Below are 72,089 nucleotides of genomic sequence, written 5' to 3'. Positions count from 1 at the left end.
CGTTACTGCAAGATCCTGGGACATTTAATTACTGCCTGCCCTACTCGCCCACCACGTCCTGATCCACTCAACCCGTCTCTTGTCTCTGTTTCTGGTAATACCCCTGCTGCTTTTTCGACCCCTCCAGGTAATTCTAAATGGTACTTTGACTCGGGTTGCTTTAATCACATGTCTCCGTTGCGTAATATTTTCTCGTCCATTTCTACCACTACAAATGGACTTTCTGTCAATACTGCAAATGGCTCCCTCTTGCACGCAACACACAAGGGTTCTATATTTCAGTCAACTCTTAATCTTCCTTATACTTATTATATTCCCAAATTAAACTTTAATCTTATTTATGTTGGTCAACTTGTTGATCTGGGTTTTGAAGTCACTTTTTCCATTTCTGGTTGTTGTGTACAGGATCCTCAGACGGGACAAATCATCGGGATTGGACATAAGGTCGGAAAGTTGTTTAAACTCGAGAATCTTTATATTCCTCCTGTACCAAATCTCTGTGCTGCTTTTTCTCCCTCTACCCTTCACTTATGGCATCAAAGTCTTGCCCACACCTCCTTAGGAAAACTGCGTCCGCTTGTGTCTCAGGGTGTTTTAGGTTAGGTTCCAAATGAATCTTTTGATTGTATTTCTTGAAAAATTGCCAAACAACCTGCTCTATCTTTTCACAATAATTCATCTCTTGCTTGCTCTCCTTTTGATCTCATTCACTTTGATGTTTGGGGCCTGACTCCCACTGCCTCTATGGGCGGAGCTTGATACTTTGTCGTTTTCATTGATGATTATTCCCGTTTTACTTGGGTTTATTTGATGACTAATCGCCATGAGTTACCTCAGATCTATATCAACTTTGCTACTATGATTAAAACTCAGTTTTCCAAGGTCATTAAGGTTTTCCGACGTGATAATGCTATGGAATACCGTGATTCCAAACTCTTAACCTTCCTTGTAGAACAAGGTACTTTGTTTGAGTTTTCTTGTCTTGGTACGTCTTAACAAAATGGTAGAGGTGAACGTAAACACCGTCACATTCTTGACTCCGTCCGTGCAATGCTTCTTTCTTCTTCGTGTCCTAAGCGTACTTAGGGTGAAGCTGTTCTTACTGCTGTTCATGTTATCAATAGACTCCCTTCTTCTGTTCTTGGTAATGTTACTCCCTTTGAGCGTCTTTATCATACCTCCCCAGATTATAGTTCTCTTCGAGTTTTCGGTTGTGTATGTTTTGTTCTTCTTCAGCCTCATGAACATAGTAAACTTGAACATCGGGCTCGTATGTGTTGTTTCCTTAGTTATGGCACTGAACACAAGGGTTATCGTTGTTGGGATCCTCTCTCTAAATGTATTCGTATATCTCGTCATGTTGTCTTCTAGGAGCATCATATGTTTTCTCGGTTCTCATCCTTTGAGTCAATTCATACTACTCAGTCATCTTTGTTTACTAACCCCAATGTTGATCTTTTTCCTAGTGATGATTCTACAAATTCTATCTCGAGTGACCCTCCACAGCCTCCTGTTATTCCGCTTTCTCCATCTCCCGATGATTCCAGACCGGACGATGATCCTGCTCCTACCGTCATGCCTCCTCCTCCCACTCGTTCTTCTAGGGTAAGAAATCATCCTCCTCATCTTCTTGATTATCATTGTTTTTCTACTCTCCTTCATCAACATGAACCTAAGTCATTCAGAGAAGCCTCCACAAATTCAAATTGGCAACAAGCAATGCAGGAAGAAATACAGGCACTTGAAAAAGTACACACTTGGGATTTGGTTGATCCTCCTTCTGATTAGGAAGTTGTAGGCAGTAGATGGGTATACAAGATCAAGACTCACTCTGATGGCTCTATTGACCGTTATAAGGCCCGCCTGGTTGCTCAAGGTTGTACGCAAGAGTATGGTATTGATTATGAAGAGACTTTTGCTCTTGTCGCTCGTCTTACATCTATTAGAGCTCTTCTTGCCATTGTCACGGTTAAAAAATGGTCTCTCAGTCAGATGGATGTGAAGAATGCATTTCTTAATGGGGATTTGAAAAAGAGAGTCTATATGAAACCACCTCTGGGATATCCTTGTCCTACTAGTAAGGTTTGTCTCCTTCGCAAGGCACTTTATGGACTTAAGCAAGCTCCTTGTGAATGGTTTGACAAGTTCAGCACTACCATACACAGTCTTGGATTTACTTCTAGCCCTCATGAGGATGCCCTCTTCATTCGTAAAAGTGAACGTGGAGTTGTTCTTCTACTTTTGTATGTTGATGACACGATCATTACTGGAGATGATGTTGATGGTATCTCTGATCTCAAGGCCTCACTTCATCGTACCTTTGAGATGAAAGATCTTGATTCTCTCAGCTATTTTCTTGGTCTCGAGGTCATCTCCACCGATGATGGCATCTATTTATCTCAGGCTAAGTATGCTTCAGATCTTCTTGCTCACGTTGGGATTACAGATAGTCGCACTAAATCTACTCTTATTGAGCCTAATGTTCAATTTACCCCTATGGATGACATTGTTTTGGATAATCCGACTCTCTATCGATAGTTAGTTGGGGTCTCGTCTACTTGACTGTCACCTGACCAGACATCGCATATCCGGTTCATGTACTTAGCCAGTTCTTGTTAGCTCCTCGTACTACTCACTATGCGGCAGTTCTTCGCATTCTTTGCTACATCAAAGGCACTCTATTTCATGGCCTTTATTTTTCTACCCATTCCTCTTTGTCTCTTCAGACTTACTCCGATGCTGATTGGGCTTCCCACTGATCGTCGTTCTACTACTGGTTACTGTTTGTTACTTGGCGATGCTCTCATTTCTTGGCGTGCTAAGAAGCAAACGTTCACTGCTCGCTCCAGCACAGAAGCTGAATACCATGCCCTCGCTAACACCACTGCTGAGATTATCTCGGTTCGTTGGCTTCTCGAAGATCTGGGTGCTCCTCAATCGTCTCCTACTGATGTTTTTGTGATAATCGCAGTGCTATTCAGATTGCACATAATGATGTGTTTCATGAACGCACCAAACACATTGAAATTGATTGTCATTTTGTTTGGCAACGTATCCTTATTGATGCTATTCGTCTCATTGCTGTTGGAACACTGAATCAGACTGCTAATATCATCACGAAAGCTCATCACCCGACTCGTTTCCGGACTTTATTATCCAAACTCAAGCTGGTATCCTTAGCTCCCACTTGAGTTTGAGGGGGGATGTTAGAGAATCATTAGAATCAATTTAGATCAATTAGTATCGTTTGTATTTATATAACATATCTATATATTAATTATAGGATTCTATACCTTTATTATTTTGATTCATTTAGCACCTATAAATGCCCCTTATATATTATATTTTTAATCAAACTGAATATACACAAAATAATTTTTTTAGTTTGGTTTCTTGTTTCTAACAGAATCGAAATGACAAATGCAAGAACATAATCATTAAGACAGCTTGTAAATTATTGTTTGTCTTTAGGATGAATAATAGGTTTTTCAAAGTGTTTATTCGACTCACACTCTGGAAACGCCGTCGTTGACGTCTTTATTACTATTTTAATTTCTTATCATAATTACCTTCTATCGACAAAAAATTTTCTTACTAACAGATATATTTTCAAATATTTGGGATTAGATTTTTATTTTTTTATTTTTTTGACTCGGTTAAGAGTGGAATTGAAGACTCCTACCTACTACTCGTAAAACAGAATTTTCTTAGTACATAAATGTACACATAAAAGCAACCTAAAAGTATTATAAGTGAAAAGAGATATTTTGCAATATAATTAATATATAACACAGTATGTAAGCACACTATATAATATGTTTTTATGTTGATTGATCCGGTTGTAACTTGTTGCTAGCTAAGTCTGTTTAGTATGGAAAAAGTGCACATATTTTTTTAAGAATTTAATTTTAATATATTGATAGTATAAAACAGTCGTGCAATTATATATGATATAATATGTAATTAATATAAAAAATAGTTATTTTTACTGCTATGACATTATATAATTGAATGTACGTATAAAATTAGTTACTTTCCACGGACAAAGTATCAAAATTAATTTTTTTTTTTAATTATATTTCATTTCATTTTCGGTAGGAATAAGAAAATGGGCACTTGAGAGAGCATAGAACATAAGAAGCAAGTGTGACTTTAAGATATTGACATGTAGATCAAGTTGCTCGAACTCTAATTTGTCCTTTTTTCGTTGTTCTTGTGTTTTTCTTCCTCCTTCAACATTAAAAAAAATAATAATAATAATAATCTTTGCAATAACGAGAGAACAATATTCAAAAGGAAAGTTCATGTAACTTGATTATTATTTTCTCATCAATTTGCGCTTTTGTTGTTTCTTTTGGTATACTAATAGAAGCAATAAATAAATAAATAAATATAATAAATAAATAAAAAGAAAAAGAAAAGGAGTAAAGACAACCGTGGTTATTTTTTAAGCCACTAAATAATGATGGTATTAGTATCTGATCTTAGGAATCTAGCTAGTAGTGCATGAATCAACCCTTTTTTTTTTTCACCAACAAGCATCAAAAGAAATCTCTCTTGAAAGTAGAAAGTGGGAAAAAATCAATGAATGGTACCCTTTAAAATCTGAATTGTTTTTTCTTTTTCATGTAGCAATAATCAACATCTTTTGAACTCATACCGTATAAATATTGTATAAACAATGTAGATGTGAATATGCGGGTAACTATTGATGAATTCACATATATAGATACAATATATAAAATAATTGCTATTTATTTAAAGATTATTAGAGTAGTTTTTATATAATAAAAATGAGAATGGAAATCTTGTTAGATATTTGATGTGTTAAATTAAATTATTATTTAATATAATATGTATTTATATCTTAACTATCATATTTATTTAAAGACTATTCTACTAATAATCTTTACATTATTAATCACTAAAATATGTGACATATATTATGAATTTAATTTTAATACATTGTGAGTGTAAAATAATTTTACACATAAATTTAATTATATAAAAATATTTTTTATATTGACGGCATAAATGGTTATTAAAAAAATAAATGTGATTAGTATAAAATAATTTATATTATCAGTACATTAAAATTAAACTCATATATTATACGAGATAATAAAATAATTGAATTGTATTATTTGGTGTATGTACGCTAGATTGTGATATTAGATTAAAATAACAACACTTTTTTTTTTCAATACACATATATAATATCAGGCGACAGAAAATAATAAAGTTAGGGGGCACCACATAATTGGCATATATGTAACAAATGAATTGAAGTTGGTGATGATTTGCTTTCAGTAATTGTGTGTCTTATCTTTGATCAATTGGAGAGCATGCATAGAAACCACATGGAACGAAATAGCAGAAAACATGTGGATGGAAAAACAAGTTCAAGTAAATATGGAATCACAAGAAGAAATTAAAAAAAAAAAACACAAAAATCCCACACCAAATGCATATATGAGTTGTGGTTTTCTTTCGTTACAATCCTATGTTGTGATTGTGAGAGACAGAGAGAGAGAGAGTCGGCATAGACTTCAATAATTAATAATAATCCATTATTTATAATTATAGGATAATATTAGGTAGACAAAAAAAAAATAGCCAAAATTTGTCTTATTTAGTATTAATTAATTGTTGTTATTTAGCATTAATTAGTTGTCGCAACAATTAATGAATGCTAAATAAAGTAAGTTATGGCTGCTTTTTGCTGATTTTTTTTGTTACCAAATATTTCTGATAATTATAATATGCAAAAAATGCTTCGAATCTATTTTTTCTTTTTCATTCGTCCTCACAATATCTTCAAGTTGTATTTATTTGTCCACAATATTCATATTTAGATGTAATATATTATTCTATTTTATTATATATTAATTTTGTTTTATTATTGGTATTAGTAACTCATCTAATCTTTTGAATCAATAAGAAAAAATAATTTACCATAATAGTTATAAAGTATATGTTAATTAGACTATTTATAAACATATATATAGTCTTATACAAATTAAACTTCACATTCCAAATATTCATTTAAGAATTAATTAAACATCAATGGTTATATTATTTAATCCAATATGTTTTCACAAATACTTTAAAAATGTTATTTTAAATCAGTTTTGGGTTTAAATTATATTATACACTATTTTTTTAGTGTTCTCTTGTGTACATCTTCTAATTTTATATAAAAGGTGAATTAATAAAAATAAAAAATAATAATAATAACTATGAATTTAATTTTAATGCACTGTCAGTGTAAAACAATTTTATACGTATATTCAATCACGTAACGGCAAATTACAAAAAAATAACAATTATTTTTATTAACCGCGTAAATGATCATCTAAAAGGACGGATGTGATTACACGACTATGTAAAATATTTTACACTGTCATCAATATATCAAAATTAAACTCTAATAATTATGCATTACTTTAAAAAAAATTGTACAACTTAAAATATATTAAAAGATAATGCAAATATTATTTCGCATATTTCACATCTAGGCTGAATTTTAATTTGAGGAGCACATTTTATGTTGACAGTAATATAATTATTGGGTGATATTAATTGAGGGGAAGAAGAAAATTCTGAGCTTACTAACTCATGAATGGTGCTTTTGTAATTTGGCTAAGATGTGAATGTGTGTGTTAGAAAAAAAAAAAAAAAAAAAAAAAAAAAAAAAAAAAAAAAGAGGTGACTCCAGGGTTCACCAAAGAGCCAACTTCTGACCTTAAAACTCTCCAAGTAGCCGCCTTCATTTTCTCACTATATATGCCCCTTTCATTTTTCTATGTTTTTTTTTTCTTCTTTTTAGTTTCATTTCTATACTGAAATATCTATCCCTAAAATACACCTTAAAAGGTTAATTACTTCCAAGATATTTAAAATGTTATCCATATCCATCAGTTAGGATTTGGTTGTCAATTGGATTTTATTTTTGTTCACAAAAAATATTACTTACCTATCACTAATAATAATAAGTTATTTTGTAATGCACAAATTTCATCAAGTTTGTTCTAATTAATTAATAGAATTTACTAAATACTTATATATAATCATAAATTTTAAAATTTAATAATTTACTAGCAGTACATACCATTGATTATTAGATAATTTTTTTCAGATGGAATAATAATAATAATATTTAATGAGTTAGACGGCAAATATTTTGATATTTTCACCCTTATTATTTTTTGGGTTACGTTGTAATTATTTTTAATTTTAAATTTATATTTTTGTGACCCATATCCATATTTTCCTCTCTTAACTCTCATAGTTTGGTATATAAATTAAAGCAGCCCCATGATTTGGGGTTCCTTGGCTGTTGGGAATGACGATGCGCCACTTCTCAATTTGGAAAAATTGTCCCTCTCTTATTTATACCCTTTTTGTTTTTGGATAAATTATTTTTTAGGAAAAATTAACAAATTAGTTTTTTATGTTTTAGAATATATATATATTAGATAAAGTAGTTCTAAACAAAATAAAAGACAACTTTTGTCCCTAATATATATTTTCAAAAAAATAATAAATTAGTCTTTAGTTTTATAGCATGATGGAGGTTTAATTTGTCTACAATTTTAAAATGGTAATGACTAATTTATCTTTTTTATTAGAAATTAATATGTTTGAAGCAAAACTCATTAAGAACTAATTTATTAGGAAATTATTATATTCTTTTTTCTTTTAATAGTGATTTAGACTTGTATTAACCATTTATTTCTTGTCCCTTTTAGCGTTTAAAAATTAAAATTATATATCTATAATATGCTCTCCATTGATAATGATTTATATACGGTGGTTAATTATTATGGGAATCTTTGTTTGGAGGGACTTAAATAAATAAGATGCAAGTTAAACCAACGAGCCGCCACAAGCATGTAGATTTATAATACCCCCTGGCTCTTCATTCTTACCATTTAATTGGCTCCAATACTCATATTCTGCTTCAAGATCTATGTAAAATTATTTTGGCGGTAATTTAATTAATAATTAATACTTTTATATCAATATTAATTTCCTAAAACATCCTCAAGCTCGTAGAAATTATAAATCACACTTTAACTCTTCCAACTAAGATCTCTTTATGCCAATGAATAATAGCTCAAATGGCATAATCTCCATATACTCAATTAAGAGGTTGCGTGTTCGAATCTTCTATCTTTGATAAAAAAAAAAAAAAAAAAAAAAAAAAAAAAAAAAAACTAACATCTCTTTATATTAAACAAGGTGTTAACATAACAAAATTACTTTAACTTCTTATAATAATAAGATTATATATGATATTTTAATTGTCATTCTTTAATTTGTCATATTTATATTAACTTTCACTAATAATACATATTTAGAGAAAGGTTCGCACACATACAATTCATAAAATACAAAAAGAAAAACAAGTATCTAAAGAGTTTCACATATATCTAATAATCTCAGAGATGGTGAGCTGGTAGATATTTTTACGTGTCATATAGTCTAACTTTTAAAAAGGTTGGTGGAATTTACTATTGATTCTATTTAAATGTAGAATTAGAATGATCTCATCTTTTGAATGTAACAAATATAATGAAAGTAATTGTTATCGACATCATAATTACTTTTAAAAAAATATGTTTGGGTAAAAACAATGCAATATTTACATCATATTCATTTTTAAAATTTGATTATATAACATCTTTATGTTGTAGAGGTGATAAAGTGAGTAAGTTGTTCCGTGTTTTTTTTTTTTTTTTTTTGTCGCAGTCTCCAATTTTAAGCATTACATTCATGCTTTATACACTCACACAACACATTCACACACATTATATAGGTACTATGAGTTCTTAAACAATATTCAGTTTCAACTAGGATTTGAACCCGAATAATAATAATACGAGTTGGTCCATTTCACTAAGTAAAACAGAGCCAAAATGCTAGCTCATTCTATATTATGGTAGATTAATTGATAGTTAATTTACTTAATTTTAAAAAAATTAATAAAATTAAAAATTATTTAGATATAAATAAAAATATTTAAATTATTATATAATTTTTTATTATTTTTTCTAAATTTTAATCTCAATAAAATTATTTAAAAATAATATCTATTAATAGAATTATTTTTATTTTAAGAAACAATTCATAAAAGTTAAGCATATATATAAAATTATAAAATAAAATAAAATAAATAAAATTAATAATAAAAAAATAAAAAATATTTAAAAATTATATAATTATTAATTTTGTAACATTAATTATTTTTATTAAAATAAAAATAAATAAATAACATTTGGTGCATGACCTTGTCTGTCCCTTCCTTCAAAACACTCGCATTTGGCTGTGCAGGTTTCAAATCATAGTCTAACCAATTTTTTTTTTCGGAGTTTAGTAGATTCAAGCTATTTTGTCACTTCTAATATGTTATATACGTATTTTTTATTTATAAATTTATATTAATATCTTATTAATTTCGAAGTATAATAGCGTAAGTGATCAAATTATTTTAGTAACTAAATTGATAAATTAACAAAAATTACTCACACAACGTATATATAAATTACACATTTTTTTTTCTTTTACATGTTTCTTATCCCAATAGATAACTCAGCCTCCAAAATCTAATACCTCAATTACATGTCACATCATATTTTGTTTGTTAATACTTCTTGAGCACAGATAATTACGGCGAAGCATATATATTTTAGAAAAAAATTTAAGTGTATTAAGAAACACCAGTATTTCAGTTGTTTTAATCGTTAATTTTTCAATTAATATATATTATATATATTTTTTATAATTCAGATCAACGGTTAAAACAACTGACATACTGATATTTCTGATACTTAAAACTCTTCTTATATTTTAATTTTTGTACTAAACTAAAGGTGTGACAAACTTTTTAGAATTTATAAAATCTCTGAAATAAACAAACATTTCGATTGCACTCTATATATATAGCCGGAGATGTTTGTATCTCGAGTATTGAAATTCGAAGACTATTAACAATATATCTCGTGTGCATAGTTTTCATTTTCGGCGCTTATCTCAAGAATGTTTGTGGTATGGTTTGGATCGGTTTTGAATAAAAAAATTTATCTTAACACTAATTTTATTTGCAATGCGCTTTAGATGGAATGATTTTTTAAAAAAATTCCGATGCGATCCAATTTAAGCGGTTTGGATTGTATTAGATTTGCGATTTTGTAAATTAAAAAAATTAAATACATATAACAAATCTTAACATCAAATTTTAAATAATCAATAATAATATAATAAGTCTCAACAATATCTTAAAAAGCCAACAATAAAATAACAATAGAAATAAAATTATAAATTAGTTAAAATAAATAAATAACAATTTGAACATGAAATATTTATTAAATAATAATAATATATGAATACTATAAAAATATATAACAAATTGAATATCTTATAAGTATAATTGTAAATATAATAATATTGTAGCATATTGTACGGTAGTTTGAATTGGATTTGATCTATGAAAAGTAAATTCAAAATCTGATTTGATCAACAGTTTGCAAAAAATAGAATCCAATCAAATCCGAATTAGTGCAGTTTTAATCGATTTTCGATTTAGATTGAATTAGATAAACGGTTTAATTTGAATCGATTTAAATTTAAACACCCCTACTTATCTCAACTCTCAGGTATACCTAAGATATGTAACATTAAGCTTATGTCATATTTACCCAAAATATATATATATATATATATATATATATATTTTTTTTTTGTGATATGAGTTTCAGTACTTGGAATATGTCACATAATTTATATTGATAAATATTTAATAATTTACATATTTAAGTAAAAAATATATTTTTTATTAATTTAAATAAAAAACCGTATTTAGTAGGCAATGTACACAATAATATTTTAAAATTAATTGAGAGAGGATAATAATATAATTAAAATAAAAATAGAAAACAATACATTTATATTGAGAAGATAACAATAATGAGCTGTGTGATGGATTGATATATAAATATGTTTATATGATCACAATTTCCAGAAAATATCATATATCCTTGATGCATATCCTCACAATGCAAGAATATTAACTTCATATATATCATTTAAAAATAATAAAAAAAGAACTGTGAGCGCATGAAGGAGTGGTGGGAATTGTTTGCTACTCAAACTAATGTACGTGTGAAGCATATATATCACTTTGAGTTTAATAATTTGCATTGTATTGTTTTCTGCATTCAAGGGTGCATATATATGCATAGGCTTTATGTGGCCAGATCCCATCTAGACCGTATTTAACCGACCATCTCGCTATATAATTAGATACGAGGAGTGTTAGGGCGCCAGTAATTTTTGTGATTTATAGTCATTAAATAGCCATTAATAATATTTTTAATGATATAAAATTTTATTCAATAATATAAAATTATTCATTTCTCTTTTGCTAGTTAGTCAGAATTTAATAAAATTGCTGGAACTAAACTTTTCTAATTAGATACATGTCTCCATGCACTTTACCCATCGTCTACATTAATTAACCAACTTACCTTTTTAGTGTCCCTTCTTCCACTTCTGTATAAACTATTACAATATACAATTCTGTATAACTTATAAATATATATACACGGTAATACTAAAAAAAAAAATCAAACTTTATTTTATTTAATATTTATTATAGATAAATTTTAATTAATTTTGACTAGTTTCTTTTATTATCAATGAGACACACACATCTTTTCTATTTATGTGTAATTATTATACATGGTTAACATATATTACTATTATTTTATAAAAAAAATGCTAATTAAGAAACTTCTATCCCTTTTATGTAATATATATTTTTCTATTTATGTGTAATTATTATACATGGTTAACATATATTACTAGTATTTTATGAAAAAAATCTAATTGAAAAACTACTATCCCTTTTATGTATATACCATGTGAGTATATATATATTAAAAATAATATAAATAATATATGAAAAAGTCTAAAAATCAGTAGATTTTGTGATTTTTAGTCATCAATTAGTTATTAATGATATTTTTAATGGTGTAGAATCATTTAATTTCTTTTTAGTAATTAAGTGCTGGCCAAAATTTAATAAAAGTACTGACCTCTAACACTCCTCGTAATATATATATACACGAAAATTTTTCTAACAGAACCATGCTACGTGCACCCTCTTGAAGTCACTGAACATTGTTTAACAACTCGAGAATTTAAAGTAAAAACCTCCACCTAGGTTTGAGGTATTAACAGAAATGCACTAGTGTTTTGAATGTTGCCGTGTTGGAAATGTTTTAGTCTACAAAAATATCATTTGTTTTTTTAATAGTTATTTATGCCAAGTTGGGGGTTTCTACTGCGGGGAAAAATGCTCACACTGAATTTAAGATTTGATTAACATTATTACATTAGTAATCAAACACATAGAGGGGATTATGTGTATTACACGTATCCCTAACCCAAAACTTTCTTATATAGCTTTTTTCGTCTTCATTTTTATTTCTCTTATTTACCTGTTATATTTTGATAATAATATTTTTATTATTTTTCGCGGACATTTCATTTATATATCTCTTTTTATGGATCATTTTTAATAAAAAATAAAATATACAAAAAATGCATATAATAAATAATATATTTTTATTAACTTGTATCTTAAAAATATAGGTTAAGAACACTATAAAATAAATGTTTTACAAAATTATTGAAAAAAATTGATTATATTTCAGTGTGTTGAATATATAAAAATTTTAAATTTTTTATTATTATATTTTCTTATATATTCTTGAGACACAAATTAACTAAATTCATAATATTATTCTTATATTTGTTCATAAAAAAATTATACCACATATATAATAACAAATGAACAGATATTTATGTCTTTGCTTATGTTTGTACACACACTAAAATAGCAGATATTTATGTTTCCATATATGACTACCCCACCAACATGCATAGCCTATGACTTTAATTTGTGTCGATTTTTACTTATTATCTTCTGTGCAATATTATTAGTATATATAATTTAGGGACTCATAATTATATGTCTAATGTTATAATTTTCAAAGACATATTTAGTGAACCTATAAAGTCCATCACAAAAAATTTTTGAAGTACTTATTTGGTAACTTTTTGAAATCTATTTATTATCTTATTATTCTATAAAAAGATAAGGTGAAATAAGAAAGCTCAAATAATAATAATAATAATCTATTTCTACTGTAGATACAATAAGGTTGAGAAACGTTTGGTTACAGCTTATTATTTCTGTCACATTTTATTATCATTGAATTTTAACACCAAAAATAAAATATTTACAAAACAATGTACACCCGATCTAAATAGAAACGCCTACTATTTTCAGTAACCAGTATGTGTGGGACATATTGTATACTAATACTACCACTACTACTCCTCCTTTCTCATTTGTGTGGCGTACCTTCCCTACGTTTCTTTCTGTCCTTCCCTCAAACCTTCCCTATATAACACCCCTTATCCCCCCTGGTTTCCCTCGCTCAACTCTCGCATCCATGTTTCATTCAAATCCTTTAATTTTCTTCAGCCACTAAAACACATTACTCTCCACTAGTTTCCGCAATGGCGGCTTCCGTTGATAACCGTCAATACCCAGCCCCAGGGCTCCAAGTCCAAACCCCTTTAAACGGCGTCGTACGCACTTTCAAGCCTTCGCATAACAATAATAATAACCGCTCTGATTCCCCCATTCGCGGTTATAACAAACTCCCGCAGAATTCGGACTTCACGCTCCCCAAGAAGTCACCTGACTCCCCGTTCAGCTTAGACAACGCGTGTTCAAGTGACGACGAAGACGACGAAAACGACGTCGCCGAACTCAAAACCCTCATTCACAAGGGAACCGCTGAATTGGAACCTTCAATCTACGACCCGCGCGACGATGGAACCTCCGACAGCTGGATCCAGCGCAACGCCTCCCTCGTCCGTCTCACCGGAAAGCACCCGTTTAACTCTGAGCCACCGCTACAACGCCTCATGCACCATGGCTTCATCACACCGGTCCCAATCCACTATGTACGTAACCACGGGCCTGTTCCCAAGGCTCACTGGGAGGACTGGTCCGTAGAAGTGTGCGGAATGGTAAAACGTCCCGCACACTTCACCATGGACCAGCTCCTCCAAGATTTCCCAAGCCGTGAGTTTCCTGCAACGCTTGTTTGCGCAGGGAACCGGCGGAAGGAACAAAACATGGTGAAGCAGAGCATCGGGTTCAACTGGGGAGCGGCGGCGATTTCCACGTCGGTGTGGAGAGGTGTGCCGTTATGGAGTTTGTTAAAGCGGTGCGGGATCATGAGCAAAACGAAGGGCGCCCTCCACGTGTGCTTCGAGGGCGCTGAGGATCTGCCAGGTGGCGGTGGATCCAAATACGGAACGAGTATCCTGAGGGAGGTTGCACTGGATCCCTCCCGCGATATAATCCTGGCTTACATGCAAAACGGCGAGCGTTTAGCGCCAGATCACGGTTTCCCTATTCGAATGATCATCCCCGGATTCATCGGTGGACGCATGGTTAAATGGTTGAAACGCATCATAGTTACACCGAAGCAATCTGACAGTTATTACCACTACAAAGATAACAGAGTACTCCCCTCTCATGTGGATGCTGAACTCGCCAATGCAGAAGGTATTTTTTCTCTTTTTTCTTTTTTTTTTTTTTCAATTAGAAGGGTAACTAATAATTTGTTATTATATTTTTTATTAGCTTGGTGGTACAAGCCAGAGTATTTGATCAATGAGCTCAACATAAATTCTGTGATAACGACGCCGTGCCATAACGAGATTTTGCCGATAAACTCGTGGACTACTCAGAGGCCTTATGTACTCAGGGGATACGCATATTCTGGTGAGTTGATTAACAAGTAATATTTAATTTCAACTCTTTTTAATTAATAAATTATTTCTCAAAAATTGTAAAAGGGAATGAATACAATTACATCCTACCACTGGTAAAATACACCAATAACTGCGCATGCTCCTGAAAGGGAAATCATTGGTTGCAAACTTTCTGGTATCACTAGTTGAGATCTCCATATGCATGTTAACTTCTCACACTTCGAAGCACTTTTACTGGTTTTATTTTTATTATATACATTTTTTAAATATTCGCTTTTGTTGTTACATCGAGTTTGTTTGGATGGATTTGACCATCTCAAAACAATCATCAGAAGCTTTGTCATGTTTTGGTGCTATTGGTTGGTGGATACTTTTTAATTTCTCAAAAAAGTGCGTGGATATATGTGTGTGTCTTGTTCACGGAAACAAAATTTGATAGTTATATATGGAAATGAACGGCTTTGCCAGGATTCAATTTTAAATAAAGGAAGAGCAAATAACAGAGTTAGATTAGAACAATTGGTGATTGTTTAGGGTAAGCACATGTTAAAGTTGAATATTCTATTTGAAGAAAAAAAATAGATGCAAAGTACGACTTTAATTATAAAACTATGGATGGTACGGTGTTTCAGAATCATAACAGTGGATACCAAGAAATTAAAAGATTCACCAATTAATTGAATTTCCTGTTTTACGAAAGTAGATACATGGCCTAGTTGAAAAAAAAAATCACTGAAAATATAAATTGGAACTTGCGGAGTTAAATTAAATAGTATTTTTAATTAATTGAATATATAAAATAAAAATATTGCAAAATATTATGACTAGTGGTAGTGTATATATTGGAACCTGTAGGCAGTCGGTTGAAATGAAGTGTTTATACGACTGCTGTCCACTTGGAAGTTGTAAGGTTAATTAATTAATTAATTTGTTGATGAACATGCAGGGGGTGGAAGAAAGGTGACACGTGTTGAGGTTACAATGGACGGTGGGGAGACGTGGCAAGTGTGCAGCTTAGAGCACCCAGAGAAGCCGAACAAGTACGGCAAATACTGGTGCTGGTGCTTCTGGTCGTTGGAGGTGGAGGTGCTCGACCTCCTTGGTTCCAAGGAAATTGCGGTGCGTGCTTGGGACGAGTCCCTCAACACCCAGCCGGAGAAGCTCATTTGGAATGTTATGGTACCTACCTCCCTCTGTTTTTTTTTTTTTTTAAATATATTTGCATATTAAAATTAATTATTAATATATATTTTATATTTAATTATTAATTTTAATAACTGATTTTAGTGATGAATTTTAATATACATATAATATTATTATTTTTTTTTTTTCACATACACCAGAGAATAATACATGGCGGCTACTTCCCCCAACCACAACACCAAATTAGTGGCCTTAATTACTTCTCTTGACTAGACAACATCTAACAAAAAATCTCTCTTTTTCCCGTAACTTGTTATAATAATGATACTTGTTTGGAGAAAAAATGTAGAAGATATTTAAGCTGGATTTAATTCTGACTATGTGTTATAAAAGGTTTGTTTTATTTGCATTTAATTATGTATCGTCAATAATTGTAAAAATAAAAATAATTGTGAAAATAAAAATAAAAATTTAATACATTTAAGTAAAAATAAAAATTTAAAAAAATGTAAAATATTATTATATTAATAAAATAATTATTTTTATTTTCACTAGTTAGTATAATCTAAAAAAATTAGATATAATTAATAATTACGTAAAAGTTATATATAGTAATTTATGAAATGAAAATGAAAAAAACTAAATAGGTATTTGTAATATGTAGGGCATGATGAACAACTGCTGGTTCAGGGTGAAAACCAACATGTGCAAGGCACACAGCAGGGGTGAAATAGGAATATCATTCGAGCACCCAACCCAACCGGGGAACCAATCCGGTGGGTGGATGGCGAAGGAGAGGCATCTGGAGAAATCTTCTGATACCACACCATCCCTCAAGAAGAGTATCTCCACACCCTTCATGAACACTTCCTCCAAGATGTTTTCCATCTCCGATGTCCGAAAGCACTGCACCGCTGAATCCGCATGGATCATCGTCCACGGCCACGTCTACGACTGCACTCGTTTCCTCAAGGACCATCCCGGCGGCATCGACAGCATCCTTATCAACGCCGGCACTGACTGTACCGAAGAGTTCGAAGCCATCCACTCCGACAAAGCCAAGAAAATGCTCGAAGATTACCGCGTCGGCGAGCTCATCAACACCGGCTACACCTCCTCCTCCGACTCCTCCCCTAACACCACTGTCCATGGAAACTCCGAAACCACTCACTTAGCTCCGATAAATGAAGTTCCGGTTCCGCCGGTTACACCGATCCGGAGCGCGGCACTCAACCCACGGGAGAAAATCCCATGCAAGCTGGTGTCCAAGAAATCCATTTCCAACGACGTTAGGCTCTTCCGTTTCGCATTGCCGTCGGAGGAGCAGCTCCTGGGCTTGCCAGTTGGCAAGCATGTTTTTGTGTGCGCAAACATTGACGGGAAGCTCTGCATGCGTGCGTACACTCCATCTAGCGACGTCGATGAAGTGGGACACTTTGATTTGGTAGTTAAGATTTATTTCAAGAACGTGCATCCTAAGTTCCCCAACGGAGGACTCATGTCACAACATTTGGACTCGCTTCCTATTGGTTCTTTCTTGGAAATTAAGGGTCCGTTGGGACACATAGAGTACACTGGCAAAGGAAACTTCACGGTTCACGGAAACCACCGGTTTGCAAAGAGGCTTGCCATGCTGGCTGGTGGGACCGGAATCACGCCCATTTACCAAGTTGTCCAAGCCATCCTGAAGGATCCTGAGGACCGAACCGAGATGCACGTGGTTTACGCGAACCGGAGCGAGGATGACATCTTGCTGAGGGAAGAGCTTGATGCGTGGGCCAAGAGCGATGAACGGTTCAAGATTTGGTACGTTGTGGAGAACCAAAGAGAAGGGTGGGAATACAGTGTGGGGTTCATCACGGAGAGTATCTTGAGGGAGCATCTTCCTCCTGCATCCGAAGATACTTTGGCTTTGACTTGTGGACCACCACCAATGATTAAGTTTGCAGTGCAGCCCAATTTGGAGAAGATGGGGTATGACATTAAGAACAACTTGCTATTATTTTAGGGTACGTACGTACGGTACTAGCTAGCTAGGTTGCGCTTGTAAATATACGTATGTATGTATTGTTAAAAATAAATAAATGATTCTGTATGGGGGTAGTAGTTTATTCTAGTCAATTTTTATATTATTCTTTGGAAAATAGGAGGAAAACTTAGTTTGTACATGCATCATGTGCATGGACAAACCGTGTATTGTTTAGTTTAGTCGTTTACTTTTCCTAATCTTCGGGTCTTGATGCAGACAGGGTTGGTCAAGTTTTTGACTGCTCTTCTGTGTTGTTCACTGTTTACCCAATTAGATTTGGATAAATATTACATTATTATAAGAAAGAGTGTTAGAACAAGCAACTTTTGTGATTTGTAATTATCAAATAACTATCAATAATAATTTTAGTAATGTGAGATTAATATGAGATTTCATCTAATAACTCACTTCTCTTTGTTAGTTACTTACTGGTCAAAATTTAAAAAAGTTGCTAGTCTTAAACTTTTCCTATTATAAGATGTTCATTGCTTGGGAATGTGATGAGATAGATAATATATCCTCTCTAGTTTTTATCATGTTAGATGTATGTAGTACTGGCTAGCTCTCTTTGAAAGTGCCCGAACTTGAGACCAAAATTTAGAGGGAACGAAAGTTTAATAATATATATATATATATATATATATATATATATATATATATATATATATATATATATGAATTATTAATAAAAAAATGTTTTATTTTGCAATACCAAACAATATTATGTACCATAAAAATAACATTATAATTAAGAAAATCATGCAAGAACAGTATATGTATTTTACTATGAAAATGCAGAAATTACTCAATGAGAAAGACTGGACAGGGATAATTTAATAATAATAATAATAATAATAATAATAATAATAATAATAATAATAATCATCATCATGAGTAGGTTCTATTAAACCAGTATGTATGGCTTTCTCAAATATGAAGAGATTCTTGTGGCTTTGGATACGCTTAGATGAAGAGATTCCAATATATATATATATTATTTTTTTTTTAAATTAACCTTCCATTCAAACCATTTGTTATTACTTATAATTATATTATTCTGCCATGAATATAATATATAAAAATGTTGTTAAAAGTACATAATATTTGACTTTAAATATTCACCCTTATTTGCAAAAGGGGTACATGTGAGTCGTTATACACGTGCAGCTGTGCATGTTGGCTTGAAAGAATTAATAATAATAATATTTATTATTCTATTCTAATTATAATAATAATAATAAAGTGCATGCATGCATTCGCAGCTTCTCAACAAAAGAGTCACCCTTCACATTATCGTTAGGCCAAGTGAATGTAAATGCTATTTGGCTCTTGGAAAGGTCACCTTACTATATATGTGTGTAATTCCAGTTTCCACACGCACCCATCACCCATGCTAGCTAGCTTCCTTCATCATGCCTCTCTTTCACTTCATACATTATTTTTCGTCGTATTCTTAAGTGTGACCCCCCACAAGAGCCAGGCCACCATCCACTGGCTCCAATTTAATACATAGTCATAGTACTGCTACTATTTGTTTATTTTTATATTTTTTCTTTCAGAAGAAGGAAGGATTCAGCGATACCAATCATCTTGCTTGGCTATTCGTGTCCGCAATTATTAATTCAAATTAATATTTGATTAAACTATATGTATACATGAACTTTCTTTTTCTTTTTCTTTCCAGCATGAAAACGATACTTTTGTTTGGCGCTTCTTGGACAAGTATATTTTATTGGTAGAATATTTTAGGTGAAACTCAAGTGCAGTCAACTTTACGTGAAGTTGATAATTGAGAACTGTTAGATAAAAATTTAGTCAAATTATTTAAATTATTTAACGGCTCCCAACTATCAACTTTACGTGAAGTTGACTGCACTTGGGTTTTTACCAATATTTTATTACAGTTCTCACATTTTTTAAGAACATAGACATTATTAGAATGTTTATATATGGGACATTTCTCATTTTTAGCTACTTTTTAGAATATTTACAGTTAAACCCACTGATCATCAATTCTAACAGAGATTGGATTTTATGCTGGTTTTTTTTCTATTATTATGTGGAATATAATTTATTTACATATAAGAATTAAATCATAGTAAATAAATAATTCTAAAATAATAATTATGATCTTGCTAGTTACAGAATTAATAAAATTTAAAATATCAATCATATTAAATATACATTAAAATTAATTATTAGTATAAAATATATATTAAAATATAAAATACGTATTAAAAATAAGTTAAATAACGTACACATTTATATATATATGATGATTAATTTCGGTCTTTTATTTTAGCATATAAATAGTATTCTTGTTAAAGTATATATACAATTATAAATAAACTTCATACAGATTAAAATGAGCTCCAAGGTCGTTGGGAGGAGAGAGAGTCAATCTTTCAAGCCACATGCTTAGTCCTTTTCTTATGAAAGCCAGATTTAATTGACTCATTTGTTATTGTTTCATTTTCTCTGTGTGCGTGGTCTACTACCCCACAAAGACTACCAAAAAGGTATATATAAACTATGTTCGGTGATTTCTTGTACCAAGTGGCTAGATTCATTATTAAAAAAAATGAGAATAAAAATTGAACCTAACAATTAACTTTATTTTTAGTTCAAACAGTTGCTTGTATAAAATGATAAAATCACTTTTTGTTAGATAATTTGTTATTTTTGTTATAAGCTAACAAGTGAATAGTTTATTCTAGACATTATGTAGCTAGTTTAATTTCTGTAGCACATCATATCCTTAAGGTCGACCAATATACCAGAAGTTAAGTTAGGTCTTTTAATATCATCAAGATTACGAAAAGAAGATGATAAGATTTGTACCCCCATGGTTCACGTCTCTTGAATAGTTTGCATGCGCATATTATAGCCCACAACTTTATCATTCTGTCCACATTTATAATCATAGATAATTTGATTTAAAATTATACCACTTATATAGCCGGAAGATTCACAGATAATACTCTTATTGACTAATAGTCTAATACTATCTATCTATTATATATTCATAATTTTTTGGACCGATCACAACTAGAAAATGGCTTACTACAGATAGATTTATAGACAAATTTAGTCTTTATTATAAATGGATTTTTGGTTACCGATAAAATTATCGACGGATTTTGTCTCTCTGTAAAAGTCCCGTCGGAAATTATTTACTAACGGATATTTTTTTCGTCGAAAAATTATCGACGGATTTTCCTTCTGTAAATTTTTCATCCATTTTCCGAAGGCGACGAACTTTCCGACGGATTTTCCGTCTGTAATTACAGACGAATTTTCAGACGGATTTTCCGTCTGTAATTACAGACGGATTTTCTGACAGATTTTCCGTCTGTAATTTGAACTTTGAAAAATCATCTCACACTCTGATTACTGACAGAAAATCCGTCATTAAGGTAAAATATAATTTTTTTTATTTTTCTAATTACAAAATAAGCTTGTTTTCATACAAAATAAATATAAATTTAATATAAATTTTTATCTAATTTGTATTCGAATATTTATAATATTTCAAAAAATAAACAAATTCATCGTATTATCAAACTAAAAGAAAAGTACTATAAACAAGCAAGTCAATATAATTCAAAACATAAACAAAATGTCAACTATAATAATAAGTAACAACCATACATCAAAATGTGTTGATACATCAACTATAATTCAAAACATAAACTCAATGTATTGTTCAACTATACTAAGTTATGCAAATAACAAGACCATATAAAAAATTCCTCAAGTTTGAAATTCCAGGACTAAAATCTACTAAAACATCAAGTCATTATCTTTGTTTCATTACATCTCTGTTTATAGCTTCTATTTTTGTTTTGACACCATGTGCAATCTTTCCAACTTCATCAATATCCTTCTCCATCCTCTTCTTGATAGCTGAAAATAATGTTGTATTTCCGTCAGTGATCATAGAGCATTACATCACGCATAGAGTCATTGCAAAACAAAAGCTTGTATGAGCTACCTAAATCTCAGAAGCACAACAAGGAACAAATGCATAAGGAATTCACTGATAATTTCAAAAGTAAAAAAAGCTAAGTGATCGATATTTACCCCAATACTTCTTATAGTCCACAAGCTTACAGCCATCAAAAGTCCTACTCCACTTTTGTTGAAAGCTAGAGATTCCTCAAATATGATGCCTACATATCCTATTACAAATAGCAATGCCATGGCAAGATCCTGCAGTCATGGTCACAGACTTGTAAACATATTCTCAAATGCAAACACTTCATGCTGAAATATACACAAGTGAATTTCACTGACTTACGAACTGAAGAATCAGAGAATAAGCAACATAAACAAAGAAGCACAAATGAATTTTGTTCAGATGAGAAGCCAAACCTTGCTAGTAACCTTGTTCTTCGAGAACTTGACGGTACCTGCGGTTCTCTCCTTCCACCGATTTCCTTTCTTGTCGAATCCGTAAAAAATCGATTTTCTAAAATCAATTGGAAAAGAGTAATAACAACTAAAAGAACAGATTTATTGTAATATTCAAAATAAATGATTAAATGATGATCGAAGATTTCATGAACTGGTAATTATAGTTACCTCAAAATCAGAACTGTAAAAGGCACAATAGAGCATTGCAGAACTGAAATAAAAAATTGCATACATGCATAAATGATCTAAACAAAAGAAGCACAATTTTACAAGTAGTAACGAAGAAACTAAAAGGAAAATTAACAGTTTCAAACACAAGTGAAAATTAATAGATAAAAAGCCACAGATTGAGGTACCTTAAAATAGCACTGAAGCCAGTTGGAAATATTTTCTTTGCCTACATCAAGAAAAGAGAAAATAGGTTTACCATTGAAAAATGAGGCACAAGATAAGAGTTGACTTTGTCAAAATTGAATTTACTACCAATATGTGAGCTCATATATGTGTGTGTGTGTGCAATTTTATTGCCATGAAGAATTAACCCTGCAGAATGAATGGCTCATCTCTAACTCCCAATTTATTTGAACATAACCCACAGCCAAATTAAATTTCCAAAGTAAGAGTGAAGATTCATCGTTGAACTAAAGCTTTCAACAGTGTGACTTGAAGAATTCAAGAATATTCCAAACATAATATGGTCAGAGATTGCTGCTATCACACAGATCCTACATTTTAGAGCCATCACTACAATTCAGTGCAGCTAAAACTTAGAAAACAGAAAAGTATAAACAGTTACATATACTTCAAGTATGATCTAGTACCCAAATCAAAATGCTAAATGACCAGCTCAATAATAAAAATGCAGTTAAATTTTTTTTGTTTTTCGACAAAAAAATTCCTCTGAAATTCTGTCTGTATTTCTGTGGGATAAAATCCGTCGGAAATATCCGTCTGTAATAACAAGTTTTCTATTAGTGGATTGGAAAGAAATTTTGCAGCACCTCATTCTATCCACTTAAATTTTTGGGGTGAGTAGTGTTTCGAGAGTTACCTAAAACGTGAATTTGGACCTAAATATGAGGTTCAGGTTCTTTTGAGTGGTAGCGTCCTACCTCTTTAGTGTTGAGGTGCCGCCTGTCCGAGTTCCTCATGAGGAAGTTGGGGTTGGTACCTACAAGAGACTTCGATGCTTAAGTTAACAAGGACTTTAAGTAGGTTTTTAGTATATTAGAACATGGATTATACCTGGGGGTGTCAGTGTATTTATAGTAGAGTAGATAACCACCTTTGTTAGAGTAGTTTTATCCTTTCTGATAGATAAACATTCCCCTTATCTTAGGAGTTTTTTGGGATCTACCTTCTAGATGAGGTAGAGATAGTGAGAGACTTACGGAGACAGTTATTTGTTAGGTCAAGTAGAGCTGGACCTCTATGTCATTGTCCGACCTCTTTAAAGAGGTCGGACTTATCATAAAGTCCACCTTTTTTAGTGGGCTTTTTTGCATTATTGGGCCTGGCTCTCAATTATTGGGTCAGGGTATGAACAGTGCCCTTACTTGAGTCCGTTCTTTTGTATAGTTCGGGCTCAAGCATTTCGCGGCTTTTGTTATATACGTCGGGTAATAGTATCTCGATCTATCCGACGTGTTCAAAAATTTTGAACGTTGATGGAGCTTTAATGGTGGGAAAACGTTGTGCGGCAGTTGTTCCTTAGAATCCGCGCACGTTTAAAGAGGAGTCAAGGAGCCGTTTTTGGCTCATTGTCTCTTATAAAGGGGACTTTTTGGCTCTTCTTCTCCTTTTTGTTGTTCCTGAAGAACTGCTTTATTTTCTTCTTCACAAAAGAGCTCCTCTATGTCATTTTGACAATTTTTGTTACCTCAAGATTTCTCTATCTTGGTCTGTGAAGAGTTTTTAGCTTTCGCCGGCGTGAAGGGATTGTTTGGGTTTTGCTGTTTTCAGACGTGCTCTCCCCTTTTTTCACAATCTTCTTCGAGGTTGGTTTTCGTTTTCTCTTTCCCTCAAACTCTCCTTTCTGATTGCCTGAGACTTGCTGGTTGTTTTGCTTTTATTGTCTTTGCCCTTTCCTTTGGAAAAATTTTTGACTTTCTTGCGAGTTTGATGTGAAGCGTTTGAGAAGTAAAAAATGTTTGTTACCAAAGATTTTTGAAAGACTCTCTTCTTTCTTAAAAGAATCTTCGTTTGTGTTACCATACCTGTTACCCTTCCTGTTTATGCACTGTCCTGTCCCTAATGCTGCCGCTTTGATATGATGGCATTGTATAAGAGAGGCACCATTTGGTTGTGCTGTAGGGGATTTTTTTTAAAAATAGTTGCTTTCTTTCTGATTCTGATGTGTTACCCAACTTGAATTGGACGAGTTTTAACTTCTTTTAGTAACAGTCTGCCTTATTTTTACATTTGTAGGTATAGCGTTTATGGCTCACCGCGTTATTTTGAACATGTCGACAAAAGTTCCTTCCAGTCTTCAGGTTTGGTTAGATAGCATTGTTCTTAGTTGTGACCCTGTAATCGATAAGAAGTATTGCGATGAGTTCCAAAGACACCATAGTATTTATGAGAATAGGGAGGATGAGAGGAGCTATGTTCTAGAACTGCCCGATCCTGAGGAGAGTGTGTTTCCCCCTATAGTGGAGTCCGAACAGCCTTTCTTTTATGCCTATGATTGCTTTTTTGTAGGCTAGGTGTCCGACTTCCTTTCACAGATTTTGAGATAGAGGTATTGCAATCTTCAAACCTTGTCCCTTCTCAACTGCACTCGAACTCCTGGGCTTTCATGAAAATGTTCCAGCTCTTATGTCGGGAGCTGGACGTTCAGTCTACTTTGAACGTTTTCTTTTATCTCTTTGTTGTAACCAAATTAAACCATATAGCTCCACTAAGAAGTAGGGGTGGATATCCTTCCGAGTTGTTCAAGGCCGGAAGGCTTTTTCTATTTTCGATGACTCTTTTCATGACTTCAAAAACCACTTTTTTAAGGTCAAAGGGGTTGTGGGTGTCCGACCTTTCTTTCTTCCCGAGAACCAAAAACCCTTATTTCTCCTATACTGGTAGGCCACCCTTAATATTGTTAGGTGTGATCTGTCCAATTTAGATGACTTAGAGAGGGGTATTGTAGACTTTATTTTGGGTACTTGGGGCCAAGATTCCCATTTGGACACGAAGAGATATTTGGGAGATCCTAGCCTTATGAAGTCGGACCTTAGTAGTTCTCCTTCCATTGCTTATTGAATTCTTCTTATTTTTTAGATTTTGATTCTAACCGTTTCCTGTTTTGTTTTGCAGAGAGTATGGCTCCTAAGTCAGTGATGAAATACCTTAGGAATACAAAAAAAGTCACTTGTTGCCAAAGGTCTCCAGCAACAGAAAGAGGTCGAGGCAGGATCCTTCGTCCGCTCTTTCCCGAGGAAGAAGTCGGGTCCCACTGTGCAGAAAGTCATCATCCCCACTCCTCTCTCCAAGCCTATTCCTTCTGAGCCCCCTTTAAAAAGCAGAATGTGAATAATGAGGAGAGCATCTACTCTAACCATTTTGATGCCCTGACCTAGGGTGAAAAGAATGTGATTCCCTACCACCATATGAGTACGATATTTGTTGCTATACAAAACTACCTGCAGCATTTGGCCCGTGGAGGACTTCGGACAATTGGGGTGTGTACTACCCTAGTCAAAGAGTTGAGGGGATCTCCTATACAGGCCACGACTAGTGCCTTGGTGGCCGCTCGGGCTGATGTAGAGAGGTTGGGTAAGCTGAAAAAGGACCTGGAGAAAGAGCAGGAGACTTTAAGTTCTGACCTTGAAAGATCTCGAGAAAGAGCTACTAACTCAAAAGCTGCAGCTGCCTTGGCCGAGGAGAAGGCTAAGAAATTTCAGGAAAGCTACACCCGTGTGTTTGGGGAGAGAATGGCGCTGGAGGAGGAGTTGAAAAAGCTGAAGGAAGATTTTGCTGAGGCCCAGGAGTTGTCCGCCCAGGATATGGGCGAGATGTTTGACAACTTAGAGGCCCAAGTTAAGGTCTTGGCTCCCGACCTTGACCTTTCCCTCTTTAGTGTGGATAATATAGTAGTAGACGGGAAGATAGTCCCTGCACCTGAGTTGGACGACGAGGAGGAGCCTCCTCAAGACCCGAAGACTTCGGGTCCTCAGGTCGGCCAGACGTGTACCTCGGGAGTTCAACTTGAAGCAGCTGTTGTGGATACCTTTTCTGCTTCTCCTGAGGTTATCTCGGCCATGCTGGTCTCCACACATGCTCTGACTCCTTCGGCTGAGGGTCAAGACGCTGTGATCAGAGAAACTCTTATTCCTCTGATGGGCGAGAAGTCTTGATCTTTTTTAGTTCTTTATGTTTATGGTGGCCCGACCTGTGGGCGTTTATAATACTTTAACCTTTTATAGTAGTTTATAGTATTTTGAACACTTTTACCTTTTAGTTGCTTACTCACAACTTTAGTTAATGTTCAAAACTTTATCGCAGTTTGCAAAAGTACCCCTTTTTAGCAAGGTACAGTTTGTTTTGACTTTTGAGTGTTTGATGACTTTGGTTATGAATTTCCTTATCTAGGTCCGACTTTGAGTAATCGGCCTTTACTAAGTTATTTTTACAACTCCATTTTTATCCGACATGTTTGAGGTCGCTTTGTACGAGTTGTTTACATAACTTCTTATATTAATTTGTACCTCGTCACTTCATCTTGTCGACGACTTTAGGTCAGGCAACGATTTTTGTGGTTTATCGAGCTTAAATTAATACGTTTGAAATAGGAAACTTAAAGAGAAATAGACTAGGAATTTTTATTGATGTTTAAGAAATTCCTTTACAAAGCTATTTACTAAAGGCTTGGGTGTCTGATGGGTTGAGATTCGCATCGGTTTGGATTTTCACATTCAAGATAATTCCCGTTATAAGTATAGACCAAACTGGCAATTTAAGTCCCAAACATCAAAGTTTAAAATTTCTAATTAACCGAGGGTAATCAAACCTCGAGTCGTCTTCCCTATGAACTAATGCCAACAAGTGCACAATTTTGGTTGCAAGAACAAAAGGGTTTTCAGTGATTGAAATAAACAAATAAAGAGATAAAAGAACAAGTCAAAATTGTAATTAATAAACTAATAAAGGAATAAAAGAACTATGTATGAAATATGGACAAGTAACGCTATAAAGTGATGGAAAAGTTGTTCAAAACATAAATGAAACCTTGACTTGGGAAGAGTTATGGAATCCCTTCCTTGCCATAACCACAACTATGATAATTATGATGGATTAATCTCACTAAGTCAACCCTTAACATCGAAGGATAAGTTAAGTAAGCATAATTGTTATTAATCTACAAATCCTAACTAACTTACCAAATTAATTGGTAAAAAGCTAGCGTTAGTGGAAACAATAACAACTAACAACCCAAGAATTATCCCTAAATGTTGGACATTATGACTCTAGTAATTCATAAACTCATTTTCCCCAAGCCAGGGGGTGAAAATTATCCCATAATCAAAATTGGCATTTCATCAAACACATAGAGGGCATAATCATAAAACATGACAAAATTGAAAAAATGATAAAAGCTATGAACCATAAATGATAACAAGCGACCAAGGTAACTCAACAAACATAAAATAAGCATCAAACATCAAATTCATAAACCAAAACTCAAAATTGCAAAACTATGTATATATTGATAAGAGAAATGAAAATGCAAGAAAGTGTAGAACAAGTAGTGTAATAAAAGAGAAATTAAAGAAACACTTACAATGCAATTGCTATAATCCCAAATCCAAACTTGAAGTATAAAATGCTATAAACCCTAATTAAAACCCTAAGAGAGAATTTCCTAATCTACACTACTCCTACTCCTACTATGTGTTTTTCCTATTCTAAGATGGCTCCCTTTGTTATGTGTTGTTGCTCCTTCATATAGCCCTTCATTTCAGCATCCAAGCCTTCAGAAATGGGCCAAAAGAGCCCCAAAATCGCGAATCACGTGTATTTTTAATGAAGGCACGCATTGGTACCTGTGCACACGCACAGATGTGTGCGTACGCACACGTGCTGATTTTTCTTCTGTGCGTGGGCACAGACCTGTGCGTACGCACAGATGCTGATTTTGACCATTGTGCGTGGGCACAGGTTGAAATGCTTTTCTCCCTTTTTGCATGCTTTCTTACACTTCTATCAAACCATTCTTGCCTCTAGGACCTGAAATCACTCAACAAACATATCACGGCATCGAATAGAATAAAAGTGTGATTAAATTGCTCAATTTAAGCACAAAAATGCATATTTTCACATTTAGGTTCAATTTAGGGATAAAACACAAAAGTATGCTATTTTGGTGATTAAGTGTGAGTTTATGTGATGAAATCCATCCAATTTAAGCCAAAATTTACCGTCAAATATGGACTTATCAATTCTCCCATACTTAAACAATAGCATGTTCTCATGCTAAACCAAACAAGGAGAATAATCAAAGGAGAACAACTTATTGAATGCAACTATCTAAATGCAACCAAGTATGTATATACTATATCTATCTATCTATCTATCTATAATGTCCTATTAATTTGGTGAAAATAACCAATCAAATTCCAAGCAAGTGTATAGACATATAGAGCTAAGCAAAGAATTAATTCAATGCAATCAAAATCTAAAGAATTGATTCAAGTTTTAAAATGAAGCAACTTGCAAGAATACATGATAAGAAGTATGGAAACATAGAATTGAGTAATTGAACCCTCACTAGATGTGTATACACTCTAATCACTCGGTATCTAAGGTCAATTCACTCAAGTCTTTTCTAATCATGCTTTCTAGGAATTGCTTTTCGTCTAACAATCGACAAGTAATTGATGCATGAATGCAATTATCATGAGGACTTATTAGGGTTGTAATGGGGTTAGGGTTAAGGTAGGATAGATATGGCTAAGTGGACTAAATTGAATTGAATTCTTGATTAGTTTAAGTATCCAACTCAACATATATTAACCAAATCACAAAAATGCATTCTAACCACCCATTACCTCTTTTCACACACATTCATGCCTTAGTTTCTATTCAAAATACATATGCATTCCTTATTCATTTTTTTCTTTTCTTTGGGGCAACCTTTGTCCCATCTTATTTTTTTCTCATTCAATTCATTTTTTTTATTTTTTTTCTATTGCTTTTTCTTTTATGATTAAAGCAAATTGATACATGAATGTGCACCCATTTTTCCAAATTTTTCAATGAAATACCCAAAACAAAATTTTTCATTCACTACTAATATCTTTCAAAATTCTCTCACACTTAAATGTAACACACTCCTCAACCTAAGCCAATCAAGGATACAATCCAAGGTGAATTATGGTTTTCTGCTTAAGATTGTAATGTGGTAATGTTAAAACAATGTGGGTCAATTAAGTCTCAAAGGGGTTAACAATGGTAGATGCAAAGGGTTAGGCTATATGGGTGAGTGAGTTTAATTCAAAAATGGCCTCAATCATGCTCAATGCATTCAAACATCAATAATCGGAAATAAAGAATCAAGCAAAACCAATATCACAATCATAGAAGGAGCATATCACACAAGAACAAAATAGTGGTTAAAATATGCAACCACACAATATGGCTCAAAAACTCACAAGGTATTTGTTCTTTACTCTTCTATGTTTCATAAAGAAATCATTCTAACAAGTTTGAAAACAATTTTCTCAATCAATTCAATAGAATTCCCTTGAAACAAAATTCTTGAAAATTTTGTTGTTCTTCACTAAAACTTATTTCCTATATGTATGTATGTTGTGACGGATGCAAATTTTTTCAAAATTTTCTAGTTCTTTCCCTAATTTTCAACATTGCAAAAACTAACATGAACAATTAGGACAAAATTGAATAGGCATTATACTTTTTACATCTTCCAATCACAACTTCTATCTATAAAATATGTACCATGAAAAAGATGCAAAATGCAATAGATATAAATTATGAATAGTCTAGGATATATGTAGTAAAAGAAAATGCAATGCAACAATAAAAAACACTCCAATATCTACAAAAAACATAATAAAAAGAAATAAAAATAAAGTGTAAAGTGTTCGGAAAAGAAAGTTTACACCCCAAAATGACGAATCATCCCCCACACTTAAGCATTGCACGGTCCTCCGTGCATGAACACGATCTGGGAGGAATGAAGCTTTACGTTCTTCCACCTTCGGTTGGTGGATGCGGGGGCTTGGGTTGTGTGGAAATCACCAAGTATAAAGCATTCTTGGCATCTCCATCCTCGGTGTCCTCCTCCTCTCCCGGCTCTTACCTTGACGTCTCATCCTAAAAAAGAATGGATAAAGTATAATTAAGAATCAAAAGGCAAGTGGCACAAAAGAGTAAAGGAGTAAGCAAATAAGCATCTAATTGAGGAAGTTTGCATAGTTGTGTGGTATGACAAAAAGATGAGCCATGTGTGTATTCCAAGTCTGCACGCGGTTAGAATACACACAACGGCCGGTAAAAATAGCACCCACACAATCAAAAAGTGAAAAGTGAGTTCCTCAATTAAATGTCCTAAGATGTAAGCAATAGATGAGCATCATTTAAGCACTTGCAAACTTAGGCAACTACAACAAGGGTGAATTGAATGTAGGAATTATCGGATATTGAAATTGTGCAAGTGAAAGCGCAAAATTAATAAAATAGCACAATAAGCAATAACCAATTTAATGATGAAAAGAAAATTACTTATTCATTCTTAGGAATACTCAAATAATCACATGGTTAAGGTGTTTGTTACAAAAAGGTGACAAACTTGATAGAATCAAGTTAAGTCAACTCAAACAAATGTAAAGCATTAACAAGGAGAAAATACCTTGTGATGTGATTATACTGACTTAAAGACCATGATGAACAAGTAATTCCATTCAATTCACTAAATTCAATATGTACTTGTTAAAAATTGCACCAAATAAGAGACAAAAAGTCAATTTCTAAATCAATTTGGTGCTAGTAACTCAAGACAATAAACAACATGTACATGATTGAAAATATAACCATTCAAAGGTGCACAATTCTTGATCAGAATTCCAAACAAGGATATAGTCCAACACATATGGTCATGACAATATATGAATTAAACAAAGAGTTCATTCAGGTATTTAAAGAAACACATGGTATGCGGTGCACATATTCATCAATTCAAGCCAAAATTCAAACAGCAACAACCCATAAGTCAACAATTGAATACTTGCAATGTAACAAACAAGCAATTAAGCAAAAGTTAAGCTAAATAACCAAAGTTAAATAAAGAAAAAAAATTAAGCAAGCAACTAAGCATAAAAAGGAAGATTAAAACAAGAAAATTGAGAAGATGAAGAATAGAAAAGAAAGGGATAGGCAATAGTGGCACTTGTGTTAGCCATTGCGAGGCTCACGGCGACGAAGTTTCGCCAGAGAAGAGAAGAAAGGAAGAAGAAGAAAAAGAAAAAAAAAAGAAGAAATGAATAATAGAAGAGAAGAAATAGAGAGAGAGAGAGAGAGAGAGAGAGAGAGAGAGAGAGAGTGGTGGCGGTAGTGGTGGGACGGCGACGGTGGTGGTCGCCGGAAGAAAGGTCGGGTGGTGTAGAAGGGTGGAAGAAGAAAGAAGCAGCAGCAGCAAGGAGAAGAGAGAGGAAGACTGCTGGCTGAACAGGGTATCCTTTCTCATAACGCCCAGAATGCGACCCGTGCGTACGCACAGAAAAGTGTGCGTATGCACACAAGCAAAAATTTTGGGGGGAGGGGTTCATACACACAAGACGTGCGAGCGCTGCTGGCAGAGAGGGTCAAAAGACGTGTGCGTGCGCACAGTGCTGTGCAGACACACAGAACACTTTTTATTTTTTTTAAACAAAGTGACCATGTGTGTGTACGCACAAGGTCGCGTGCAGACGCTCAGAATGAAAATGTGGTGGGGTGCGCGTGCATAGAGGGTGCGAGCGCTGCGAACAGAGCGTGCTACAACGGGTGTGCGCACGCACAGATGGGGAAAAACAGGGGAAGTGTGCGTACGCTCAAGGCTGTGCGCACGCACAGAACTCTGTTTCTGCAACATTTTTAAAGCCTCTAAGGCACCAACCATGATATCAATCAAAGCTTTTCAAGCCCAAAACATATCATTCATAAAAAACACATGATCAAACATAAAATACTACTAAATTAAACCTAAAATGCAATCAAACTATGCTAATCAAAGAGACAAAATTCAATAAACAAAGACTAAAAGAAAGAAAGGTTGAAAGCAGGCACGGACCTACATGGAACCATGGGGGGGCACTTGCCCCCACTCTCATTTAATTTTTTTAAACAAAAAAAAATATATACATATATAATATGCCCCCATTTTAAATTTTAAATGATCCCATTACAAATAAATTAAACTAATTATTTAAAACCTTGAATCCATTTTATCTTGCTATCATTTTGATTATGAGTTAACCTAATTAAATTTAGTCTTCTCTCATTCTCAAATCCTAGTCGTCACTCATTTATTCTCTTAAACTCTCTTCTTAGTTTCATATTTTCAACATTTTTTTTCTATTCCTTGTTTAGTGGTCATCTTGTCTTCATCAACAGGTAAATTTTAAATTCTCTATTTTGTTTTATACAGCTCTCTATGATTTTATGTTTTTTTTCAATTTTATTGTTTCTCTTTTCATATTTTCGATTGCAAATTTTAATTCAAACAATTATAGTTTAGGTATTAATCTATTTTTATATTCTCTTCATGAATTTATATATTTTATTTTATTTTTGATTTAGTGATCCTTATTATTTATTTGTTTATCTTTCATTCTATTCTATTATATATAATTATGTTGCATATAAATTTCTAAAGTGAATCGATCAATTTACTAATTTAGAATATATATTTTTTATTTTTAGAAATAATAATGGAAAAATATTTTAAAAGAAAGCTACCACTAGAATCTGAAGTCACTTCATTAGTCTCTTCTAATAAAAAAAAGTTTTTAAAATTCAATGTAAAAAGTTTCATAGTTGATCCTGAACAACGACCCAAAATTTTAAATTATGATATAAATGACAGAGATGAAATTAGACAAATTTATTTGTGAAAAGATCATTGTCAACCAAGAGAATATAATTTTCTACAAACATATTTTGGGACTTTTTTTGGTAAATTTAATGCTGATTGGTTTGATGAATTTAGCAATTAATTGGAATATAGTATTTCATAAGATGCTGTTTTTTATCTCTATTATTATCTTATGAAATCTGATAGTGCGAGTAGTAATGCTTTTATAAAAGAGCTCTTTTTAAATTTAAATTAATATATCTTTTGATAATAATGTGAATTATTTTTGCCCCCTTACCATAAATTTTCTGGGTCCGTCACTGGTTGAAAGGATATTACCATGGTGGGGTGTCTCCCCCCTAGCACTTTGGTTTTGAGTCCTCAAGTTGGACTTTTGGTTGTAGCTCACATCAAGGAGGCTTGTGCTTCCAACCATCCTTGAATTGCCAACCATTCTTGCTCTTCAACAATCCTCCGGGATCCCACACAAAGTACATTAAGCTCCTAAGCAACCTCAAGCAAGAATTTGGGATCCAAAATTGTTGGTTGTAGAGTTGTATGCCCGGATCCCTCACTTTGGTTTCTCTATCCTAATACTACCCACTCTAACAACCCCGTTAAAACACGATTCCCTCCCTAAGCCCTTTTCAAACAGATTAAACCTTCCGTCCAAAAACATTTTACACCAAAGCAACGCCGAAGCACTCATGAGAGAGGGAACAACGACGATCTGCGCGGCCGCCAGAGGTGGTTGCAGAGGAATCAATGCTGCGCCGAGCTGGGAGAAGCTATGGCACCGCCGAGGGCTCCTTCCCTATCCTTAGCGGCGGACAGAACAGCGGAGGAATGTGTTCGCTGGACGGAAATGGAAGATCTCCGATCCTGCGTGACGCTCCGGTTTCCGTTGCCACCACCGATCGTCGCACCTCGCACCCACCAACTGATACCAATAACAATAACCCCCTTCTTCTTCTTCCCACTCCCCATTTTCCAAACCAACCCAACCCCTCTCTTTTTTATTCTTTCATTTTTCAAAAAAAAAGAAAAAGAAAATAAGAATCTATCCATTCAGATTTTGCCACGTCAGATCCTCTCATCTCTGTCTTCACAACCTTCCTTTCATCTCCCTCATTCCCCTCTTTTTCCCCCTTTCCTTCAAATCCGGCACCCTATACGGTTAGGGCTTTCCATTCCCTCAAATTAGTTTGGCCCAAGAAGCACAATAAAGCCCAAATCATAAGACAATTAGTTTGGCCCAATAGGCCTTAACTGAAAAAAGAATTGAATTTTGGATCCAAACATTCGGGTAAGGAAGTGATAGAAATAATTGGATAAAGATATGAGTGACTATCAAATATGAAGATGATTGGAGTTAGTAGCAGCAGAGAAAGAGAAGAACAACTCAAGCATGGCACAAACGCTAGCAATGCCCGTATCTCCCTCCCTCGCCCTAATCTCAAACCCTAAACCTCTTTCGAGAACCGTCTCCTTTCCCGTTCTCAACCCTCCCAAGGTAACATAAATCAAACTCCACCTACATTTTTTAAAATTTCTTTGTTTAATTTTGAATTTGTGTGTTCAGGTGAGAGGATTAAGCATAGAGTGCGCTCGTGTTGGCGGAGTGGAGATTCCGAACAACAAGAGAATCGAGTTCTCGCTACAGTACATCCATGGAATCGGGAGAAGCAGAGCTCGCAAGATTCTCTGCGATATTAGCATGGACAACAAGGTCACTAAGGATCTCAGCGAGGAGGAACTCATCACTCTTAGGGATGAAGTCTCCAAATACGTCATCGAAGGCGATTTGGTTAGTTTCCTTTCGTTTAAGCAACTGTGTTAATTAAGAAGAAACGTTTAGGTTATTGACGTGTTTATTGATTTTATCAGAGGAGGTTTAATGCGTTGAATATAAGGAGATTGAAGGAGATTCAGTGCTACAGAGGAATAAGGCATATTCAGGGTCTTCCTTGCCGAGGACAGCGTACAAAGAACAATTGCAGGACCTTGAAGGGTAAGAAGGTTGCTATTGCTGGCAAGAAGAAGAAGTAATCAATTCTGTGAGTACAATTTAATTCCTTGTAATTTCTTATTAGCAATGCTGCATTCTGTTAATACTTATTACTAGCTTATATACCTGATTTGCATGGGGCAATCGAGTAATTTGAATGCATTCTTCAAAATGCAGTTTTACTATTGGAGTGTAATTGTATAATCAATTATTTAATGCATCAGATTATTTGATAATAGGCATAGTGAGAAAGTAATTTTCCTTTAGTATATTCAATGTTTTAGCAGCTGCTCAGTTAGTACATTTACAATTGTTCTCTTCTCTATGTTTCTGTTCTTAGGCTCATCTTGCAGCTTGATAGTAAATCTGAAAATAATGTAGTCTGTTAATATTTGCACTAGAGAATTCAGAACATAATGTCGTGCCTTTATAGTGAGACAAAATAATTTGTAGAAATTCTTAACCATACCTTTCTAAACTATGTCCTCAAAGGTTCCTTTTGTTTACAACATGGTAATTCTTCATGATTTTCCAGCAGTATTTTCAAATCATTTCTATTCAATTCTAGACACTAGACACTTGGGTAGTGTTTGGTTGATGTCCATGAGACATGGACAGGTGACACATGTCTGCTGTTTGGTTTGGTGTGACACAAATTTTTGATGGACACGGGAGGACACGGATGGACACGGAGACACTAAATTTGTGTACCTCCAATTTGATGAGACACTGAGACACAACTTGTGAGACACTAATTTTTTACTCTTTTACCCTTATTCAATTTTTAAATTTTCAAAATTTATCCTCTTATCTCTTCAAATATTTCTTTTTTTACTTTCTCTTTTAGATTTTACAATCAAATTTGTTCTCCCATTTTTTTCAAAAAAAAAATTATACATTTAACTTTTTATTTATTTAAATTTTAATTAATCTTTGATAAATTTTAGGCTTTGGTTTTCTATTTTTTTTTTCAAAAAAAATTGTATATTTAATATTTGAATGATAATTTGAGATGATATTAGAAGGAAAAAAATACGAAAAGAAATAAAAATTTAATTGTAATGACATATGTAGTGTTTGAGGTGATGGGTGTGTAGTGGTGTTGATAAAATTGTGGTTAAATGAAGGGTAATTCAGTCTTTTTCAAATATTTGTGTCTTGTTCATTATTTTTACCAAACACAATACATAGACACAAATATTTTATGTCAATGTCTTTAATGTCTATGTCTTTGTGTCTATGTCTCATCCTATACATCAACCAAACGGAGCATTAGACAGTGCCCGCGTACATGTCCATGAATGAAAGCCAGGCCTTGGTGCTGCAATATTGTGGTAGTCAAATACTCTCTCCATTTTATACTAGATATGTTGTAGTATATTTATAAATTAAGGTATGTAGATGCAATATGTCAAAAGGTTCCTAGAAAAATCAAAACAACTTAGTAACATGGAAGGAGGGAGTGTAAGGCGCTTGAACTGAGTAGCTGTGAACTTTGGTAAATGTCATCAAACATATTCTATGTTCTAACGGTAATTTTTCCCTTTCTCCAATGGAAATGCTACCGGTAATATTAACTGAATCTTGTAGCTTGATTCAGCCATAGCCTTTGTAATTTATGTTATTCAATTTTTAGTAACTTTCATGTAGGTGCTGGTATTAGTGTGGTTTTTCACCTGCTAGTCTGCTACATCACTTTCATGTTGATCACTGCACTTTTTATTACCTGCTTCACCCAGAAAAAAAAAGATCATTTTTGTTGTCACATTATTCTTCAATCATAAGCTTGCGAGTGTGGCTTGTTTGTTGCAGCTCAAAATATTATTGAGTTGCTTTCTTATGCTTAAGGCCTTAAGCACTTAAATCGCTTATGAAACACATTAAGTCATTATGTGGGAGAAAAGCTACTGCTTTGTGACATAATTCGATGTGTGGCATTTGGCAAAGATATAGGAACAACAAAATTAGCCAACATAGCATGTTTGTTTAGTTGTGTAGAGAATGTAGATATAAATGAGGTGACTTAACTAGAGATATAAAAGGAAAAAGAAGTGTAATGTACTCCAGAACCAGAACACTCAATCAAATAGAATTCTGTTTTTCACAAAAATCCCTGAGTTCCATCATTTCTCTGCAGCAACCTTGCTGCCCTGCTTTCTTTTTCTGGGTTCTTGAACTGTTTTCACAAGTTGAACGTTGTACCTGTTTGATTACTAGTTTGCAAAATCAATGTAGCTGGAACACACGACTCTAAACACGTCGAGGTGCTTATGGCATAGGTTAGCAATATCACCATGTAAAAGCGCCCATGGATTGAAAAGTAGCAGCGTGTGTAAGTAATAATAATTTACACAGCAAGCCAATTTGTCCTAAAAAGAAAAAACAATATACAAATCATTTTTTAACACAAGGATACATTTGATTGAATTAAACAAAAAAGGATTGCTAGAAGGTTCGTAAAATTTATTGGTTTTTTGCAAGAACCAACAATGTTTAAAAGTGTGGGTTAAAAGTATAGTATTAGATTGTTAGACTAAAGGATTACTCTTAATCTGTTCATTCTTGAATTTTTTTGTAAAAGAAAAAAAAAAAGAATAGAGACTAATACTTTGTGTAAAAAAGAAAAAGTTGTTAGCCATTTAAATTTTAGAATTTCTCTTATAAAAATCAGCAAATTACGGACCAGCGTTCATCATTGGTATTTGGTAACACCTGGCAAGACCCTTCATGCAAACCTTGTTGGGCTATAGGGAAGGCTGTAAGCCCTATTGAAACTTTATGTGTGTTGGGTTGGACGGATTGTCCTATTAGATTATTTGCATTGGGCCAGACATGGGCTGTCATTAATTTTTATCGTAATTTTATTTTTGCTTCCATATTTGTATGATTATAATGGGCTCAAGCTTCCTAAACTTGCAGATTTGGGTTCAAATTCAATAACTCAGCATGCAGAAGCCCAACTTGTGGTATGAAAGTTGAAACCACTTGAAAATTTGTTGTTGTAAAAATACGATTGTTTACCAAAAACATAAGCCCAAGTTGTTACCAAAACCAGCATCGGAAGCTATTGTCCCAACCAGACCAAGGAAAAAAAATATATTGTTGACAATGTCAACAATATTTCATTACGTATCAAATTTTTTCATGTATTGTATCAGGCAAAAAGCGATTTTTCTTAAACCTCCCCCGCAAAAGCCGACAGTAGTAATAAAAGCTTAAGCAGGCCACGACCAAAAATAAGATTTAAGCAGGCCATGCCACGTTGTCACTCTTAGCACATTGCTATCAGCCACCCCAATGAGGAGGACCACAGATAACTTGTCTTTGAAGCTGTAAACCAAGCATTAATAGCAATCATATGATTCAGTATCTATCAAATTGATGTTTGATTCGAACCCTTTTGGTGTCCCAAAATTCCAGCATGGCCACATATATAAGAATTATTAGAGCTTCCATTATATTAAACCAAACAAGTTTTGAGGACCAAACATCCCACGGGATAATGTGTCAATCATTATTGTTATTATCTTGGTTGACATAAAATTTGAAACTGTTGATGTCTCAAAGTAGGGTCCCTTTGTACTCAGATTAAGAGACCTCATTGATGACAATCCTTGTTTTTAAGTCCTCCTCTTTTCTTATTCTGTGGCTTTCATTTTCATTTTGATGAACAATGGACCTTCTTTTGGTTCTATAATGATATTGCATGTACTCCACTTTATATCGATAATCCACTCTTTCAAGTTCCATTTCCAACCGAAGAGAAAGAGAGAATTTTTTGGGGTTTAATTATTCATCACTAATGTGTTTTGAGCACCAAAAAGTATGCTTTACCATTATCTGATAAGATTGTAATTCTTATTAAACTTTTCTCATTCTTTGTAAATAACAATAATAATAACCTCTTTAATCCATAAATTTCTTTCAAATTACATTTCACATATTACTCCCATTCTACATCTACTTTACCTGGCAAAAACCTTACAGAACTTTATAAACTATAATTTTCTCAATTTCCACCCAAGATATATTTTCTCAATTCATTATCAGGATGTGTATGCCACCTATGAGAACATAAAATATTAACTATTAATTATAGATTCTATTGTGTGGGTTTTATATGATCTCTCTGCTTTTTAAGATTTAATATTCTACTTGATTATAGCTTTCATGTGGTAGGGCACTAAACACTAACATCATATAAAATCTTGATAAAGAGTTCCACTCTCCAACTTCAAAGACAAATGGCTAATAAGTGCTTGGGACATTTTCTATCTCCTACTTTATACACCATAAAAAATAAATTAAAATAAAATTACACCTTATTCCAATTGCTTTCTCCTATTCGAATTTGTCAACTACTGTTTGCCCATAGTATCAACCACCATAAGTAGAAGGATTCCATTTGCTGGGGCTGCGAATTTCACTCACTAAAATTGGTTCTCCAATAATTCCAATCAATGTCAAAAATTGTACCTACATTTTATGACGTCATAGTTACATCAGCCAAATGCTTCCCTCATATATATGTTTATAGTAATATTACTGCTATAAACTTGAAAATCGTTTATTCTTCATTCTTATATTCACTAGTGTGCTAGAAAGTGCGAATCTAAAAGGTGTTTGAGATGACTTTGGTAACCCTTGAAAAGGAAAAGACAAAATTAATATATACTATAGACATTAGCCAAGGAAAGTCTTTATTTTTCTTTTTCTTTTTTTCATACAAGAGGAAAATATGAATGTGTCATAGCTTGGCTGCTTTTTTTTTTTTAACCAAATTTTCTGTCTTTTAAATTACCTAAATACCAATTACTTTTTATGTTTCTTTTTTTTTTTTCATTTGTTATTATTTAAACTATTATATTTAAATTGTATTAAGATATATTAAAGACATGATAATAACAGATAAAATGAAAAAGAATAATGTGCTCTGCTCATAAAGCCTTATCTTACACCTCATGGATATATCATATGTTATTATTAAATTGTTGGCGCACATAAGGTGGAGGGGCTTAGTTATTCTTTCACATTAGTTAAAGCATTCAATATCAAATTATATATATATGAGTTGGGGAATTTTGTCCCCTTTATTTGGAACCTCATGTTTGGTTTTGAGGTTAATTAGTCTAAAATCTAAACTATTAATTTGCCACACCTTATCTACTGTTCAAACTGGGACAGCAGATGGAAGCCTCATCAAACCACTTTTATGTATATTGTTTAATTCATTAATTAATTACCTTCTAACAGGGACTACGAATTGAGGGGTCTGTATGGTTAAGGATGACAAATGAAAAAAGTCTGTTCCGTCTTATTTTGTCTCACTAAGGTAGCGTTTGTTTTGAGGTACTGAGACAGAGACTGAGAGACTGAGACTCAGTATCGTGTTTGTTAGTTTAGAGACTGGTACTAAAATTTCTGTCTCTGTCTCTAAAATTTCAGTATTTCAGTACCTCCAAAAAGTAGGGACACAGGGGACTGAAATTTTTAGAGATGGAGACTGAAACTTTAATAACATTTTATACCTAAAATACTTTCATTTCAATTAATTAATTCCAATTTACCCTTTGTGCAAATTAAATTAGAATTTCATTCTTGTTTCAATTCCTGTCTCCCATTTTGCACCAAACAGAATATTGAGATTTATTTCAATCCCTGTCTCTTAGTCTCTGTCTCTCAGTCTCAGTCTTTCCGTCTCTGTCTCTCCACCAAACGCTACCTAAAAGTCTATTTTTTTTGTTGGCTAATCTGTTTCGTCTCGTCTAATGAGACGGTTCTAAAATCTTATTTTGCTCTGTTTAACAACGGATTAATTCTGCCAAATTTTTTATTAAATATTAAATAAATATATATAATTTTACAATAATTTTAATAAATTTATAATTTTTTAAAATATAAAAAATTATAATTTTTAAATTCACAAATATTAAAATTTTTATAATTATAAATATGTAACAAATATAATTATAGACCAAGTTTTTTAAAACAAAATAATAGAATCAACATTGGTAAAAGAAAAGCGTTGGGCTCGCCGGGAAGATCCGCCACCACCCCGCGAAAGCACATAGTTTAAGTGGTGCGGGTTAGGTGGACTTTCGAAGTTTGACGATCTTAATTTTTCAGTCTAATCTATTTTTTTTTTTTTTTTGAAAAGTTATGCGAGCTGGGTCGGTAACTTTAGGCCCGTTTGCCACCCTATGTATAGTCAGGTACCCTTCAATATATATATCAGAAAAAAATTATATTTACATAATCTATTAATATTCTATTATTAATAAGTTAAATTTTTTTACGACCAATAACTCATAAATTAAAATTTTAAAAAAATCTAAATTTTCCTATTAACGCATATTTTGTTATTTGTTTATTTAAATATATAATTCTATTATAATTATCTTTATTTTTATATATTATATATTTTTTAATCCGCTGATTTTCTAATATTTATTTTTGGCATTTGTGCTGGTTTTATAAGAGAAAGTTTAGAAAATTAACTCTATATGCAGTCAAGTAGTTAATCTTTTAAAAAAAATTTATCTAAAATTTTAAAAATTAGTTTTATGCTAAAAACCACCACCCTCTTACCTCATTTCTCTTTTGTTAAGTTTTGGATATTTTTTTTATAATAATTTTAGATGTTTTTTTTATTTAGTTTTAGATTTTTCTTTTATAATTTGGATGTTTCTTTTCTTTTGATTTTGGATTATTTTTTTCTAAAATAAAAAAAATCTAAAATATCAAAATATAACAATCATCAATTAAGGGATATTTTTTGTTTTGTTTTAGATGTTTTTTGAGTTTTTTGTAAACTAACTAATAATTAGCTGAAATCCTAATTGATTACTGCTGGCTTCATAATTAGCCTCTGTATTTCGAAAGGCTTTCATTCTGCTTTGACATTTTTTATTTAGGAAAAAGTATTAGTTTGGAGGAGAATTGTGGATGTTTCTGAATACAGTAAAAGATTTTTGAAAAAGTAATGCGTTGTACTACAAATCACCAACTTATTCATGACTAATAATGTAGCAAACAATCTTGTCAAAAGAAAAATAAATGAATAATGTAGCATACAATCACACTACTAATCTTCTTCTTTCAATCAAACACTTCTAATCTTCTTTGACATTTATTTCTTAAAACTTTAATTTTATACTTGAATATTTAGGATTCAACCGTGACCAGGAATTCTTAAACATGTTGGTGAATGTGTAGCTAGCTTATTTATCTAATATTATTGTTATTGACACAATGTAATTAAGTTAGTAATAATTAATGGCACTGGATTCAATGGTCCTAGAACGTTTGGATCATTAAATAGTCCCATAACAAAATATATTTTTTAAGTTTTTTTAATAACTGCTAAATAAATTTTTTTTAATTTTAATTATAAATTAATCTCATATATTTATTTAATTATAAAAATTATTTTTTATTTTATAAATTATTATTTTATCATTCATCTATTATGTTTATTAACAATAAAAAACAAAAATAATAACGAATTAGATCTTCTATTGATCATAATAATTTTTTGGCAATCCCAATCTATTATGTTTTTAATTGTTAATAAACATAATAGATGAATAATAAAATAATAATTTATAAAATAAAAAATAATTTTTATAATTAAATAAAATATATAGGGTTAATTTGTAATTAAAATTAGAAAAAGACTATTTAGCAGTTATTAAAAGAACTTAAAAAACATGTTTTGTTATGGGATCATTTAATGATCCAAACGTTATGGGATCATCGAATCCGATGCCATAATTAATTATCATATATTAATAATAAGTTAATCTACTACTAATACACTCAACTTATCTTAAAATTACTAGTTAGGAAATAATAATTTAATTTCCAAAGGGGCCTCAGTTTAGGCCTTTATGGCGACATAAGATGGCCAGCCAATAAATAGGTTTAACTCTCAATAATTCAATAAATAAATAAATAGGCCTACTTTGCAGTTAGCAGGCTGGGGCAGCAATGCATTAAAAACTCAAAATAAACTCTCATTTTATTTCTTTGTAGTACTAAAATTTTCAATGAGGTGAAGGCACCTCTCTTCCCTTTTCTCAATGTTTTTTAATTTCCCAACTCCCTACTTATTATTGCTCTAAAGTCCTAACTACCCATCAGATATTGAATCATGTATGTATGTATGTCTTAGTGCTTTAGGGTTTAGAATTTATTAGGGGTTATGAGGATGGTACAAAAAAAATTTTAAAAGTAATTTTACACGTGTATTTAATTATGTAACGCCACATCAGGAAAAATAACTACCTTTTATATTGACCGTATGAATAGTTATTCAAAAAAATAGATGTGATTGTACAATAGTATAAAATACTGTACATTCTCAATACATCAAAATTAAACTCGGATAAAAAAATACTTTTAGCAAACAATAATAATAACAAGAGACAACATTTATAATTTAATTAAAACTGGTTGGTGAACTTTAATTTGCAGGCCAAGGAACCATTTAACCTACCAAATAATAAATTGCTATATTTTCTCAATAATCCTTTATCTTCACATTGATTTTTTTTTTTAATTTTCAATTCAACATATTCCCATAATTTTATCATTTATATCATTCTTTTTAAATTAATCATCGAGAAATATAGCGTGAGATGCAATAAAATGAAACAATTAGAAATTATATATAGTAAAACCAATTCAAACCACAATCATGTTTTTCTTATTATTATAAAAGAAATTTAACCCACTAATAAAAATTTATAAGTGCACCATAGTGAGAGTGGGACCTAGAAACTTATTATATATATATATTGTGATATGAATATTCTGTTGGACAGAAGCAAAAGGCAGAAGATATTAGTGGATTCATTTGTTCAATGTTCAGTGAGGATTGTGACTGGGGCTCTTTAGGAACATAATTATTTCGACAAACTAAATATTTAATTTATCCTCGTTAATTTCATGCTGCTTTATGAGTGTGACATGAACCCAAGAATTTCGGATGATGCTCATCATATGGTGTTTCTCACTAATAAAATTAATACATCAATGCAAAATGCAAAATATATACATGGAGCCACTCATCAAATTGATTATTATTATTATTATTATTATTATTATTATTATTATTATTATTATTTGAATCAGAATTAAAATTTTAGTTGATGTAATATCACTCATGATGAAGTGTTATATATCAATATTTGTAGACAAATGTGTTTTGATTACCTTTTTAATGCTTAACTTATTGGGTGAAAACATCCGAGTACTATTGTTTAAAATTGTAAATTTGGTTAGGGGTGTTCAAATTTAAACCGATCTAAATTAAACCGTTCATTTAATCCGATCCAAATTGAAAACCGATTAAAACCGTACTTATTCGGATTTGATTGGATTCTATTTTTTGCAAACCGTTAGATTGGATCGGATTTCGGATCTACTTTTTATAACCGATCCAATTCAATCCAAACCGCACAATGTGCTATAATATTATTATTTTATTATTATATTTACGATTATACTTATAATATGTTCAATTTGTTATATATTTTTCTATTATTCATGTATTATTATTATTTAATAAATATTTTATGTTCAAAATGTTATTTATTTATTTATTTTAACTAACCTATAATTTTATTTCTATTGTTATGTTATCGTTAGCTTTTTAAGATATTGTTAAGACTTGTTATGTCATTGTTGATTATTTAAAATTTGATGTTGAGACTTGTTATATGTATTTAATTTTTTTTATTTAAAAAATCGCAAATCCAAACCGATCCAAACCGCTTGTAATCGGATCGGATTTCCAAAAAAATTTCATCAAATCCAAACCGCACCGCACATAAATTAAATGTTCGGATCGGATAACTTTTTTCCTTAAAACCGAACCAAACCGCAGCGTGAAGATCCCTAAATTGGTGATAGCAGATACCTTTAGTCTTTTATATATTATAGAAAATAATGTTCTTTTCTCCTGCAAAATATCTAAACAACATTTTAGTTTCTTTACTTATGAAATGTATACTTCTATTTTTTTACATAAGATAAAATATGTTTACTTGTTAAAAAATTATCTAATTTAACTTTTTATATGTTCCATGAATAATGATAAAATATACAAATAAATAAAAATTATTGCATTATTATTAATATATATTATTTGAATTAACTAAATAATTATTATCATTAATTTATTTATATAATTATAATTATTATTGAAAACTATTTTGGTCAAATGGATAAAGTGTATGTTATTTTAATCCTAAAAAAAAGAGAAGCATTCATTTTATAAACAGAGAGAATGAAAATAGTATTATTTAGATATCTCTAAGAAAGACAGTATTATTTTTTCTATATATTTTTAAACACTTTATTATTATTATCTACCAATCTGATGTTAATATCCAAATTGCTAAAGATATATAATCATTTATATATTTTTTTTATCAGTTTAAACTTAAAAAAATAATTTTATAACATAGTATTAAAATCTTTATAATTTAAAAATTTAGAATTCGATGTTTTATTGATTCAAAAAGAAAGATTAAGACAAACAAAAAAATTATAAAAAAATTGATACAAACTTAAAAACATATCCTTAAATATTAAAGATATATACCTATTCATGTGTTTCTTTTTATCTATTTAAATTTTTAACAAAAATAATTTTATGACACAAATAAGTGTCTACAAGCTAGCTATGTATAAGTATTACTTTTGTACATAGCTAACTATTACATTTTTATCTCAAGAAGTACATATTAAATAAAAAAAAAAAAGAGTTAAGGTACTTCTTGAGTAATATTTAACGGATGGAATAATTAAAAAAGAAAAACGAAGATCAGTTTATGCGCTTTCATGACATGGTTACATACATACCCAATATCTGTGGTAATAAATTTTTAAAATTATTTATATAAAGAGATAACTATTAAGATAAGACATGCATGCACGTATGCTTGGATTATGGGTAATTAATAATAATAATAATAATAATAATAATAATAATAATAATAATAATAATAATAATAATAATAATAATAATAATAATAATAATAATAATGTATGATAATTATATCAATAATTATCATTCACTCTCTCTCATATATCTTTATGCTGACATGGCCAACAGTGTATACATATAGAAACAGTGTATATATATATAGAAGTTGCATTCATTATTATTGAAGCCGAACCATACCATACACGGCAAGGGAAGAAAAATGCAATTATACATAATGCTAGCTGCTACCTAGGCCATTTTTTCTTTAACGGAAATGTTTGGTAACCAAAGAAAATCAGTCAAAAATAGTCATAATTTATCTTATTTAACATTTATTAATTATTGTAATAATTAATTAATACTAAATAAGACAAGTTTCTGACTGTTTTTTTTTGTTTATCTAACATTATCCTTTGTAGTAATCGCTTTTTGTGATTTATAAACAATAGCAAAGAGATAAAAAAAAAATATATATATATATATATATAACAAAAAGAAGAAAACAAAGGAGATAAATAGAAATATGGTAGAGAGAATTTGATGTTTGGTGGGAGCAATTTGCGAAAAAGATAACAAAATTTGAAATTTATAGCCACTAAAACTCAAATTTTTTTATCTCCTTCGTAAATCGCCTCCATCATATATCAACTCGTTACTACCATACTTCTAGTTACCGTTTTTATTTTTATTTTTATTTTTTTTTAGATTTCTTGCTGTTTACAAATCGTAGGGAACAATTTCTACTAACTTCCAATATCGTCCTAAAACACACATGTACATGTGCATCATGATCACGTATTATACCAAATATCATCTAATATTTAAAAAAATTAACCCTAGCTAGGTAGGTAAACATTAAATAATGAAAACGGAAACATAAAAACTAGGGTTTGGAATGTTATTACTGGTTTGGACATTATTGTTGAATATTATTAATAACCTACCAAAAGTGAAAAAGTGACAAAAGTTTCTGAATGCAACGTTATTACTGTGCTATTGCTATTTCACTTTTTAGCTGTGCATTTGAGACTTTAAGCTGGCCCAAATTTGGAAGCTATGTTACACAAACCAATTCAATTCATACTATATATCTACCTTACTTGTACCTTTAATAGTGAAAGAAAAAGAATGAACCAACCATTGAAGATATAGTTATGGGTAGTGTTTGTATTCATATAATTATTATTTAATTGATGAATATTATTGGCCTCTCTATATAAGTCACACTAGTATTCTTCACTACTTACCTTATACAAATCCATGTAGGGGCGAGTATGTGTCGGTTTGGTTCGGGTTTATGGTAAAATTAAAATCAAATCGATCAAAATGTAATTGGTTTGGTTTGGTTTGGATTTGTATTTTTTGTAAATGTATCTGAACCAAACCAAACTGATTAAGAACGGATTGGTTCGGTTCGGGTAATTGTGTAATTGGGTACCGATGACTTTGAAATTCATAAAAAGAAACCAAATTTTTATCTTAAAAATTCAACTAGTACAATAAACATGTAACATCAATAGAAATAATACAAACATGTTAAACACCAAATACATTAAAAACTAAACTCATTAAAATCCAAACATATTAATAATGAATAATCATTGTCTAATGAAAAAGTCATATATATATATATATATATATATATATATATATATATATTTAATTAATATATGATCGAGTTCGCGGGTTGGTTCGGGTTCCGTACCCCGAACCAATCACTAATAAAAGTCATTGGTTTGGTTCGGGTTGGACCCGATTACCCGTTAATTTCAGAACCAATTTAATTAGTTCGGTTCAGATTCGGACGGGTAATTGGGTACCCGCTAGTCCGCTACCCATGCTCACCCCTAAATCCATGTATATCAATTAATTTGAAGGAATGAAATTTGTTTTGAGACAGAGACGAAATAAATATATACAGTACGTACCTCACAAGAATTACGTGATAGTATAAACAACGAAATAAATAGCTTATTAATTAATATAAGTTATTCATCATAATTGTAATACCTTTAAATCAGTAAATTAAATCACCACGTGAGAAATGTGAAAGTTTGGTAAGTAATAATATATGTATATATAATTATTGTATAGCATTATATTATACGTTCTAGTTCTACTTATTAGCACTAATTATTAGTTATGTTATGCACCTAACTCATTTTAATTAAGTACGGTATTACATGCAAATGCACGCAAAAGGAAAAACTTAAATAGCTCACATGTACCTCATCAGAGAAAATAGGGTACCTAATTAATTAATTAATTAAATGTGGTTAGGGCATGGGAGATGTGCAATAATGAATACTATTAGATTTACCTATTTAGTTGTATGTTAAAATTTTCCTTTATTTTCTTTCAATTCTTTATTTGATTGTGAGGAAATAGATTTTTTTTCATAAAATAATTAATCACAAAAATAATTATACATATCATAATAGAATAATCAAAATTTTTAGAAAATGTTAGAAATATAATTATTTATGTATATTTTTCTGTTAATTTGTTAAATTTTTAGAAGAAATGGTTTCATGACATGATATTAAAGTTTTTATAATATAAAGGTCTAAAATTCGATATTTATTAATCCTAAAAAAAGAATTTCATTGTAAAAAAAAATCTATATAAAAAATCACATAAACCAAAAAAAAAACTCTTATATAAGCAGATTTGTTAGAAATATAACCATTCTATATCTATCTATTTATGTATCTCTTTCTATCGATTTAAACGTTTAAAAAAATAATTTTATGACACAATATCGTAATCAAAATTTTTTTTATCAACTTACCATATATATATAACCACCAACATCATATATATCATGACAATTATATCATATATACAACAACGTTTATTTATTAAATCAACCACTTATACAAAAAATACATAAAAATAATATATATAAACATACATAAATACATAATAATTAATATAAAAAATGAATTTTAATCTGTAATATAGTATTTTATATCCCTAACCAAATTAAATACGATGTGTTTTATAAATTGAACATTATGATTGATTATTTATACAGCATCACACCAGATCCATTCTTATATACTTGTGTCGGTCAGCACTTATTGTGTTTTGAGTTTGACTCGAAGAATAAAGTAGTAATTTCAATATGTACGGAATTTGATGCATATGCCACTGTAACATATTATTATTATTATTATTATTATATGGTTTGTAATAATATTGAACTTGAAGTAACAAATGCCATTATCATTACCATATTCTCTAAAACGGGATTTAAGGAACCCATCATTGTAAGAGATCAAGAAACCGATTTGTTTCAATCTCATGCTGAACATAAATCGAGATGAATGGTCGCTTTTTTCAGTCTGAATCAATGTGGGGGTGCAGATTAATTTAATTATTTAATTAATTAAACAAGTTATATGTACTTACAATATGCAGTGATTATTTGTCACAAAACTCGTCTTTTGGTAAGTAATAAAATAATTAAAGTTTAACTCACATGCATGGTAAAAATATATATTAATATTATTATTAGTAAAAGATTGTAAATATTTTATTTTAATAAATATATAAAATACATAAAAAAATATAAAAATAAGGTATATTTTTTTTGTCTTTAAAATTTAATAAATATTTTAAAATACCTTTTTAAGTTTTATTTTGTTTCAATTTCGTTTCAAAAATTTTTAATTTGAATCAAATATATTCTAACCAATAAATTTTCAAAAAATTTAGGATCCATCTAACAAAAATGAATGAAAATTATGCTTGATTCGTTTGTGTTGAAAGTTATTCTTATGAAATTGTTGAAATTGGTACTAAATTTTTTGAAAAAATTAGCTATTAAGAATATATTTGATATAAATCGAAAATTTTTGGAACAAAACTAAAATAAAAAAAAAACAATAAGAATATTTTAAAATTTTTATTAAATTTCAAAAACAAAAAATAAACTTTACCCAAAATGTAAATTTCATATTTTTTAATAAAATCTTTTCGATTAACAACTTTAACATTTGTCATAATTAAATACAAGTAATTAATAATTATTGTTCAATAATATGGTGGGAATGACAGAGAGCACATGGAAAAAGCAATTGCCTCTCTGCTTAGACAAAATAAAAAGGGCAAAGGCGTGTTCCTATTAAATACGGAGATGCACAATTTCGGGGATTTTTTTTTATTTATTTATTTTGAATTTGTTATTGTACGGATCCATGAATAATTAATATATGGTGAGGCTTAATGCTTGTTTATGCAACACTTTGACACTTTAATTAATTTTTATGAACTTGTTGGTCAAGGATGAATCAATCTAACACGTGCTTGCCATCTTCCAATGAAACGTTTCATTATCATCTATTTGACACATATTTTATTGAAACATAAATTTTAAAGAGTAATGATAAATTGATAATTACCATATTTCTTCATAGTGATCATGAATTTGAATTAGAATAATAAAAGGATATATAAAAGCTATGCTGAGAAGGGAGTTCTAGTTCTTGAAATTAGATTAATTAAACTCTTAATTGATAATAAAGTTCGAAAGAGTATCCAAAAAGTAGTATGGTTTTCTAAAAATCCTCTTAAATGTAACAAAAAAATATGTAGGAAAATTTATGTAGAGGATAAATTAGTTGTCAAATACTGAGGTCAAATAATTTAATTTTGGGAGGCACACGCTAGTAGTAGAATATGAATAAGATTCTGACTCTTTTAAAATTATATTATTATTAGAGAAAAAAATACATTATTAATTATTTTTGAATTAAAATAATAAAATTTATAAATAATAAATATTATAAATTTAAAAATAATTAAAATATTATTTTCTATTAATATTATTATTTTAGAGAATTTTTTATGAATAATAAATTAAAGAGGTAATTAAAGAAGTTGTAGGTGAAATTGGTTGGTTAATTAATAATTAGTGGATTAAAATGAAATGAGGGAAAGAAGAGGAACAGAAGGGTAGGGCCTTCCTGCACTCACAGTGACGTAGCGTACATTGTTTGCTTCATGTCTCATGGCGGAGACTCTTCTCGTAAAATTAATAGTTAAAAACTGTTAAATAATTTAATAAATTTAATTAAATTTATATTTAATTATTTTTAATTATTAATTTTATATAAAAATAATTATATATAAATTTTTATTTTTTATTTTTTATATACTATGAAACTAACATACACCTCAACTATTACATTGAATCAAGGATAGTAAATGTGTGTGTATAAAGCTTTACATCCAATTAAATAATGAAAAATATTTAAGTACACAAATAGAAAAAGAATAAATAAAATTGCGAATTGAGAAAAGCACAATATTCACCTGCCACTGAGTTTGACCTGCGCAGTGAATTTCAAAGAGCATTCAGAAATGGGACGCATCTTACACGGTTCCCAAAGTAAAATTGACAAGACATAACATAAGATTTGTTTTACAAAATCCCATTCCCCTCTTCATTAAAATCCATAGCCGTTTTACTTACTTCAGCGAATCAGGGAGCGCCACGACCACGATTAAGCAATCAGACAGGCTTCGAGATTAGAACTTAGTACTAATACAAGTAGGAGGAGTACTTTTTATCTTCTCAATAAACCCCGAAAAGGAAAGAATTTTAAAATGAAGAGTCAAACATTGAACAAGCTTAATTAATATTTTGTTGTTGTACAAACAGTGGAAGGCGTGAGAAAGTAGAGAAAATTGAGGAGGATAAACAAGGAAGCCAACCGAATCTTTCTCTTGCTTTCTCTGCTTTTCATACCACTACCATTTCCATGCACCACAAGTCCACAACCCTCATCGCTTTCACTGCAAAACATTTTAATGTTCTTCAAACGAAAGAGTGCCATATGTACTATTTACATTCAAAAGAAAGTGACTCGTCCACTTCATAACCATGTCTCTCCAAAACATCTCAAACTAGTAAACCAAAAATGGAAGAAGAAAAAAATCGCATACCCATTATCCTTTTTTCTATAAAAACTGTACATTTTCTTTATTACTAAACTATTCCTCCACCTATCATCTTCACATCATGTAACCACAAAAAAATTCCACAACCCCTTCAAGAGGGGGAAAAAAGAAACAAAAAAGACCCTTTCCTTCATCTTCCATATACAGAGATCTCCTTGCATTCAATTCACCTTCCTTATAATTGACAATGGCTGTATGTTAAAATTCAGCCACAAAAACAACCTGAATACTGGGCGAGCTCCCTCGCTCGCTCGTTAAGCCATAAAAATGATGGCCTGTTCTTGACCAACATGTCCCTGGCAAACCATAAACCTCCAAGAAGGATTCCATCTCCAGCTGTTTTTCCGGGATACTGGGATCAATCAGGCAAATTTAACAATCATGCGAAAAGGACACTTTTTCTTTCATGTCTACCTGTCTTCTATGAAGATTCTGCTTACGAAATCGCGAAATCTCTTGGAGTAGAGCTTTGGATCAACAGCTGAGATTGAAGAAGAGTCGACCTGAAAAGACTTGTACGCATGCTCCAGCTTCTTGCTGATATCATAGTCTTGCAAGATGTCAATAATCCCAAAATATAGAACAACATCGCTAGTCTCTCCATTGCGATAAGGGGTCAAATGGCTGATTCCGACGGTTGTATATTGATCGAAATCACTCCGCCGGGCCATGCGCTCTGCTCTTGCAGGCATATTGGCACCCAACCTAATCAATGGTTTCCTGAAACAAGTGAAACAAAAATTAATACATCAAGTTGCAGGGTGAAAATTCTACAAAAGCAGAAAGAACATACATGAAGAGGTACTACAGAAATAATTATCTCAAGAGACAATCACCATTGACAAGGAATTATTGCCAGGCTAAAGGTAAAATAATAATAACTTTTAAGTTCTTTCTAAGGAAATCAGGACCACAACCTGTGCCCCCACAACCTGCCAAACTATCCCACCCACTTGCCTAAGATAATTCAAGCTACTTTCAATTATTACCATGGAAATCATCAATTCAACAATACCATGGGAAATACTAGGCTTCTAGAATGCCATTAAAAAGTCACAGCTCAAACATAGCATGCATAATTGCATATACAAGTCTATACAACATCTTAGGCTTTTTAAGAGACAGCAATAACCATGCACCCTTTCTTTGGTCTTTGTGGGAACTAAAAACTGATTGAGGGAATTCATAGTTCCATCTACTTTGTATGGATGCAGGAGTTACAACTTAAAACAAGCTGCAATATCAATTTAAAATTAAAATAATTTAAAGGAGCTGGAACAAATGTCAACATACCGTCCAGATTTAACTCTATCCCTGTCTTGTAACTCAGCCTCGAGGAATCGATAACCACGCATGAACTTTTCACTCTGATAGGAATCTTCTTTACCTAAAAGGTTCAACAGAATAACTTTTATCACTTTTACAATAACATAAAACTTACCAGCTGAATACAATGAGGAGAAAATGAATCCATACCAGAGCGTAATACAAACGGTGACAGTCCCATTTTGTCATATGTATTATCATCACGGAAATGAAGGCCAACCAAAAGACTGTAATCCATAATCCCCTCAGCTTCCAAGAACTCGCAATCCCGCTCAATTTGTCTGGACATAATAGCAAAACAAGATTAAATCAAGAGATTTGTAATTTTTTCAATGCCAAATAATAGATAGGACATGCTCAACAACTTACTTCATGAGATCCTGGAACCAATTTCTTTGTATACGAAAGACAAAATTGAGATCCAAGTCCTTGAGGGTGGTAGTTTCATCTATCTCCTCTTCGGATTTATCAGTTGTACGGCCATGTGAGGATCCTTTCAAGTCAAATCGTCTATGGATTGGATACTCTGAGCAGAAAAGGTTGCCCATCACAATGAACCGGGTCTGGATTTCATGAATGATAAATTCTCAGGAACTGAGATGCAAAAAGTCAACCCCGAAAAACACAAGAATATATGTACAAAAATATACCTTTTGGCCTCCGATCGGTTTTACACAGTGTACCCCATAGAATTTCGTCACAAGTGAATTCTCATACTGAGAAACATGTTGGTAATAACTTCGAAGCATCCGAAGAAGCACCTATAGTTTAGACACCAAATCCAAGTATCAACATAGATGTCCATAACACCAGAGAGTCGCAAATGCAGGGAATTGAATGCTTTGATTTTGCAATACATTATAATCAGTAAATTATAAAAGCTAGAAGCCTTTCCACAAAATCCAACTGTGTGTATTATGAAAGGAAGTTAACAACAACAATCTACTCCATTGGACTTGCATAACAAGCCAAGGCATCACTGAGACAGAAACATATGTCTATTTGGCCATTGACCACTGCATATGACTAGTGCAATCAAACTTTGGAACTTATTTCCCACACACTATTGCAAATTCACACACCAAAAGACGTTTACAGATTCAACACGAGACAAAGGCTACAAGTCTATATAGCACAGATATGTATCTATAAGTCTAACCTTGACTTCGGATTTCTTGACTGTCTTGATCATGAATCTGTCATCTTGGGTCAAGTAGAAGTAGCTTCCGCTTTTCCCCGGTGACGAAAGCTCCCTAAGAGCATCATTCCCACATACGGCCAACATGTAATCGGCAGGATCCACCTGAAATAGCTTCCTCAATTGCCTGAAAAATCAAAAGGACAATAACAGAATCCGATCAACAGAAAGCAAGAGGCCAATAAAAAAGTGTTGAAGAAAACACTAAACAGACATAATACCTAAAAACCATGGGGCAATAATCCTTCCACCGGAACTCCATGGACTGATGCGGCGGTGTAGTCTTCGATCCTTCCGGCGGAAACCTCGTCCAGAACTTCTCCTTGGGATCAAAATCACTTTGTTTCAGCACTCTGGATATCGAAGCTTCCTTCCCAACAGAGTACCTAGCAGAATCAAAAACCAAAAACAGTTCAAATCGCGAGCATTGAAAGACGAAATTTCATTTCAGACACCAAAAAATAAATAAAGACTCACCTTATTCCCAATTGCAGATTAAGCATTAAATCATAGTTCTTATGCCCCTTTGAAATAGTCTGACCGGGCCTCTTCACCTCCTTGGAGAAACAACGAGGCTCCGTATGAAACTGCTTCTTCTGCTTCTGATTCTGATTCTGATTCTGAATCTGATTCAGCTTCACATTATCACCATCTTCACGATCCGAACCAGTTCCATCATGATACAACATCGACACATTATCAATAATATCACACGTGATATCACCGGCATCACCATCCTGTTCCCAGATACAAATCTTCCCGGCACCGGCACCGGCACCGGCACCCGCACCACCGTCGACGGAGGACCTCTTTCTCATCGTTATGGTGAAGTTATCCCCCCAAACGGGACCCTTCCCATTACTACTCCTGCCAGGGTAGAAAGTACCGTTAAGCTGGTGCTGGTGCATCATAAGGTCCCTACTCCAGCATCCAACGTAGCAGCTCCCATCCGGCCACGTGAAAACACCTTGCCCCTTCGGAACACCGTTCTCCCACTGACCTTCGTAACGGTTTCCGTTACGCCACGTCAGCGTCCCTCTCCCTGAGATAACGCCGTTCCTCCATTCTCCAACGTACTCGTTCCCGTTCCTCCACACGTACCTACCTTGCCCGTCTTGAACGTTGCGCTTCCAAGAACCTTCATAGAAATCGCCGTTCGAGTAGCGTTTCTGGCCGTACCCGTGCTTCTTGTCGGAGCTCCATGACCCGCGGTAGGTGTCCCCGTCGGATCCGGTGAAGGTTCCGAACCCTTCCATTCGACCAGATTTGAACTCGCCCTCGTAGGTTGCGCCGGAAGGCCACGAGAATTTGCCTTTGCCGGAGGCTTTGCCGCGCTTCCATTCTCCTTCGTACATGCATCCGTCGGACCAGAGGTACTTGCCGGATCCGCTCGGAGCGTTCCCGGAGAAGTTTCCGGTATACAAATCGCCGTTCGGTAAGAGGCGTTCGACGGCGGAATCCGGTTCGGTGACAAGACTTGTTGGTGTCACCCTACGGCTCCGGCCGGTAGAGACCACCGCGGTTGCCGGCGGTGATGGCTTGAGAAGGTCTTTTTCTGCGTCGGATTTCATTTTGAGTTGGAAAGTGGTGGCGGAAAAAAACTCAATGCATTCTCCGGCGAGCTAAGGTGAGAGGCATTATGATTAATAATATTACGATAATAACCCTGCAAGTGTTGTGCCTTTTTCTCTCTCTATGTCTAGAATTTTGTTGTTGTTGCTGAATGAATGCTTTTCACTTTCTCTTTTGTGTTTTGAGTACTCTTTCTTCTACTTGTTATCTTCTCTTCTTCCCTTTGCGTTTTTTGGGGAAATGGGTTGGAATTGGATTCAGACTTTTGAGAGAGAGAGAGAGAGACAGAAAGTGTTGCGAGTCTGTATTACTAGGGCAGGGGCAGGGCCACTTTTTTATTTATATTTTCAACTTAAATGCCTAATTCTTACTTACTTAATTAATTACTAATTAGGCGGCTTTGCCTATGAAACCTTGCTAACTCTCACACTCTACTTCACCAAAGTTTAACACTATGCTTTATGCTTTTCATTATTTTATTACTCCCAACCTCATTTTCTTCCACCATCTTAATTTTCATAATTTCTTGGTATAAAGTATTATTTTATATTTATAGAACACATTTTTAAAAGTTAATAATAAAATTGTTTTTTAATACATTATAAATATAAAAAAATTTAATAATTTTTAATAAAATATTTTCTTTTATAATAATCTTAAAATATGTTTTTAGGATATAAATTAGCAAAATTTATTATATATATGTATAAAATTATTTTACATTAATAGTGTATTAAAATTAAAATATAAATAATAATATAATTAAAATTGTCAGCAATATTTTGTTTACCTTATTCCAGCTAACTACCAATTGTGTTGAAGTTATTTTATTCTAGGACGAATATACCTTTTTGCCCTTCTGTAAATTCTTTGTCTTGGTCCAATGACAGCGTATCTGTGTCTTCCTTCTTCGTTGGTTTCATCGTGACGAAACGGTATCCCCTAGGCTTTGCTCTTCCCTTTTTCATTTCTTTATTAAGATTTTTTTTACAAACATTAATATATTAACCATTCTTTTTTTTTTTTTTGAATTAGGTAAATTATAAATTTCATGATATAAAATTGCTAGTTAAAATTTTGTATCTACATTTTCACACACAAAAGCATAAGTTCAGGTATTACTATTATTATTATTATTTATATATATATGAGGTTAGCAGAGCATGTAATTTCGACCAAATATTTTGTTATTAGCTTTTTCTTTCAAGATTTTGGAAGTAATGTTTATGGGTCATTTTTCTTGGTCTTAAATAAATAATATCAACAGTTTCCTGTGTTTGGAGGTAATTGTTCTGTTACTTATCGTTTTCTTATATCGATGTTTTATAGGAGTTGTCGGATAATATTACATGAATATAGAAGATATTTTATAGTAGTGTCTACAACTTCCATATTTTAAAAATTAATATGTTAATTTTCTACTAATTAATTTTACAGTTTTATTCGCCTAAATGTCTCAGTTTTGAATTTATTGAAGTAAATTATCCAATATAAAAATATATAAAAAAAAAATCAACTAATTGGAAATAAATTTACGTCGATAAATTAATTAAAAATCAATTTTATAGAGAAATATGTTACAAAAATTAGTTAAATTTATATACTAAATAAATCTATATAAATCGAATTACGATTTAAGTATTTACATGTAAGTCGAATTAGTCCAATTCAATTTAGCATGAATCCAATATTTATTAAAATAGAAAAAATATTATATAATTTTTGAGATTTAAGCTAAATTCTTTGCTAAATTTAATCGACCTAATTCAGTTTATTACTGTATGTATATATTACGTAATATATAAAAAAATAAAAAAATAAAATTAATACATTACTTTTCAACGGACTCATTCTCTTTTTATAACAAAATACTCTCTTTTTTAATCAAATCATGGTTACTCATTTTTTTTTTTTTGACAAATTAAAACTATTTCAATTATATGTTTATCATCCTAAATTAACCCGATCAAATCTTATATTAGGATAAAAAAAATACCAAATATGAGATAATTTGGTGTTAAAAAAAGAATTAGATTTAAAAAAGATGTTATTATTTACAAGAAATTTAAAATTATATTTTAAAAAAATTATTGTTCACAAGTTTTTATTAAAATAGAGTATTTTTAGAAACTAATTTTAAATCTACTTGTGAATAATAAAAACTTTTTCAAACCTAATTCCATTTTAATACCAAATTATCTCATATTTGGTATTTTTTATCCTAATATATTAATAATTAATGTTATGTAAACACAAAAAATTTATCAACAAATTAATTATTTATATAAAATATATATTAAAAATAAATTAAATATCACATATATTTATATATAAATACACATAAATTAATTTAGTAATTGAATTTCGATGTATACATAATATTTCTGTTATATTAACTAGTAGTATTAGATGCCAATGAGTAATATTGAGTAGGCAATTATATATATTAATATATATAACAAAAAAAATATTAACCAAAACTTATCAAAATTTATTTTTTTTATTTTATTTAATGTATTTTGTAATAAATAAATATTAAATAAGATAAATTTAGATTTTTTTTTCCTTCAAACATTACTATATATTGCCTTTTTGTATTTTTAGTGGTTTAAATAAGTTTTTTTATCTTTGTGAAATATTGAGTTTTTTGGTTTTCAATTTTTCATTCCTGTAAATCCTATATATTTGCATTTCTTACGTCATTATTAGCTCACAGAACAAATTAAAAATAAAGACTAAAACTAAAATCTTTTAAACTTTACTGCATCAAATTAAAGAAAATTATAGAAATCATCAAAATAAAAGATCGAATATTTTATAAGGATAAAAAACTTATTTAAACTATTGTAGTTCTTGTTAAGCCAATAAAAAATGAACTGAATTTGGGAGCAACCGAATCAAATTAAAATGAAGCATACTTTTGTTTTGGGATTATTAGTCATAATAAATAAAGAGTAATAATTATTAGGAATTTCCATTCATTTTTTATTATTGTCTGAACTTTTGAATAAATAAAAAAATTAAATATATATTTTATTCTTGAAAATATCACATAATAAAATTTATTTTTTATTTAAAAATTAATAAAATAATTAAAATGATAATTTTTAGCAATCCTAATATTTTTTTAATGAACAATATATTTATAAAATTATGAAATCATACTTGTCTTTTTTTTGGTATTATTTAATTCGATAAATTAAAAATTAATTTATTGTGAATCTGAACTCTATTTAAAGGTTTATTATGCGAGTTTCTGGGAGCTGTGATGCCAAAAAAAGGAAAAGGAAATATAGAGGATTGGACCTATTTCCACACTGTGTGACCCAATTTGAGGCCCAATTTCCGCATCGGATTTGAAATTCTTAATTTCTTACGTGCTAACTGCTAGCATAAAAATCAAAATTCACAAAAACAACTGTAGCTAAATAAAAACATTTAATTAGATAAAGATATAACAATAAAAATATTATTTTCGAAAAATGTAAGTGTAACAAAAAAAATATATTAAACCAACGAGTTATAACTCAAATAATATAATCTTTTTATCTTTATCTAAAAGTCTTCAATTCAAGTTTCACTCATAATTTTAAAATATATATATATATATATATATTAAAACGTTTTTGTTAAACATATATGCGATATACCCTTTTAGTGATGAATGGCGGAATTTATATATAAATATTTAAGATTTAAGAAATACTTATAATTTTTAATATAGAAAAATAGTCAATATTTTTAATTAAAACTAAATGAATCATAATTTTTAATATAGAAAAAGTCAATATTTTTAATTAAAGCTGAATGAACCATATTCTGAATTTATAACCTACTTATTAACGCTGCATTTGTTTATAGACGCGAGACACTGAGATAAGAATATAGAGACACAAAATTATATTTAACAGATGAGATATAAACAGAGATATTATATTCAGAGATACTGAATTAATATATCTTGTGTCCATTTTAATAGAAAATATATAGAGACACTAATAAAAAATACAACTTATTTTTTATTTTTTATTATTCTTATTAATTTTTTAATTGTATTTTTTATTATATGTTTTTTCTCAACTTTTTTAAATAAAAAAATAAAAATAAATTAAACTTTTATAATTTATTCTATTTTGTTACTAAACAAAATACAAAATAATTATTTTTATGTCTTATTTTCAATATCTTATTTTATTATGTTCTCAGCATCAAAAAGCATAAAAAAACCAAAATTTAAAATGATATACAGTGAGACTACAAAAACAGCAAAAACACTAACAGTCAATAAGGACCAAAATCTATAACCAACCTTTCTATAGACACTAGAAGTTTATATATATATAGTGTAGCATAATTATTTACATTATTTTATGTTTTAAAGTCAAATTTGATAAAGTGATAAGAAATTTAGAAATAGATATGAAGTGGTACCTATATATGAATTGCTCAAATGAATGATACACCAATTATATATAATGAACATGCATGCTTGTAGTGACTAATACAAAGCAAGTCCTCCTTTAATTTTATCACTGAAATCAAAACACAAACATAGTCAAATTTCATGATGTAGGACCTTTTATTATTCTTATTGGTCTCTTAGCTTCATGGCAACCGCTTATGGTGCTGTCAAACAGATGAACTTTCAATTTTAAACCGAGTCATAGACAATATTATTGTTAGACTTGTGTGCAATCATGATATTTAAACTTAACGACAAAAATTATATTATTAACACTAAGAATTTTAGGAAATGTAGGGCAGCCTATGGAAATTATTTTATAAGATCCTAGGAATATGATTCATGTACTTTATCTAATAATTCGAAAATTTCATGAATCGAAATGATAAGCCAAATTCATTCATTGGTGTAGGTGTTAATTACTTAATTAATTTCATAAATAAATCCATTATTATTTAATTTGGTTTGACATAATCACATACATAATTCTTATTTCCTTGGAGAACAGCGGTAGTATTTTAGGATTTTATTTAAAAAAAATTCTTATATATTTTTACATTTTTATGTTGCAAAAATTTAGATTCTGCTACAATGAAACTGTTGTCGTAGTTTTTTTTAACTGTCTCATGTATAATATTTTTAGATTTTTCTTTGTATTTTATCTTATGTCTACTTTTTATTTTATCCACCTTTTTAAGTGAGTATTTTACTAATTTTTTTTTATATATTCAAATTATCTGGGATAAAATTTTATTATTTTTCCAATAATAAATAGATTCTACTCTCTAACTTTATTTTTTACTTCATCTATACGTGTATAATTGTTCATTTATTTTAACATATTTATTTTTATCATACTTAACTTATGCTCATGCTTGTCTTTAACTTATATAATGCTTCTTAAATTAATTACAATTATTAATTAGACGCTAGTGAGAAAAACCGAAATTGTTGGATTTAAAAAGCCAAATTTTACATATAAACAACTAGGACATAATTAAATAATTTATATTATTTTACAATGAACAATTAATGATTTGTGAATGAAGAATAAAAGCACCTTCTATATATGAGGTGTAATTCCTACCCAAATAAATTAAGATAAGATGATGAGACATACACTATACCACTACCCATACTACTACTATGAGCACTCAAGGAACAAAAAAGAGAACCTATGTGGATAAAAAGTGCACAATATATTTTTTCTCAAATTTCAATGATGAGAACTACTTCAAATGAATTTCATTGGTAGTTCAATTTCTTCCAAGTTTTTAGTATAAAGTTTTTTGCTTCCCATTCACTCATTCAGTGTATGTGTAGCGAGGTCTACATTATATTAATTGTGTCTTTGTCTACAAATTTAATTTTTCCATACCCCATACTATATATATATCTAGATATTTACATATATGTATACAACTTCTTCTATAAATCTAGTGATGCTTAATTATTGATGAATGATTATAAGGTTTTTTATATATAAAAAAAATAACAAATTAAAATGGTCTATAATTAAATGAACCTAAAATGATAGTCAATGCACAAAAATTCCACATTAATTTAAATTTTAAAAAATAATATAAACAGGCTAAAAAAATAATTGAATTATTCAAAAAACTAATGAATAATATTAGGAAGTTAATTTTTTTAGTCAATATCGATTTTTTTTTAATTTTTTATTTATTTTAAATTTTAAATTCTAAATCATAAATTTTAAATGCTAAATTTTAAATTCTAAATACTAAACACTAAATTTTTTCAAAATTAAGAATTTTCAGAACTAAAAAAATTAATTTTATATATTTTTTCAAAATCAATTTAAAAGATAAAGTCTCACATTTATAAATATTATAGAAATTATATTTCTGAGATATGTGAGAGTTATAATATTTCTCATTTTCTTTGTACAATAACTTGAACTTTCAATCCTTATTCATTTTCCTATTTGGTTGGTTGATTAACAACACTATTTTCCTAGCAAAACTGTAGTTTAATCATTAAGGCCGGGTAGGGTTGTCCAAATTAATTATATAATAAATTAAAGCTATTTTGACTATGTGCTTAAATGATGGAGACATCTAATTTACATGAAAATAAACACCACTTGATTAAGCTAGCTAATTATTTTCATCAATATATATAATCGTTTTATTTATTATTTATAAGAGGGGTTTTAGCATGTCCTTGCTTTTACATAAAGTATAATTAGCTTAATTTAGAAAAAAAAACTAAGTAAAAACTGATCATGTTGCTAATTATTATATATCGAATGTTAGAGATATAATTAGTTCCCGGGTCTAATTAATTATATTTATCTATGTATGTGGTATATTTTAATAAGTAATATTTATTTAATTTTTTATTTTTCTTCCCTTCTTATAGATACTAGTGTATCAATAGATACTCACTCTTTTATATATTAAATGTATATAAAAATAATAAAAATTAAATTAGTTGAAATAGCAAGTGGTTTATAATTTATCTAAAAGATTTTGGATTCAAATCTTGCAAATAACAATTTTTTTAACTATATATATATATATGGAAAGATATTTTAGGAAAGAAAAAAGTTGGATACTAACCTTTCTAGTATCCTCATTATATATAGTGTAGATGTTTCATTCAATCTTGCATAATATCTTTTAGCAAAGAGTCAATTCATTTTTTTGGGACTAACTATATTAAAGACTTAATTATTCATATATTTTTTTATTAATTTAAAATTTTTTTTAAAAAAATTCATAATATAATATCAAATTTTTTATAATTTAAAAGTTTAGACTTCAATCCTTATTGATTCTAAAAAAAAAAAGAATTTCAGCATAAAACATAAAAAGAGAACGAAAAATTTATGTAAAAATTATGCAAATCTAAAAATTCTTGTATATAAGAATTATTAGAGATATAATTATTCACATATCTCCTGTCACGATTAGTTTAAATTTTAAAAAATATATATATAAAAAATTTCTTGGTTTTGTTTTGATTAGATGTAACGTATACATAATATATATTAGATTAGGATTGTGTACTAAAAATAATACTATTATTAGGGTTTATGTTGGAGATATAAAAAAAGATTAACATTATACAAGGAAGTTAACTTTATCCCTAATAGTGTTTGATCAACATAATTAAACTATTAAAGATGCATCATTTCTTGCCTCTATATATCATCTTGTTCTAGTATCTTCAATATTATACTTTAGGATAAATTATGCTATTATAAGGGAAATTAATTTCATAATTTTTTTTTAGAAAGGTATGACGTACGTGCATGTCACAAATTACAAAGGAGATAAGTATAATTTTTTTTTTTCCTGATGATATCTACAACTCGATGGCTTCTTTTGTTCATTTAGCATGCAATTATTTTGTGTAGGGTTTGATATTTGACTGAATTGTTATTATCTTCCAAAAACAGGATAGGGGAGACCCAAACCGCATTGGTTATAATAATAATAATAATGATACTTAACTATCAATTTTGTTTTCATATTAGCATCAATATTGTATTTGTCAAATTCACAATTTTAATATTATAAAAAATTGATAATTAAAATATGATATTAGAGAATGTGATAGTAATTAGTTATGGGGGTGTTCTGAAAGGGTTTTGAGAGCCAATATTTAGAGAGTTTAATTTTTTGCTATTTAGAAAGAATTGATCATAACTTGAAAAGCTCCATTCAAGAATGTTAATTGCAAAATCGACTCTGTAGAATTATTATTTTTAGCTAACAATTAAAAAGTGCCAAACTATCATTAAGAGAAGGTTATTATTATTATTCAAGAAACTTTTTAATTATTGAAGATCGAAGAACTTTAGTTGCACGATCAGATTCAGAATTGGTGGATAGTGATTTTAGCTACATAAGTCTATTGTGTTGGATATAATGAGAGATTTTAGTTCCTAAAATTCGAGTTTATTGTGGTTGCCCTGGCTATTTTTTAGCTCGATAGGTCAAGATTTGTCGCGAGTTCTATTTAAGGGTCTGAGCTCTATTTTAAAATTTGAGTTTATTGTAGTAGTTTTGTTTACTTTTTTGTCTTTAAAATTTATTAAAATTTTTAAAATATCTTTAAATTTTATTTTGTTTCAATTTTGTTCTATAAATTTTTTATTTATATTAAATTTATCATAATAACTAATTTTTCAAAAAAATTATGACCAATTCAGTAATAATTTCACAAGAACTAACAACTTTTAATATAAACAAATCAGATATATTTATCATACATTATTATTAGACTGATCTTAAACGTTTTTTAAAATTTAACTGTTATAGATATATTTAATACAATTAAAAAATTTTAAAACAAAGTTAAAACAAAATAAAACTTAAGCATATTTTTAAAATTTTTGACAACCTTTAAGACAAAAAATATACACTCTTATTTTTTATTTTCTTTCTACATATCAAAAAAATATAATTGATCAACCAACGAGCTATAGTTTAAATAGCATAGTATTTATATACTCACCTAGAAGTCACGGATTCGAATCTTACTCTTAACTTTAGACAATATATATATATATATATATATATATATATATATATATATATATATATATATATATATATATATATATATATATATATATATATATATATATATATATAATTGATGACACAATATTTTTATATTTGAACAAAAATTAAAATTGTTAATTTTGAGTTAAAAAATAAAAAATAATAAGGCATCAAAACCTGACCTACATGATATATAGTTGATGGAGGGAAAGACTAAGAAGAGTAATATGCATGCATGAAGGACCCACTTAACATGGCGCTTTAGCTGTCTTTGCCGACAAAAACGACATCGTCACTTTCTATCATGCTGCCATGCTCCATTCGCCACGTGTCCCCCTACCAAGTTAGTTAACTATTTTATTTTTTTAATAACCTTCCTAATCATCAATGACCAGCTTAATTAATCAAACTGAATGATTGTGTTCTCTCTTCATGGTTGTTCCATATTCCTCGATTATATATATATATAGATTACTAGTATTTATTAGTTGTACGCAAAGAAGAACAACATTATATTCTAGTATATTAAAAATTATTGAAGCTAAGTAATGTTTGATAGTCAATATTTTCCGATTAATATCGGTTAATTTATTAAAAAAAAAAAACACTTTTAGAATTAAAAAAAAAATATTTTGTTAATATTAACTACCAAAAATTGATTTCTTATATTGTTAATGTGATTGAGTTGTTATTATTCTGATATATGTATACAAAATTGTCAAGAGACAATAAAAGTAAGATAATAATTTATTAAAAAATATAATAAAATTATTTTTTAAAATATTTAAACCGATAAAAAAAGATACATTAATAATTATAAACTTATAATTTTAATATATTCTTTTATATAAGAGTCTATTTTATATTTGTGTAAATTTTGTATAGGTATTATTTTTTTATTTACTTTATACTCTTTTTTTTTTACTCAATAAAAATCGACTTATAAATTTTTCGATCATATAAATTCTGATCATATTCTAATTAAAATTACTTCTTTTAAAAATTTAAGCTAAGGTGGCCAAAATACACACGTAAATACTCATATATTTAGAAAAAAAAAAGTTTATTTGCACAAACAAATATAGAACATTATATTATATATATATTCCACATTTGAAAATTACATTCCCAAATATTAATAATGATTATTGTTGTTTTCATAGATTGAATATCTATAAATTTGGTCAGACTATATAAATAGGAATATTTCTCCAATGATTTTATACAATATCTATACGCTAATCGTCGTTGAAGCCAAAATGCAATGCGGAAATTGCCAAGTGTCCACAACTTGGATTTAATATTCGATTTGTTTTCATATTTTTTGTTTCTCTCTCTCTCAACAATAATAAAAATGGACTTCTTTGTAATCAATTTAGATTGGTCGAGTGATCAGCTCATTCGTTCGCTTAAGTAAATATCGAAAATTCGAATCTCACTTTATTCATACAACAATCTATTAATAATGGCCAATAACAGACCCTTAAATAAAGTTTAGATTCGCGACAGATTAATTTTTAACTTGTCAAATTAAAAAATATCGTGAAAAAAAAAATTGGTCTTCGTCGTCGTGATACCATGTTCGTGGGATGATGGCATTCCACTAAGCTTGCGTCAGTATAATTAGTAATTAATAAACTAATAAATTATAATTATAAGTGATAAGATATATATGTATGTGTATGCATGTATCTATATCCAGTTCCACGTAAGTTTCAATGGCAAGTTTATAAATTACAACGTTGACTATTGATGATCTCATATATTTATGGGTTCCAGGCCTTACAGCTCGCAATGTTTTGTTTTATTTTATTTTAAATTCAATTTAGGTTACGTTAGTTGTTGAGTTTTTATTAATTGTGGAATCAATACACTATGTCAAAGTAGTAGTATTTTAATTAAAGCAATTGAAAATAAGTTTCTACACGAACAAGAATTAAACATTTGTAACCAAATCTTGAAAGGTCTATCCAATGGGTCGAATCTAAAAGTATTAATGTAATGAGTTACAATTTTTTTAAAACCTTAAAAAGCATTCTCGGTAAAAAAAAAAAAAAATAGAGATTTCAAAAGATTATTGACGTTTGAAAAATCCCTATTCCAATATTTTTCCAAAAGACTATACAAATGATGGTTGATATGATTCTTATTAGGTTTAATTATTCCGTCGTTTTTTTATATTTTTTTTAATTTGTAATTAAGTTTTTATATTAATTTTTTAATAAGTCATTGAGAATATAATAAAAAATAGAGAAAATTCTACTCCCTTTCTCTGCGAGATGCTAAAATAACACTTCCCTCTCCTCTATTTATAAAATGTACATTTCCTTCTTTTATAACTTAAAAAAAAACCTCCTCTTTAATCCATTTTAAATTTTTTGTGTTAACTTTATTCATTTTCAAAAAAAAAATATTATTTTTTTACAAAAATACCCTTTAGTGAAAATTTTATTTTTTTGTCATTATATTTTGTTTACCAAAATATCATTTAATAAATTATTTTTTTATTAATTAAATTATATTTTTACCAAAATATTTTTTTAAAAAATTAATAATTAAAATTTTTTTCTAAGATATCCTTCAATAATTTTTTAATTATTAAATTATGATTTTACTAAAATTTTTTTACAAATTAAAAATATCTATAATTAGAAACTTAATTAAATATTTGACTATATTTTTTAAAAGAATATTCTATTAATTTTAATATTTTTGATATAAAAATAACTTAATTCTAAAATAAAAAATAGTATACAACTTAATTAAAAAATATATAAAATTAAAATTTAATTATAAATTTGATCAAATTATAAAGAATAACAAAGTATAATTAAACCTTCTTATTATTATTTCAAAGCATAGGTTTTCTGCATACATGCATGATTAACTTTCAATTAAAATCGCTGAATTTCACATGTTAATAGTATTATTATTCGGTGCCTTCCATTATTTGTTCCACTCAAACAACCATTTAATAAATAAATAAGATGTCTCCACCATCAGCATCAAAATGCTGCATATGAAATTTGATTTCAATTAATATGTTTCAATTTTCAGCAACCAGGCGTAATAAATAATAATGAAAATTCTCCGCAATGCCAAGCTGTTCTTTGATGTGAACGAAAATGGAGAGATAATAACCTTCCATTAATTGCATATAAAACACTATTTATAAAAGAGAAAGAATATAGATAATATACTATAAATTATCCTTGAAATATATATGTAGTAAAGTCAATCTAATTAATTAACATAAATAAAAAAAAAGAAACCAACAATTATTTTTGAGAAAATTCTACTCTTCTCCTCTTTATTAGTAAAATGTATATTCTTTTTTTTTTTATAACTTTTAAAAAATTTTCTTTTTAATTCATTTTAAATTTTTTGTGTTAACTAATGTTAATTTTGATAAGTAAAATTTAATGACAAAAAATAAAATTTTTGTTAAAAGATATTTTTATAAAAAAATAATTTATTTTTTCTTAAAAAATAAAGAAAGTTAATATTAGTTAACATAAAAAATTTAAAATAGATTAAAGATAAGGTTTTTAAAAGTTATAAAAAAAATGTATATTTTATAAATAAAAGAGAGAAAAGTGTTATTTTAATACTTCTCAAAAAAAAAGTGAAATTTACTTTTTTTTTACTAAAAATTTATTATAACCAACAAATTTATGCTAACCTTATTACACTAAATTCATATGAGTGTTTTCTCTTTATATATCGCTCAACATTCTTTTCACTAAAACATAACTAAAACATAAATGTGATAAAATTTATCCTTAAATTTTAGAAATATTTTTTTTCTCATAAAAAATCCAAACACTTGTTAAATATTATGGTTTATAATTTAAAATTTAAGATTTACATATTCTTTTTTTTTATTATTGTCTTAAATAATACTTTTAAGATACTTAAGCTACTTTATTTGTGGTATCAATGTCAATAATTTTTATTTATTTACTCTTTTTTTTGTTAAATTTATATTCTATATAATCTGTCTTATTATCATTTAGAGAAAAATAATGTATTTATGAAATTTGTATCTATAAATTTAACTTCTTATTTAAATATTCTCATGATTTTCCTATAAAAAGTAAAAATGATATCCTTGAAAAAAAACAACCATATTGTTGAATATACTCAACAAGTATTCACATCTAAAAGTAATATGAAAAAAAATATAAATTTAGAAATAAACCTTAAAATAATCCAACTAAAAGGGTTAAAAATAAAAATAAAATAACATAAAAATTGAAAAACAAATAGGTCCATAATACATAATAATTGTTGAATTTGGAAAATTTATTTGATAATCAAATATTATTAAAATGTTAGTTAAATATTTATTAAAATATTACCAATTGTTTGTTTGATACTTTTGTTTAGTGTACAGGAAAAAAAATTAATTTGATCCAAGAAGCATGAAAAATAAGCCTACACTAATACCCAAAATAAAAAACAGCTGAACCAAGAAAAAAGGAAACAAGCCACATGTTATGAGTAGAAAAGTAAATTAATTATGGCCCAAATAAACAAGTCCATCTTGATCACCAAACAAAGATTGCCTCATAAATCATACTAAAGTGATTTAAATCAAGTGGCTGAATGTTAAAAAGAGAAAGAAATCCAAAGAGGCCCAAATTCTTCAAAGCCCATGATAAATTAAAGAAAGAAACTAAAGATCATACGGTGATTACAAAAAGCATTCACTTTCTCCCATGCATTGGTTACTGGAACTCAAATTCCAATTCAATTAATTGCATTCCTTGGTAACTAAAAGAGAAAATTCAATTTGATTTATTTGCATTAAAAGTTCCACACGTTACTCCATGCCTTGGGAAATGGAAGTGGGAATTCAATTTATTTTAATTCCATTTATTGCTTTCTTCAAAAGTTTCCTTCTCTCTTCTCTCTCCTCTCTCTTGCTTTCAGTCACATCTATCCATCAGAGAAAAAGATAGAAGAAAAGTGAAGCCTCTGAAGAAAAGGTTATGAAGAAGAATAGCCAAAAAAGATATTTGCTATTGAAGGAATTATTTGAAGAAAAGTTTCGAGATTTTCTTTGCCAAGAAAAGAAGCAATCCGCCTCTGTCAAAAAGAAGATCTAGTTTGATAAAAGTTCATTTCCATTTTTGTTCATCAAAGAAAGAAGATAGCTTCTAAAGCCTCAAGTAGGAAGAAGCAAAAATGGAAGGTAAGAAGCTGTCCTGGGTCAGACGCTCATCAACGTTCAGAATCAATTCTTGGGGCCAAAGTCAAGATCAATGGCCAAGATTGAAGAAAATTGATGAAAAAGGTTGAGAGAGGTACATGAATGTAGTTTCAGTTTTTCCTCTCTCTTCCCTTTGTTTAAACAGTGACTTAACCTATGTTGGAGAAGAAGTTGCTGGGTTGGTTGAACAGGTTTCAACCTTGGAAGCTTCCCCTTCTATAATAAGGGAGAACGGCCAAGGATTGAAGCAAGGAGTGAGAGCACACGTTTGGGTTCTCATAGCTCTTTGAGCTGTTCATTCTTCTCCTTCATTGCTTTCATTGAATATTTCTTTTTCTCAATTTAGTCTGTCTGTGTTTCATTGGTAAAAGACAAAATGTGAGGTTTTGTAAGAAAAAGCCAATGAGTGAAAAAAGGCTGAGAGTTAAAGAAAAAGCTATTATTATCTCAAAAATTCTTTGTATATATTTCTGTTTTGTTGTCATGATCTTGAGGGAATTTCCTTGCAAGTTGGGTTAGCACTTTGCAGTTGAAAGCTAGGGTGAGTCCTAGTCAAGTTTAGGTTGGGATAGAATCTGGACTTGTTCCCTTCCAAGTTGGGTTAGCACTTTACAGTTGAAAGATTTGTTTGAGTCCAAGTCAAATTCAGATTGGGGTTAGAATCTAGATTTGTTCCAGATAGGATTGGGTAGATCCTAGGGAAGAATTTGAGTTTGTAATATGATGATTATAGTGAAATTATGTCACTGTTGTGATGGAGACTGGATGTAGACTGCATTGCACTTAGCAGCTGAACCAAGATACATCTGGGTATGATTCTCTCTCTCTTCTACTCCTATTCTGTTTCTGTTGCGTTGGAGACAAAAATAAAAAATATCTCTTAACTTGTTACGAGACAAAATAAAAATGTCTCTTAACTTGTTATGAGACAAAAATAGAAAAATCTCCTGAAGTTCATTTGAAAAATCAAAAATTAAGATCCAGCATAAATGGGCTAAGATTCAACCCCCCTTCACTTAGCCACTGATACCATTAATTGGTATCAGAACTTGGTCTCAAAGAGATCAAGTTTCATAGCTTGGAAGAAAGATCTTGATGGCAAACTACATGGGTTCCAACACAGTGGCTTATATTCTGATAGAAGGACAGTTCAACCATAGACCTACATTCCACAACAGAAAAAAAAAAAAGAGAAAAAGAGGAGGAACTACAACTATGAGAAAGAAAGAATGAAGATCTTTATTCTGTCAGTTGATTACGATATGTAGAAGATAATCATAAATGGTCCTTAAGTCCCT

The 72,089-nt window shown here is 30.4% G+C and overlaps 3 protein-coding genes and 1 long non-coding RNA gene across 5 annotated transcripts; 2 read left to right on the top strand and 2 right to left on the bottom strand.

Annotated features, from left to right (window-relative positions):
- Window positions 1–13,050: 13,050 nt before the first annotated feature.
- On the top strand, window positions 13,051–18,353 carry LOC112764569 (inducible nitrate reductase [NADH] 2). The gene is made up of 4 exons (XM_025810241.3): window positions 13,051–14,653; window positions 14,732–14,872; window positions 15,809–16,041; window positions 16,670–18,353. The coding sequence occupies exons 1-4, from the start codon at window positions 13,591–13,593 to the stop codon at window positions 18,011–18,013; spliced, it is 2,781 nt and encodes a 926-aa protein (XP_025666026.1). The 5' UTR covers window positions 13,051–13,590; the 3' UTR covers window positions 18,014–18,353.
- Window positions 18,354–30,426: 12,073 nt separating this feature from the next.
- Window positions 30,427–34,538, bottom strand: LOC140181065 (uncharacterized). The gene is made up of 2 exons (XR_011875677.1): window positions 33,811–34,538; window positions 30,427–30,775 (listed from the first exon to the last, which is right to left on the bottom strand). It is a non-coding gene; the product is annotated as an uncharacterized lncRNA (long non-coding RNA).
- Window positions 33,880–38,657, top strand: LOC112765917 (small ribosomal subunit protein uS13c). 2 transcript variants are annotated; one of them, XM_025811785.3, is made up of 4 exons: window positions 33,880–35,025; window positions 35,095–35,319; window positions 35,400–35,569; window positions 38,440–38,657. In XM_025811785.3, the coding sequence occupies exons 1-3, from the start codon at window positions 34,921–34,923 to the stop codon at window positions 35,559–35,561; spliced, it is 492 nt and encodes a 163-aa protein (XP_025667570.1). In that variant the 5' UTR covers window positions 33,880–34,920; the 3' UTR covers window positions 35,562–35,569; window positions 38,440–38,657. The 2 variants fall into 2 exon arrangements, with proteins under 2 accessions (XP_025667570.1, XP_025667569.1); XM_025811784.3 differs by lacking the exon at window positions 38,440–38,657 and having other exon boundaries at window positions 35,400–35,756.
- Window positions 38,658–52,119: 13,462 nt separating this feature from the next.
- LOC112764335 (phosphatidylinositol 4-phosphate 5-kinase 1) lies at window positions 52,120–57,027 on the bottom strand. The gene is made up of 8 exons (XM_025809893.3): window positions 55,482–57,027; window positions 55,226–55,390; window positions 54,966–55,131; window positions 54,457–54,567; window positions 54,176–54,369; window positions 53,957–54,087; window positions 53,774–53,867; window positions 52,120–53,200 (listed from the first exon to the last, which is right to left on the bottom strand). The coding sequence occupies exons 1-8, from the start codon at window positions 56,573–56,575 to the stop codon at window positions 52,891–52,893; spliced, it is 2,265 nt and encodes a 754-aa protein (XP_025665678.1). The 5' UTR covers window positions 56,576–57,027; the 3' UTR covers window positions 52,120–52,890.
- Between the last annotated feature and the right edge of the window lie 15,062 nt (window positions 57,028–72,089).

The sequence above is a fragment of the Arachis hypogaea genome, chromosome 17 (genome assembly GCF_003086295.3).
Source record: "Arachis hypogaea cultivar Tifrunner chromosome 17, arahy.Tifrunner.gnm2.J5K5, whole genome shotgun sequence".
Taxonomy (NCBI): domain Eukaryota; kingdom Viridiplantae; phylum Streptophyta; class Magnoliopsida; order Fabales; family Fabaceae; genus Arachis; species Arachis hypogaea.
Note: the sequence above shows the minus strand (reverse complement) of the source record. Positions and strands in the feature narration are given on the sequence as shown.

Bases quoted from the DNA above. Each gene is read 5' to 3' on its own strand.
- LOC112765917 (XM_025811785.3), top strand. From the start codon at position 34,921: ATGGCACAAACGCTAGCAATGCCCGTATCTCCCTCCCTCGCCCTAATC. The intron at 35,026-35,094 runs GTAACATAAATC...TTGTGTGTTCAG, and splicing joins CCGTTCTCAACCCTCCCAAG to GTGAGAGGATTAAGCATAGA. The intron at 35,320-35,399 runs GTTAGTTTCCTT...TGATTTTATCAG, and splicing joins ACGTCATCGAAGGCGATTTG to AGGAGGTTTAATGCGTTGAA.
- LOC112764569 (XM_025810241.3), top strand. From the start codon at position 13,591: ATGGCGGCTTCCGTTGATAACCGTCAATACCCAGCCCCAGGGCTCCAA. The intron at 14,654-14,731 runs GTATTTTTTCTC...ATTTTTTATTAG, and splicing joins TGAACTCGCCAATGCAGAAG to CTTGGTGGTACAAGCCAGAG. The intron at 14,873-15,808 runs GTGAGTTGATTA...ATGAACATGCAG, and splicing joins CAGGGGATACGCATATTCTG to GGGGTGGAAGAAAGGTGACA.
- LOC112764335 (XM_025809893.3), bottom strand. From the start codon at position 56,575: ATGAAATCCGACGCAGAAAAAGACCTTCTCAAGCCATCACCGCCGGCA. The intron at 55,391-55,481 runs GTGAGTCTTTAT...TGATTCTGCTAG, and splicing joins AATCTGCAATTGGGAATAAG to GTACTCTGTTGGGAAGGAAG. The intron at 54,568-54,965 runs GTTAGACTTATA...TCTAAACTATAG, and splicing joins TCAAGAAATCCGAAGTCAAG to GTGCTTCTTCGGATGCTTCG.